We start from the raw sequence: 62,099 nt of genomic DNA, 5'->3' as shown, positions 1-62,099 counted from the left end.
TAACACAACTCAACTACAGCACTGTTCAGTTTAACCACAGAAAAAGAAAGAGCAGATGAAACATCTAGAATATTTAATGCATGTATGATTTCTAAATACATGTGTATCTGCAGAACAGGAAAGGGATTATGTCTCTGTCTCCTACTAATCAAAATCTCCAGATACCCATTCATTTTTCATAGGCCAGTGCCAATTGGCTGAAAGTTATTTCTTTTGTTAACCTCTGGTTTTGAGTTGTGTTCAAATTATTAATGGTGCTTAGTTTTGTTGATTCCTGAATATAAACATCCCAGACAGCCTCCCAATCCTGCTGACCTTGTACCTGGATCTGGGCTTTCTCATCTAAGTTGAGTAACCAGCCATAAAACAAATTGTATACCCCAGAAACCAGCCAGCCTTTGCCTAAATTCATATTGGACCTGTTTTCTTGTATTGATAGGTTTACTACTTAATGAATGAACATCAGTGGGTAGTTCATTCAATAAACTCACTAAATGCCAGGCATTCTTTTTGGGCACTGGAGATACAGAGAAGATGCCCCAAAGGAGATTTTGAGAAATTTTTCTTTATTTTAAAGTGTTGGTTTACTGGAAAATGCAAAGAGCACCTGCCTACCTTTGCTTTTTCTCTGTCCTACACCCTCCATAAGTCATAAATGTGTTGGTTTATTATTGTTACTATTGTTCTTGTTCATTTTTTACCTATTAACTGGATCGTTGGATAACGTTGTTACTGTGCCCAGATTCTGAAATATTCCCACAGGCACCACAGGACTAAGAAACCTTAGAAGCTCAAATCCTCCTTGACACTTGCCCAGGAAGATGTCAATATTTTAATATTTCATCAGAATGATTCCATACCAAGGTTAATAGATTGGTGTTCAAGTCTGCTTCAGGCCTGACTTAGCCCATCTGGCTTAACAGAGCCTAGACCTGTCTAGTCTCCAAAAAACATAACCCTGGACAATGAAAGGGCCTCTGTGTCACTTCTTTTCTTTCCAGTAGACTAACAGAATTGGAGCCAGGTGTGTGCCGCTTTAAAGATATCACTGCAGCAGGGTCAAGTGCCAAACTCTGAGAAGGGAAGGACATGCAGACCGACTGGGGTGTTAAAGTCCCAATCTGTGTCTGACTACTCCTGTGACCTTGAGAAAGTCAATTAACATCTCTGGCTCTTAGACCTAATTTTTAAAATGATGAGATTGAATTAACTATGAATCTCAAATGTGCCTTCCAGCTCTAAAATTGTATTTATGTGTTTGAGGTATTGCAAATATAGTAAGGCCTTAAATTTACTTTTTATTGATGTTGAGACGATAAAGCTTCATTTCATAACATCTGTTCCACGGAGCACCATTTTTGACATTTACATCGTACTTGAAAGGTGCGATTTAAAAATTTCCCGTTAAGGGGCGCCTGGGTGGCACAGCGGTTAAGCGTCTGCCTTCGGCTCAGGGCGTGATCCCGGTGTTCTGGGATCGAGCCCCACATCAGGCTCTTCCACTATGAGCCTGCTTCTTCCTCTCCCACTCCCCCTGCTTGTGTTCCCTCTCTCGCTGGCTGTCTCTATCTCTGTCAAATAAATAAATAAAATCTTTAAAAAAAAATTTCCTGTTAAAATAAGAGAATTGGTTAATACCAACAAATCAAAATTATGTATTATATGACTTGTATTATAGATCAACATTTTAGTCAAGCTAAAAAGAATCTCATGAAAAGATGTTTGCTAAATTTTCTACAATATACTTATAGAATACACATATTTCTAATGCAAGTCTTTTAAAATAATTATTGTGTTAAATATTAATAGGATTGAAGGCCTTTGTGTTGATTCTGTAGTTTGACATAATACATGTTTTTAGACAGGTACAATAGCATATGTTAGATTTCCTGCATTGGTGGGTAATGGATAGATTCTTTCCCACAATTATTTGTTAGAATACTGTGTAAATATCTATCACCAAGATTAGTGAATGGTATTACATGAAACCAAGTGAAAATGGATGGTTTTGATGTAAATTAAACATTGAGGCTCCAATTTGTTGACAAGACTGCTTTTACCACAGCCGTTTCTGGAATGTCACTGAGAAAATTTTTGGAAAGGCAGTGCATGAACTTTCTGTCTGTGCATTTGCCCGGAGGCCTTGGTGATATGATCTAAAGAAATAAATGGATGTGTGAGAGCTGACTGTCACTCTTGGATAAAGTCTATAAATGGGGGGTCTGTTGGTGGACAGTAATTCAATACGAGGTGGCATTATCAGGCAAAAATAACTTTGTATAGCATGCTGGCACCCGTGATTTGGGCTTGCTTTCTAACCAAATGTCGTTTATGTTCATTATTGACGTGAGTGAGAGATTATACCAAAAGTCTTAAAACACTTTTTTTCCAATGTAATATTTGAATAACTGATACGACAATGGTAATTACAGCCCATTCCTTCCTGAAAGTACCATCCATGCCCAAACGTGAATGGATGCGTTTTATAAACTTCACCTTGACTTTTCTTTTTCCACCTTCAGTAGACTTGAAATGCCCCAACACTTGGTCTGGGGAGAAAAGTAAAGGGAGGGGAGTAGGTTTTCTTCAGTAGTTGTATCAACGCAGCTTGTAAGTGCACTCTGAGAGCCTGTTGGAAGGGGATTTTACAGCTGCTAACTTCTCTAGAACCTGGTAGCTATTAAAATTGTAAACAGCAAAGATAAATTCCAAAGGTCTAAACTTGATAGCTTTTTGCCTGCATGTTGAAAAGAGATGAATCTCAGGGACGCGTAGGCTTGCCCTCCAAGTTTCTGATATGAGGTCAGGACAACATGTTTAGAGGAACCTGAAGAGAGATTTACATTTAAATCATACCAGAGGTCCAAGACCAAAAACCAACCTCACTAAAGTTATGTCGATGCATTTTCCTGGAGAAAGCCTGAAACTGCTTGAATATTTTCAGGACTCCTCATCAACACAGGCATTTACGTTACAGGTTGTTATAATCAGTACAAGTTCAGTCCACTTTATCTCCCTTTCCCTTAATTTTCCTGAACGAATTAGTCAGAGTTCTCTTCTTTATGATGAGAAAGGGTCACAAGTGGGGATTTCCACTTTGGAATTCCTTTTCCAATTGTCAGCTGTTTGTGGGCCTAATGACAACGTTCTTTCATCGCAGTAAGTATACAGCGTGTCTGCCAAATCAGAAGAGACATAAGCTTACTCTAACAATGTTTTTGAAAATTGCTATGGAATGTGTGCTGGTGGCCTGGAGCAAAAGAGACGAAGGTGCTGCCCAGCGTGTCTGGCTCCTCTGAGGGGGGAGCCTGCCAGTTGAATTGTTAGCCTGCTTTCACGGTAACTCATTTGCTTATTTATTCAGTAAGTACCTCCATCCTGGCGCCACGGGGGGCCCTCTCCAAGCCCGGAAGCTTGCAGCATCGGTCCATACATATTGATATCCCGATACACAGCAGTCAGATGTCTAGGCTGAGGACAGGGCCGAGCCGAGCAGAGGAGCGGAGAAGGAGAAATCTGTCTTCCTAACAAAGGACGATTTGCAATAGACAACCACCCAAGAAGAAAAAAAAACAAAATCAGCCTGACTGATTGTTGCCAGATCAAAGAAATCACGCTTGTTATTTTTTATGACCTTTGTTCGAGTTTTTCTGTCTGTGAGAAAGATATGGCACAGCATTACACTGTTAAAAAAGCTAGAGGACAGAGAGCGACAAGAGTCAGAATTTAGGTTAGAAACGTGTTCTGTACCATCAGCATTTTAAGTTACAAATGTGCGTCACAAAGATAAGTGACATTTAAGTGTTTACTTCATTAAATGCTGAGACAAAGGTACTGAGTGTAAATACTGAACTCTATGGTCAGTGACCTTGATCTATTGAACCTTGATGCCTTTCCCTAGGAGTTGTTTCATTCTTGGGTTTAGGTTTTAAAATGTAGAAGTATTTGATACATTATTTTTAACAGATTCTTTAAATAATAGTTGATTAAAAAGATGGGCTTTTTTTGTTAAAAAAATTCAATGGATTTTCCTGTGTCCCATAAATAATCACTGGTTCTAAACTTTTGAAAAGGGTTACTCGCACATGAAGTCATCAGAGACTACGGTATTTCCATAATCACTATTTTTATTAGCTAACAAGTTCAGTCACAACATGAGGTTTTCCCTGTACAGCCGATTCGAATGGCAAGCTCATACTCTGTGGCCACTTTGAATGGCACTACAGGTAAGCTGTTCACACTTAACTGGTCAGTCAACATCTGCGTAGTAAGTCATATTTGTATTCAATGGCAGCGTTTGATTTTCACTCAGATGTGAAAGAACATGTGCTGGGAAGGCTTTGTTGGTTGCTCTCTCATGCTGATCTTTTAGACATCTCGATGACCGCGATGACACCGCATGAAATGCCAATGAGCTCTGGAAAGGATTGTCATCAAACAAGTCAACGACAAAACAACACCAGGTGCTGTCAGCCTTGTCAAGCAGGTGACCAGCACATCAAGGAATGGCTGCTGAGGACAGGCGACCCTACAGATGTGACCTGTATGAGCCACAGTGCCCGTCATTTCCTGGATCTCCATTAGAACAGCGCTTCTCCAGCTCTCATGGATGTAAGAGTCACGTGGGCACCTTATCAATATGCAGATTTTGAATCAATATGTCTGAGTGGAGCCTGACATCCTGCATTTCTAACAAATTCCCAAGTGATGTTGACACTTTTGGTTCATGGATCGCACTTGGAGAGGCAGGATGTGAGAGTGCTACATAAGAATTTTTGGTGGGAGAGATTCTGTGCCGGGGTCACTGTGTTCATTCACCATCTCTTTATCGAGAAGAGAAACAACGCAGGGGGCATACAGCCTGTAGTCTGTGGGCTCTCTCTCATTTCTTTCTGAGTCTCACTGTCCATTTTAGTCTAGTCCTATGATGACAAGAAAAGCAAATAATAAAGAAAAAAATTCATTCAAAAGTTACTTAGCTTCATGGTAGCACAAAAGTTGGACACTTAATTTTCACTCAATTGTCCATTTTTACAAAAGTGTCCTTTTTCAACAAAGTGATTACTTTCACCATTTGAAAACATTCAGGAAGTGCTATGTCGAATATGATTAGTTAATGGAGTTCTGTGTGCCCATCATTCCTAATCCATTCGAAGGGATTATAATCTTCTTTGTCCTGCTTTTGTTTTGTTCCATCTACACTTTCCCATTGGGTCCCGCGGAGCCCAGGGAGTGATACTTAGGTATGTATTGTGGCCGTGTAACAGAAGAGAATTAAGCGGGCCCCAGCAATCAGGTCTATGACCTTGGTCTCATTAGCACAGTGCTCTGCTCAACTGCACAAGGACCCATGCATTTGTAGCTGCCTAAGCTAAGGGAGACGGATGTCTCTTCTCTCTCTCTCCAGTTACTGAAGATGTTTCAAATGGTCCCACTAGACTATTGCGATGTATTTGCTTAGAGTATCTGCCAGGTTAGCCCAGACCTTGCGATTTATCGGTGCATTCTGTCAAACTACAGGCGCACACTGGTAAATCAAAAGGCTTTTTGGACTGTATCCCCAGTAAGCTAGGTAATTGAGGATTGAAATCTTGGGAGAGTCATAGTACGGCCCGAATATATCTTGGTAAAATGTAAACAGTTGTGTCTCATGCTCTGTATGCTGACAACCCCGGTTAAATCATTAAAAAAAAAAATGTAAGTATGGCCAAAGGATCCCTTTCTCACTATCAAATCATTCATGTGCAGCAGGACCCAAAAAGATGTTTGCCAGAGGAAGTCACGTCACAGTCAATCTGGTAGAACTGCCTAGAGAATGTGGACTAAAACCCTGTTCTTGGAGGGGCTGCAATTTCAGGAATATCTATTCGAGTCTGAGTAAGGAAGGACCTTTATCTCCTGAGCAATTGTTTCGGATCCAGCGATTCCTAGGTTCGCCTTCTGCATGGCAATCCTTGCCAGAGTATATTTTGACACTCTGTGCCAGAAATTTCATTAAAAAATAGTGTTTTATTCTCTTAGTCATTTTTTCCCTCATGCCAGGCCTTACTAGTTTAGCAGCTAGAACTGAGCATTTGCTAATCTTTTTTTTTTTTTTTTTTGTGGAACTCATTTTTTTAAAAAAGCATCAAATTGAACATTCAAAATGTCATTATGTACATGTGGTATTATTTTATGCAGAACAGACTTCTAAAATGCAGTAAATAGTCTTGATTAAAATGGAAACCTTTTAAATAATCATGGGGTATAAAATCAAATGGAATAAGTCTGAAGTAATGCAAGTCAACCAAAGCAGCTTTAATGCTGTTTTTCTCATTTCCCTCTGCTTCATCCCCTGAAGAGCATAAAATTCTTAGGAGTGTATTAGTGGTGTGTTGAATGGCCCCCTGAGAATACCTGAGCCCTTTGCTCCAGTGTAACTGGTGTAATCAGTGTTTACACTGTTGGCATTCTCTCTCCCATGCCTTTGCTCAGGCCATTCTCCCTTTGAGAAAGGCACCAGCATCTCTTCGTCTAAATAAGAGTTTCTCAACTGCAACACCACTGATATTTCATGCTGGATTATTCTCTGGCGTGGGTGGCTGTCCTGTGTACTACAGGACGTTAAACAGCATCCCTGGGCTCTCTACTCACTAGATGTCAGTAGAATCCTCCCCTTGTAAATAACAACAACAACAAAAAATTATCTCCAGACATCCCAAATGTCTCCTTTATATCCCTCAAGCCCACTATGAAGCCTCTCTTGATTATTTATATTATTCCAGGATAACTTTTCCATGAAATTTACACATAAAATCCGATTGCCCAAACAACATACAACCACATGAACAACAAAATGCCACAGAGAATAAAGGAGCTGTGGCCGCAATGGCCTCTCTCCTGGGTCTCCTCTCCCTTTTAGAGACAACCACTCTTAAAGCAGGGCCTTCCCAGACTGTTTGAAGGTATCTGGAGGCTAAAATTATTATCTCATTATTTTAATTTGCTTCCCTTTCCTTGCTAATGAGTTCAAGCATGTCTTCCTGTGTTCTATGGCCATTTGAATTTTTTCTTTTTGTATTGCTTTAGCCCACTTTTCCAATTTATTACTTTTTTATATTGATCTGGATCGAAATCCATATTTACATTATAGTTATAGGTCACTTGCTTGTTGTATGTATACATATAGCACTATGTTCTCCCAGGCTGTATAATTACATGTGTTGTTGCATATTAAATTTTTATATAGCTCAAAATGTCATGTTTTAGGGCTATTGGATTGTATACCTTATTTAGAAAGTCCATCATTACTCAGACATATAAAAAAAATGACCCCACTTTTTCCTAATGCTTTTATACTTTACTCTTCAATTAACTAACTTATAGTGAAAATCAAGGATCTAACTTCTTCCCCTTCCATCCCAAATGAATAGTTCTGTCAGTCAGTTCACACTAGTTTAAGCTGCAGTAACAAACAACCCCAAATGTCAGTGGCTTACGACTCCCCAATTTCATTCAGACTCTGCTCCATGTCTTTTTTTATTCTAGATCCTGAAGGGTCAGCCTTTATCTGTGATGTGCCAAAGAAGAGAAAGAGAGGTGGTGGAAATCCACCTTGACTATTATAACTCTGCCTCTGATGTGGCCCAATCATGTCCACTCACATTTTTTGGATGTTGCAAATGATACGACTGACACTGATAACCATGAAGGAGAAGTATTATCCTTTTTCAGAGGTAGATCTGATAGAAATGAGTTCAGAGAGGAATGGGGTAGTGAATATCTCAATAATGAAATCCACCAAAAGAATCAATTTTCCTAAAACCATTAATGGAATATTTCCCTTACTTTCCATTGATTTGCTGAATCACTCACCTAGAACTGGCATACATCATTTTGTACTATTTTTATTCACCTTTTTATGAATATATTCTTTCTTCCCAACTTAATACCTTCCTTGAGACTAGGGATTATCTCCTATTCGTATGACACTTAGCCATTGATGGAATTATTTGCGAAGTTGGAGATGGCCCAAATATTCATTATTAGGAAATGGGTAAGTAAATACTGAAGAGCATAAGTAACTCAACTTGCTACGTAGGTGGCTTACATGTATGCCTTTTTTCTTCTACAAAATGATATTTGAGTTCTGAAAATCTCACGTTCGGCAAAATCATGCCCTAACATTAATAGCCCTAATGGGAAAAATAGGGTTGGGGCAAGTCACTCCAAACTTACGCACTACCACTCTGAAAATACTGAAAAGAACAATAATTATTCTAATGGATGCATTAATAGTTAAAACGTCAAATTCCTAATGCATGACAAATACTGAGGCACATATAAAGCTTTATCACAATAATTTGAATGTTGAATGCCAGAAGGGAATGTAAAGAGGTGTTCAGCCAGCTGAATTTGGAGAAAAGAGCAAAAAGCACAAAAGATTGAAGAGAAGCACATATAAGGCTTCCAAGAGGGTAGGTGGTGAAGCCAAGACAAGAGGATGTGCGCTAAGCAGGCACTGAGAGCAGCACCGCGGTCCACCCTGCTTGTGTCATTCAGCTGGACCTGTGCGCTTTGTGATCAGTGGCTCTTCACTAGTGTTCGTAACATTCAAAAGCTGGGAGAAGAGCCTATGAAGCAGTGTAACTTCTTTCTTATCCTACATCATTCTCCTCTTTACCGTTTGTACATAAGCTAATTTGCGTTGTAGTGACAGACTGTACATTCGGCAACATGCATGGATTTTTAAAACCTAATGCTGAGATGAAAAGGGAGGAAATGGGGGATTTATTGCAAATACTCCTTATGTAAATTAACACAAAACGAGGACTATGGTTTTACAAGGATACACGCAGATTTAGGGATCTATTTCAAACACATCGGAGGAGGTAGGTGTCTATCGGAAGGGGTAGAATTCAGCTGAGCATGCAGACAAGGGAATGAAAACAAAGTGAAACGCGAGAGGAATCTTGTAATCGTTGATATACACAGCATACCCTGTTCTCGGGAGCAGATTAGCTCGGCTGCCGCCTCTGAGAACACCACCACCCCAAATGTCTCTGGTTAATGGTCCCGTGTTGAGGAAGGTAGTTGATGTATGGCCTGGCTAAAGCCCTCAGGTCCTGCTTGTGTTGTGCTTATCACTAGTAGGAGTTTTCTAGACCATTCAAATCAGTTTAAGATTTCATTATCTCCCATGTGCTAAACTCTTCACTAGGAGTTCCACGTAAAGGCTTTAAAATTAAAGTACAGGTGCTTCTGGGATGCAGTTTCCTTCCATGTGAGATTCTGGGCCCAGGGCTGGTATGCGCTCTTGGAGATCAAGGTCAACCAGAGCGGCACCTCGTGAGTTCTCCCTGGGTGTGACGTGCCCTCTTCCTGGAGGTTTGTGTGGTCGCCGATCATACAGATCTTGCCCATCATCCGGGTGATGTCTTACGCTTAGCGACATCAGGATCGTTGAACAGCTATAATGCCTTCCCTGAATTTCCAGCCCCCTCAAGTATTTGGCTTTGGGAGTTTACAGTGACCACAGGTGGGGGATTACTTAGAGCCATAGGAATCTTTACTGGAGGCTGGGAGGGGACCTGCTGCTCCCCCAGCCCTTGGGCTCCTATTTATTCTCAGGTTCCTTTTGTATCTCCTCTCCTTTACCTTCCACCTCTTCTTCCTTCAGGCCACAGATCAGCTTAGGTTTCCTTTGTCCTGAAAATCTTTCCCCTTACTGTGCCTCGCTATTCAAGCAATAGCTCATTCTTCCCTCTCCTCATGACGAATCTTTCGGAAGGATGTTCTCCTCACCAGAATGTAAGAAAAAGGGTGCTTACTTTGTCCATTGCAATGTCCCCAGTGTCTTGAACGGTGCTTGGCATGTAATAGATGGTTAAGAAATATCTAAGGAGTAGCTGAAGGATACATGAATCAACGGAAGTCGTTCTCTTAACTTCTACTTTCATTGTCCAGCATGTTACAGTCAAACTCCCCCACTAACCATATTGAAACTGCCTTATTTAATAGCACTGACTTTCTATATGGCAATCTGGGTTTTACTTTGGACTACACTCTTTTTGATCCCCCCCCCCCAGTGTTCGACTTAAGTTTTTCCTTCCTATTTCTTAAAAATGACTTTTCCTTTGGCTTCCAGAATCCCAGCCTACCCCAGTTCTTCTACTAGGATTCTGATAATTTTTTTTGCCACCCTTTTTTGGATCCTCTTCCTTTGCCAATAAATATTAGTGATCCCCTTCACTCTTCTTCTGTTCTTCAGGCTTTGACTTTGTTGGTGCCTCATGAATATACAACAGCAGCCTCTCTCTGGAATGACAGACTTGGGCTTCCAGAAATCGCAAGGCTTCTTTTCTTGAATGCGTCACAGCTACTGCGACATTAGCATTTGAAAAATGATACTAAGTCCCACTACAGCTAAATTAGTTGCCCTTTTTCCTGAATTCTCCGTCGATGATCTCACCATACGTCCAGTCTCCCAAGCTGGAGATGTCTTTGTCAGCTCCTTTCCTTCTGCCATCCCTGTCCTGTCATTGGTCAAGACCTATCCATTGGGCCTAAGAAATGCCCTGTAGGTCTGGACTCTACTGTCCATCCCCCTGCTATCATCTCTGTACAATGTTTCAACATTTCCAACCTGAATTATCTTTTCTCTATTCTACTACTAAAATTATCTGTCTAAAAATGCCAATAAAATCTATCACAAATTCCTATTTTCTCCAGATTGTCTGTATTATGAAGTTTCAACTAGGAGTGCCTGGGTGGCTCAGTCGGTTAGTTACGGTCTGGGGTTGTGGGGTCATACCCTGTGTCAGGCTCCCGGCTCAGTGGGGAGCTTGCTTCTCCTTCTCCTCCCCCCCTCAAATAAATAAAATCTTTTAAAAAAAGTTTCAACTAGCTATACAGAGGACCTAACAATTTGGGGCCATTCTCATTCTCCAAACTAATTTCCTATCTTTCCTTAGTTCTTTTTTATTTTTAGTACCATCTTCCACCCTCCTTTTGACTAGAATTCTTCATTGGCTCTAGTCCTTGATCAAGAAGGGTCTCTTCTACCAGAGACCTGAAGTATAAGAGCATCCCTTCAGAGAAAGTGTTTTTACCTTCATCTTTCTTCTTATTTCAGTGCTTACCTCTGAGAGGAAGGGCCTGGCGTTTTTTATTAACTCAGTTTTCTTATAGCCTGTCATGCAAATGTGGGGTATCCACCCATCCGTCTGTCCATCCTTTCATCCATCCCTATCATAAATCCTGTGTGATTTAATACCTACTGGAGAAATTCAAATGTACAAAGTATGAAATTTTATACAACATCAAAGGCTGAAAAATTTTATCCAGAAGATTTTAAATACAATATTTACTAAAATATTACTGTTTAGAAGCATCGTTTCAACCTAACTCAATTTGTTTTTAAGTGCATATATATATGACCTCTGGTCATGTTGTGTGCGTGGGAATTCTCATGGAGCCTTAAATGCTCAATGGGCATTTCAGAAGTGAATGTATGTTTGCCAACTAGGATGTCACAGTAGAATCATGCTGACAATGTTTAGTGCATTTAAAGACATGCTCTTTGCTTTTTAGAAAAATCCATACAACGGAAACGTTACTCACACTGTATCTCTGTATGTTGAAACATACAGACATCCTGTCCTGATTGTTTTACCCCTTCTCTTGAAAGTTTTACATTCATGCATTTAAAGAATGAGATTTACAAACCTCCCGTGAGGGTTTTCTATCTTTATATTTTTAGGCATCGTTGCTTAATCAATAAAGCTGGAAACACTGATTTTAAAAGTGGAATTTTGATTAGATTCTCACATATCATGTATTTTATGGTACCAACTTTCCTGAGGTAGACTTAAGCTTAGAGTGCTCACAGAGGCCAAAAGTAAATTGATTTATAAGAAAAAAATAACCAGTATTAATATTTGAATGGGTAGCTGAATTACAAAATGGTGAACAGGGCTTTTTTTGAGTGATAGGCATCTCAAAACACGGGCATTTGATTTCTGGCTTTTATACTAGTTAAATTGGCTTAAAGAAATATCCTCCTTTTTGTAAAGTAGCAGAGAAAATACACCTAACCTTCTATAAAAAGAGAAATGAGTGAAATAGAGAGGTTTACTTTTTTTGAATAGAAATATGGAAAAAAGTTAAATGGCTTTGAGACAAGAGCATGACGTTGAACTCAGAGAAGGATAATGCCATTCGGTAGCTCTTCCTTTACTGTTTGGGTTTCTGTCCCTCTCTGAACGTTGCCACAGAGCCCTACCTGCAGTTTCTAATTCTGCTTTGAGGGAGTGGGGAAATCTTCCCCGGAGATTTATATCTTCCTTGGAGCGGTCTCCTGGAATTGTCTATCTGTGGTTGCCAAATGGTGAAGGAATGGCTTTGATCAGCTGCCACCCATTCACCCAAACCCAGAAACACACGGTCCAAACCATGTGTAGCCAGCATGGCGCTGCTGCTAATTACTCCTATTACCTTAATAACCGGAGAACGCTGGAATAATACATTTTCAGTCATGAATTAAAAATGGCACTCTATTGGCTTTGATGCTGTCAAAATGAAATCTGCATTACCAAAACTCTGTGAGCCAGAAGATTAATTATATTTGTACAACCTTTTTTCTTAACCAATCACTAACAAATTTTAAAAGTACATGGAGTCTTATTTGGGAAATAATTTTAGGCTATTATCTGAAATGCAGTGGTGCTAATTTTGTTGGTCCAGTCAATGTGCTGATTGCTACACTTCTTAATTCTACTTTATCTCTCAGAGATGGAATCATATTAAAATCCTTTGAAAATAAAACCACACATTGTTTAACTGTTAGATTAACCTTCACCGAGTCAATGAAATTCCTAATGAATAAATCCATTGCATTATATTTGATTTGACTTTATAAAAATAATATCAGAGTTAATTGACAATATAATGAAGGGTTTGCAAGAACTACCTTAGAGGTTTTATTTCCTTGTCTTTCTCTTTGTTTCAGAATCAGAGTGTGGCTCAGTTTCTGCATAATCTTTAGTTGAGGGCCCCACTCAAGGTGCTGGGCCAGAACTGGACAGCCCCTGGCTATTAAGGAGTGGATTCTCTTTTGGGCAACTGGCCAAACTTGACTGCGGTGGTATCAATTGTAGGTATATTATTGTATTCATTTTACTAAAGGGCACGTCACTTTTTTTCCTTCAGGAATTTTTAGCAAGTGGTTAAAAATAACCTTTAAGAAAGGTTATATTACTGCTGAGGCCTAGCCAAACCTTTTAGATGGAAATCTGCATCCGTCATACTCAGATCTGTCAAAGGAAGTCTAGTGAGTAGTTCAGTAGACACAAGGTTGAATTCAAATGTCACTGCGCCATGTTTTGTAAAAAAGTGGCTGGCCGAGATGACCTTTGCGTGCCAACATTCCATTTTGTAGTTTGAAAGGTAGGGAAAAGCTAGTCCACAAAATTATGCAGTATTAGGACCCAATCTACCTTGAAAGCAAAGACAGATTCAAATTTTAATTCTAAAATTGTCAGCTTTGGCTGAGAATGAACATGAATTTAATCAGCTCTTACATTTTCATTCAATCTTAACCTGAAACATTCTTTTAGAAATGAATAATGTACACTGTTGGTCATGAAGTTGTGAGTTTAGCAATTATAGAAAAAGCTGTTTAAATAACTTTTCATTGAGGACCTTGTTTCTTTAAAATCTATTGCATCTGCTGTAATTACGAACTGTGGCTACTCACCTCCCAAAAGCTAACACTTAATTCAAGAGAACATCACAAAACGAAGTTAATAGTCATTAGCAATGCTGATAATGAAGAGTATTCACTATAAAGATTCTAAATAATAATTATTTGAACACTACCTGTTGCACTTTGATATAGTTGCAGAAAATGAAAGAAAGAGCTGGGGGTGCCTGGGTAGCGCAGTCGTTAAGCGTCTGCCTTCGGTTCAGGGCGTGATCCCGGCGTTCTGGGATCCAGCCCCACATCGGGCTCCTCCGCTATGAGCCTGCTTCTTCCTCTCCCACTCCCCCTGCCTGTGTTCCCTCTCTCGCTGGCTGTCTCTCTGTCACATAAATAAATAAAATCTTAAAAAAAAAAAAAAAAAGAGCTGAACCAATGGGAAAAATGTTAGAGTTCTATTCCAGGAGCATTTATTACACTTGTTGTGTGCATAGCTGTTTATAGATAGACTGTAAATGTGTGAACTGCAAAGACAAGTAATTCCTTTAACCAGTGACGTTCCAATTACATAGATCAAACCTCTTTTGAAATAGGTGCCCACAGAGAATAGTAGTTGTCACTTCATTCAACTTTCATGAACACCAAGGGGATTTAGAGAAATAAATCTTGGATTGCTTTGCTCCTACCTTTGTCCGTCCCCTTTCCCTGTACCACTTTTAGAATATATTCTTAGGACATATGGGCTAGTTGATACTTTCTAATTTTAGAGAGAAAGCCATTGCCCCCATGACTATCTTACTGTGTTTTAGGTGACACCTTACATGGTGAGACCAAGAACGGAACACTCCCATGTTCTGCCAAGATTGTCCTATGCCTACCTCTTCTTCTTCTTCTCCTACATCCTCTTTCTGGGTAATTTAATCCACTCTCTTGGTTTAAACCACAACCTCTATGCTTATGATTCTCAAGATTGTACCTTCAGTCATGCCTGTCTTCTGTCTAAAAATAATAATATACATCTATCTATTGGATATTTCCACCACCGTGCATCATACGGAACACCACACACTCTCTCTGTCCTCCCGATCTTCCCATATTTCCAATTTCATTGCAATTTTAGGTGCCTGAGGAATATCTGGGAAGCTACAGCTGTCGCAGTGAGTTAGAAATGTATGTCTACCACTGCGGATATATTACTTGTCTTTTTCACCCCCTCCATTATTCTTAAAACCTGGGATCACTTTAGACTACATATTTGCCCACATACCATAATAACTGGTCAATAAGTTTTTGATTTTACCTTCTAAAAATTAAAAACGAAGTAGAACAAGTAAAGTTGTGTGCTAATACTGTTGAGACTCAAAGAATTTAGCTGAATTCACATTTCCTGGTGTACATATAGGTATGAGGGCACTACTTATTTATTTAAGACTCACTTAATAAATAACTTGACAAAACATGCTAAAATGAAGTCATTGGTAGAATGCGAACAATTGATGTAGAACAAGGATTGGCAAACCGTGCTTTATCAGTAATAATACCCGCTTGGTCATTAGTGGTCTTTTAAAATTTTTCTTAAAAAAATTTTTTATGGGAGTGCTGGGGTGGCTCAGTCAAGCGTCCAGCTTTTGGTTTTGGCTCAGGTCATGCTCTCAAGGTTGTGAGATCGAGCCCTCTGTCCAGGTCCGTGCTCACTGGGGAATCTGCTTGAGAGTCTCTCTCTCTCCCTCTGCCCCTCCCCACTCAAATAAATAAATAAATCTTTAAAAAAAAAGAAAAAAGGGAGAGATGTGAAGCTAGTCAGGGGGTTATTGTAACAGTTGAGACAAGAATAAGGAGCATTGTAGGATTTGGAGATATCTGGAGAATAAAATTAATAGGACTTAGTCTTCAGTTTGGTTTGGGTAGTGAGAAAGAGGGAAGCACCCAGGACTACCCTCAGGTGTTCAGCTTACGCACTGGGTGAATGGTTAAGCAAAGTTTAGCAAACCACAGTCGTTCCAGATGAATTGAGCCAGTTGACAAATTTTGTAAATAAAGTATTACTGGAACACAGCCATGACCATTCCTTGATGCATTATTTATGGCTGCTTTTGTGCCACAAGGGTAGGGTTAACTACTGGTGAAGAGACTGTGTGGGCCACAAAGCCTAAACCATTTCCTATTTGTCCCTTTACAGGAAAAAGTGTTCTGACCCCTGGGTTAAGGCAAGGGGTAAGGGATTTTGAAATGAGAGCAGGTTGAAATAAGACCATTGTTAGATGGCCTCTCTAACATGAGATGAGACAGGAACAGAGAGGCATTGGGAGAGAATCTTGGGGCACACATGCTGTGTATCTCAGGCCCTTTATGGTTGTAGCCCGCCTATGCAATGTAGGAGGCCTAGACATGTAATGTGTGTTATGGCCAACACCCTACAACCCCTAAGTTACAGCCTGATCAGACCCTGGGTCCTCATTTGGACCCGTGTCTCTGCTTTGGGTCTTGGCATTTTCTCTTTGGCCCAGTTGCTTTTCCTCTGGCCCCAGTCATTTGTAGCTGCAGGTAAAAGCAGCTTCTGCCTCTAAGTAGACCCTGCCTGCCTGGTGGACAGCACGGATCTTGTAGAAGCAAACAGGGAAGAGAGTCAAGGTGTCTCAATGAGAGCAGGGGAACAGAGAAGATGAGATGCAGAGGAGGGTGTTATCTGGGACCCCAGGAAGGAGCGGTCAGTTAAGACAAGGACTGGGATGAGGAATGAGAAGGGGCACCACGGCCTTGGAAGTTCTCTGCTTTCAGTGATGAGCTGACATAACTTGAAGGTGCTTGGCTTGGGAATGACTGTACAGCTAGAGTCCTGACCAGTTTACTGACCAGGTAATCCACTTAGCTGGTAAGGTATTGGTAATCCCGGTAATCCAGAGAGGTCACATGCCCTTAACCCAGATATCATTTCTTTTCTCTACAAAGCTGATGCCTCAGATGACCCAGCCCATCCCAAGAATTCTGGTTGCTCTTATTCAATTCTTACCATATACTCAGCACAAGAATAGAATGTAGCATCTTATGTAAGAGAAATCACATAAATATTTCCAATAGTGTTTTTCAGCTTAAGATCTTACTATTGCCTATGAATCTAAATATGTTCGTCTCCACGGACCTCCCCAAGGTACTTAAGGTTCTCCATGTCTCAGGGAGGCATCCCCATCAGGGAGAAGTGGACTAAGATTTTGCTCTTTCCTGCACCCATCACCAGACAATCGTTTTCAGGTTAAAAAACCCCCTCTATTCAGAGCCTCAATATTTAAACCAGAGGGATGAGGCTGCCTAGCGAGGCTACCTGGGATGCTGGGAGGCAGGAGGGGGGCTGAGAGTCCCCTGAGATTGTCTCCTGTCCTGAGGGAACCTATGAAGAAATCCCCTGAATGCTTGACGTCTGAGGAACATTGTTGCGGCACTAGACCCTGAAAACATGTATTTTAACCACTGAATATTTCAAAGAGCCAGAATACCCAGTCATGTCACTGCCTGAAAAGCAGTGAGCTTGTGTTTTCCCCTTCCAGAACCATAGTAGTGTGTGTTGACACATGGTCTGTGTTAAAGACAGACTGTTCGATAAACTAATTCCCACTTTCCGTTGTGTGAACACTTCCTGGGAGAGCAAGTCCAAGGCTGTAGGCCACGCGAATTCAGTCAGGCACTCAGTCGTCCCTTAAGGGAATGACAGGGGAGAGTCCCTGTTCTTCCCACCTGCCTGTGAGCGCCCCATGGTGGCCTCCTTGAGCCTTTCCTCATCACACATTGACTAGGGATTTGGTCTTCTTCTGGCTGGCTCCACGAATGGGCACCCTGACAATTAGTCAGGATATCTTGTCCCGGACTCTCCAGAGAGAGAAGTTTAGTTCAGAAACAATGTTTTTCACTCAAGGGGAAACTTGTGATTTATTTGTTTGTTTTTATTTCCTTATGGCCCTCTTCGTGTGTGTTTGATAAGAATACCTAACATGAGGTCTACTCCCTTAAATTTTTAAGTGCACAACACACTGTTGCCAACTGTAGGCGTATGTCGTACAGCAGATCTCCACACTTTATTTTTTGTGGGGAACACCCCAGAAGCTTCTGCCCAGAACACAGGGCATTGCTGTCCTGATATTCTCCCATCGGCTCCTGAACACGTCCTAAGTCATAGGCTCGTCTTTCCTTAGAAGTCATGATACCATTTCTCTACAGGACCTGAAAGAGAGGGACAGGGACTCTCCCTTCAGTCTCTGGATGGCACTCCACGAGGCTGCCCGGAGCGAAGCTGTGCGAGGAAACATGGCTTTGTCAGCTGTGACTTTATAGGCAGAACAGGTGATTATTTTTATTGGACGGCAATAAACTCCAAATACTATCATTACGGGCTTTCTCCCAGCCTCTTTTCCAGCTCTCCTTATTACAGCCCAGCAGCCTCAGCAATTGTATTTGTCAACACTGTAGGAGAACCGTGCAACCTGTTGGTAGGCTCCGCAAATTGGAGTTTGCCATGTGAATACTGATGTTTTCCAAAGCTCAGTCCTGTCATTCAGAATGACATTTCATTCTGTTTATTGTGATTAGTTTTTTGCAGTAGCGTTTTAAAAGTGTAATTGCTTTTGTAGTCTCAGGAACAAAGGGCCTGGAAGCCACATTTAGAGATGTATATAATTGTTAAGCAGGTTGGGGAGGTTAAGAATAGTGAGATTTTGAAAAGAGATAGTACATAGATTTAAATACATGAATTTGTTTCTTTCAAGCCATTTGCCAAAAAGGTTTGCAACAATGTAGGTAATAAAACTTGAATTTAAAGTAATTTCAGAAAATAATGGAGAGGATTCAAAGAAACCATGGCGTTGATCATTGATTGCAGGAGAAATTGGAGATGGTGAATTCAACTATTCGGACATAAAGTGAATGATTCATAGGGATAAGTAAAGTAATACAATTCAGGGTTGATGATGCATTTATATCAAATAGTAGTAGGTACACAGAGCTGCTATTATGATGTCTAATAAACTAATACAAGGTACTAATGTACATTAAAATAAGAATGAAATATGCAAGATCCAAGGAATGTGCTTGGTACTGGTCAGACCCATATCCCAGATAAAGCATTTTCTTCACAGCAAAGAAAAGACATGGAATGAGTAGCAGGATCTATCCATTTACTCCCTCATTCATTAATTCATTCCAAGGTGTTTACGCTGTGTCTACTGGATACAAGTCACCTTTCTAGATGATCGGGGAAAGCTGTTATCAAGAGTTCTTATTTCATGAAGCTTGGAAGCTAGAAGTGGGGACAAGCAGTACCCAAGCTGATGAGTGGTGTTTATATAATTGAATTTACCATAGTGATGTGTTCCATTCAAATAAAAGAGTCAGGAGTTAGAGAGTGACTGGGGATATTATTTAATATGAGTCTGCACAGCAATTTCAAGGTATATATGGACACAAGAAGAATGGTGGTAGCTAAAGACCTACTTGGCACAACCTTGCTGATGGGGAGGATCTAGGACAGGAAGAGAAGTGATGACCTACGAGAGGGGACAATTACAGGAGCAAGGTGCCTGGGTGAGGGAAGAGAGAGGGGACCCAGTGAGTAGGCAGTCTGTCTCTCAATGGAGGCACAGGTTGGTCACCCATTACAATGGAAACTTTTGGCGGGTTTGACCTGAGGTTGGCCACTATCTGTGTTTTTGTTTTAAAGGGTTGATGGGGGGAGGTGTGTGGGGGATGGGCTAGACGGGGGATGGGCATTAAGGAGTGCACTTGTGATGAGCACTGCGTGTTATATGTAAGTGATGAGTCACCGAATTCTACTCCGAAACCAATACTGCACTGTATGTGTTTGGTACTGGTCAGATCCATATCGAATTGAAACACAAATTTAAAAAGATACTGCAAAGAAAAGGGATTTATAAACACACACACACACACACACAAAATAAAAAATAAAAATAAACCAAGTGGAAATTCTAGAACCAAAAAATATAATACCTGAAATTTAAAAATTACCAGATGAAACCAATAACCAAATGGAGGTGTAAAAAGAGTAAACTTGAAAATCAAAAAAGATAATAATGAAATGAAGAGCCTCTTTTGCTGCAGTGTTTAGAGTATGTACGCTTGTGTATGTGCTGCGGGCAGGGTACGAGGAGCAGGAAAGCTGGTTAAGAGGCTCCTGCAGTGGGCCCGGTGAAAGTCAGTAGATACTTGAATAAGGGTGATATGTGGGCATTGGGGACAAGTGGCTGGATTCTAAAAATATCCAGAAAGGAGATGCTGATAGACGGGAAGTTGAGTGCGAAGAAAAGAGAGGATCCAAGAGTCGCTCTCAAGTTTCCAGCCTGGGTAACTGAAAGAATTGATACACCACACGTAGAGATGAGAAAAATTATGGGAGAAGTAAGTGTTGGGAGAAATAAGACACTTCTGTTTCTCAGATACTTTAAAGGTGGGATATCTATTAGATGTAGTCAAAGTATAAGCGCTATGACACACGACGCTCAGAAGCAAGATACTATAATGTTTAAAGGTCTATAGACTCTGGAGCTCAGAATGTTTAGGCAGCTCAGGTTGCTCGCCTGTAAAATGAAGATTATCGTAGTGCCACCTTATAAAGTTATTGGAAGAATTAAGTGATGAATGCTTGTGAAGCCCTAGAATATTGTCTAGCACATACTGAGCGCCTAACACGTTATATATTTTTAGTGGTAGTATGGTAGTATTGCTGATGTGACCAAGAAGATTTTGGGATAGTGAGAGAATGTCTTTGCAGACATGACATTGACCATCCCAACATGGAAGCATCTAGAGTGAGCCTCTTATAATGAAAATCCACATTGTGGTTTCTACCATTTATTAATGATCCTTGTGAGAAAATAATTCAAAAGGCATTAACTCTTCGTTTTGTAGACATTTAGGTGTAGTTTGGCGATGATGAGAACTTTGAACTCATGGAATGTGAAGCAATTCCTGTGCTTCCCTCACATGCTACTTCAGAAATCAGCTGAAACTCTAACAGCTTGTGAACCTTCTTTTCCATGGATTTTGAGTTGCGTTTTTTCACCTGGTGAGCTTTTTCTCTTGCAGAGTCTGAATGCTTCCATCCTTGAATCTGTGACCGTAAAGTACATAGTCCTTAGCAGGCTGCACTTGGTTCTGTATGTCTGAACTGAATTGCCCTGGGATTTTAGGCTGGATGGATTCATTGAGCGAAAGTTCCTAGTTACGTAATAAGACATTTGTTTTAGAAGCTGTCACTTTAAGCTTTCAGATATAGAATTAATGTGGTGTCATAGGCAGGGTCTTTCTTAGGTTATTTCTTATAAAAGTAACATTTTTTAGAGTCAGGAGTACTACTGAAGAGTTTCCTTTTGAAATTTTTTCTAAGCTGATGCCACATTTTAAGTACATTTTAAGTAAGAAGTTCCAACATTTCAGTGCCCCAGCATCGACTCAGTTGCCTGGTAATTGGTTCTCCTTATGAATTTCAAATATATGAAAATAACAAAAGATTTGCCAAGTATTCTCAAACAGAAGAATTGGTAAAAGATCTTATTACGGATAGTATCTGGCCCCCAAAGGTCGATGTCCACAGTGTAAGTTCTGGTCAGGGCTTGTTATCTTATTTGCTTCAAATTAGAGTGAGAGCCTCTTGTCAAAGGAATCAATCAAAACATGATGACAGATGCCTGAATCATCAGCATGACCCAGAGGAGAGCTGAAAATGCTCAATACAGCTTGATTAAATTCAGTTGCTTATCAGGAATACTTAAAAATAAATTCACAACACTTTGCTATAATCCGCCCTGTTAATCTAGATCTCGCTCTCTGTTTAGACTACAATTGTCCATGTCTCTAAGTGGTGGTAGGGATGGGCAGGGCCTGGAGCAGGAAGGCCTTTGAAAGAAGCCATTGCAATGTTCTAGCTGGAGATATTGTTATGGGTTGAATTATGTCCTCCAAAAAGAAATATTGAAGACCTAACCCCCATTTTTCAGAATGTGACTTTATTTGGAAATAGGGTCGTTGCTGATGTAATTATTTAAGGTGAGATCACACTGGAATACATTGGCCCCTGAACCAATCTGACAGGTGTCTTTACGAGAAGAGGAGAAAACCCAAAGGCACAGACACATGAAGAAGGTCATGGGGTGGAGGCAGAGACTGGAGGGAGGCAGCTACAAGCCAAGCAATGCCAAGGATTACTGGCCACACTGAAGGCTACAAGACACAGAGAAGGATTCTACCTGGGCTCTCAGGGGAGCAAAGCCTATGTGACACCTTGGTTTCAGACTTCTAGCCTCCAGAACTATGGGAGAATAAATTTGTTTTGAGCCACTCACTTGCGGTACTTTGCTATTACAGTCTAGGAAACGAACACGGATAGGATATTCATGCTAAGACAAGGCAGGCTTTCAACATTAATCTTGACTGAGAACAATGGTGCCTCTAGACAAACCTCTTTAATATAAGTCACTGTTGTAGACTCAAAAGGCATGAAACGCACAGTGACCCAGAGCACTCATGACAGTATGTAATCTTAAGCAACTTTATCGTTAATATCTGTGACTTATGTGCCCAAAACTGTGCTAGCGCTGACATAGCTATCTTAATTTATCCCCTTCTAAATCCCTTAGGGATTTAGAATTACTTTTCTTTTTTAACCAATAAGGGACCTGAGGTTTAGAGAGGTCGTAAATCTTGTGCAGTGTCCCATAGTTAGGAAAGAGTTCAGTAGAAAACCAGGACTCAAGGACTCAACATCAGTCTAAGATGAACTCTTGTCTCCATAGCCTGAACTCTTAGTCTCCATAGAGGCTTCACAATGGTCTTGATGTGTTAGAGACTGCAGTGTTAACCTCCCTCTTTCCTGACCCTTTGCTTCCTGCCCTCTTGTCCCTGTTGGCTAATTCAACAGAATCAGAGGGGAGATGGAAGGGAGGGAAAAGTAGCAACGAAATAACATTCCTTCTCAATACAGAGTGAAAGGAAAGCCATCTCCAAAAGATCTGGAAAGGGGGCACCTGGGTGGCTTAGTCATTAGGCGTCTGCCTTCGGCTCGGGGCGTGATCCCGGCGTTCTGGGATCGAGCCCCACATCAGGCTCCTCTGCTGGGAGCCTGCTTCTTCCTCTCCCACTCCCCCTGCTTGTGTTCCCTCTCTCTCTGGCTGTCTCTCTCTCTGTCAAATAAATAAAATCTTAAAAAAAAAAAAAAAAAAAAAGACCTGGAAGGCCCTTCCATGTTGCTGCAACTTAAGCTCTTCAGTTGACTCACAAGTTTGTTCCGGATGTGACATATTTTGTTAGTGTCAAAATTGCATACTTTTAACCCATGAATCATGAAATGACTTTTTGTAGGGGAGTGAGGAGCAGTGATAGTGTACAAGAGTTACCTACTCTTCAAAAGTAACTGGGAAAAATATTATTGGTAGTGATTGTGTTTGTTGAGAAAGAGCAAAAGCTTCCAGGATTCTGTTTCTAGACTTGGTCAGTAACGTGCCATGGGGTGTTTGACAATGCACTGAACAATGGACCTAACCTCTTCTCCCTGCTTCTCCACCCCTGGGAGCAGGCACTGGGGAAGCGGGCTCCAGCTCTGAAGAACAAATAGCAGTTTTGTCTTTGGTTTCACCTATGTTAGTGGGGAAAAAATTCACTTAAAACAGAAGAATATAATGATTCCCTTAATTAGAAAATATTTCACAAGACCATTCTAGGAAAATAAATCTTTCCATCCTATTTTAAGGTGAGTTTGTCACGTTTTATGAATTCCATGGTTTCTCTTTGAAACAAATCATTTGCTGGCAGAATCTATAATTGCTGAGGTGTATTTTAGGCTATTTATATGTAATGATTCCTTTCGTTGTGGCTTAACTTCATTATATTGGCTTAATTTGGCATCTCTATAATATGGTATACTAATACTTTGTTGTGACAGTAGATCGTGGTAACCTTTGAAGCTTTTTATCATTTGAAACCATGGCCTAACATTTTGGAAAAATGGAAATAGTAATATGCAGACAGTCAATGATTCAGCTGTGTAAAATGTCTTTTCAAATAATTGATATCCTATTACAAAATCAAAGAACCATGAACCTGGAAAATATCTCTAAGATCATCTGGTAGTCCTGACACATAGATATGCCAAAGCTCCATTTAAAAATGGTTATGTAAGGTCAAGGAGCTAAGGTGTCTTGCCAAAGGTCACGATGGAAGTTTTAATCTTTGCAACATTAATAAGAGTGAAATCACTCTTAGCAACTGCCTAGTGGAAAAACAATAAATCAAATATTACAAATCAGATTTTAATATTATTGCCCGGTGGCTGGGAATCCAACATTCTAGGTTTAAATTCTTCTTTACCACTTCGGGCAATTTATTTGAGTGCTCTGTGCCAGGTTTCCTCCCCTGTAAAATGGGGTTGACCTCTCTAAGTTTATAGAAAAACAATCCGGAAACTAATATTAATCTCGTTTGCTTTTTATTGCATCTTGTCTTCTGAGCTGGGTTGTCTGAAGACACATTTATAGGTCAAAAGTGGGCATTTTTAGGGATTTAAGAATTAAAGGGCACGTTTCCATTGACAATGTGGCTCTTCCCCAGATGGAATGTGCAGTCTATAATTACCATCTTGTACCATTTCAATAACACCCTATTATTTGTATTGCAGCCATGGATATTTTAGTGATCAGAACATATGTATTACAACTGATTTATTAATTAAATGATAGAATGCTCCAGTAGAAATAAAGTTTTGCACATTAAAACTATCTTTCTATACACACAGTCAATTATGAATGATATCTAAGTGAAAGAGAAACAGATAATTCTGTTTTTTAGCCTCCCCCCCACCCCGTCCCCTTTTTAACAACAGAAATAATTATTTCCAGAAGTCTCTATGCTGTGAAGCCTGGGCTGCCACGCTTTGATGTGTCTCTTGCGGGGTAAGATCAAATAGTTCCCATAATTACATTTGGTAATTTTAGAGTCATTATTTTTGTTGTTAAGATTTTCTGTACTCAAAAAAATAAAATTCTAGGTCAGCAAGTCATTGTATAAAGAAAAAAAAATACCCAGCAGCATGATAAAAGTGGGGAAGGCATGAAAATGTGTTCTGCTACCTCGGATTCTGGATACCTTGGGCCTAAATGTAGTCTCAGGCACAAATTGAAAATGACCACTTTGCATGTGTGTTAAAGAACCCCTTTTACAAACCGTGTCTAATTGAAGTGGATACTCTCAGGGGTCACGTTGACATTTAGAACACAATGGTCTTAAGGAATGTAAGTTACCTTTAGCGCATGTAAGTTACCTGATAGGCAACTTTGCAACAATATGTAAGTTTGCATATTGTCTTTCAACTCCCTGCGGGGAAAGCCTTTTACAGCGGGATCCATCCCGTTGAGCAAATTTTAAGTGTCGTCCCGTCTGAAGGCAGGCAGATGAGGCAGGTGATGTTCTTCAGTCCCTGGCCATCTGTGGATCATAAGATGACACTGACATTCCTTTGGAGCCAATCTTTCATGGCAGGTGCTGAAACAAAGCGCTGGTCATATGGCCAAATTGGAAGGACACAAAACATAGATTAGCGTCCGGTTTAGTCATCCATGTGGCTGGACAGTACTGCATAGCCTGTAATTATTCGTATTTGGTCCCTGATGAATCAAACTAAAGAATATTTTTCCTGACCCATTTTATTTCACACCTAATAGATCCATGTCCTTGTAACTGATATGCCCTAGTCACTTAGGTCTACATTCTTCTTATGGAGCAAAAAGAGAGAAAGCTAGTGTTTTTTTTTTTTTTTCCAGTTGTAAGGCTAAATTTATGGATGCAAACTGTTGTCACCTTTGAATAATGCAAATTGTTTCTGTGTGGGGGACCTTAGCCATCTCTAGAGAATTTTAGAATGATGGGATTAAAATCCAGCAAATTTGTACTCTTTGACCAGCACTTTAACTTTCAGGAATTCACCCAACGGATGAATTATGGATGTGCCCAAGGATTTAACCACAAACATGTTCATGGCAGTGTTATTTTTAATAGAGAAAAATGGAGAAAAACTAAATGTCTATTTAATTTATTCATTCAAAAATACATAGTAAGCTATTATTCTGAGCCATACAATGTTCTACTTGCTAACTAACGATCACTGAATAAAATAATGATATTTCATATCATGGAATCTTATGTAGCTAGTAACCACGCTATAGAAGAATGTCCAGTGACATAGGAAGATGCTGATGCTACATTAGTGAAAAAGTGAGTAAAACACAGGGACATGCCTTTAAATGTTCATAGTTTTCAAATGTACTGTAATGAATACATATTGCTTTTCTAATAAGAAAAACAAAATAATACACTTTGCTTCCAAACAACTCACCAAACAAACAAACAAACCATCTATCAAACTGAAAAATCATGAATATGTCAGCTGATAATGCTGGATCTTCTAAAGGAAAGAACTAAGTAAACAAATGTTTATTGAGATCTTACCGTGTGCTGTTTTGTGTAGGATACTGGGCTGCAATGGGGGATGCCGTCAAGGAGCTTCAGGGATGACTAGTCATTCCAGGGTGGGATCAGTTTAATGACCACTGTAGGGTATCCGGATTCATCCAGAGATTGTATCATGTACCATGAGTGCCCAGAAAAAGGGGGGTGTATTGCTCTACTCCCTTCCATAAGAAACAGCTGAGTGTTCTGGGTAGCCTGCCATCATTTGCGATGTCTTTTTTGCTTTCCTTCACCCTATTTGAACTTGACTTCATGGTTGTAAACATTTTGGTGCCGTGGAGTTGTTTCAAGCTACATCTTGTTTAAGGTTCCAGACACTGATAACTTTCAGTGCTGTGAAAAGTTAGAACAGCCCCAAAAGATATAGACAGCATTGTATGCTGGTAGTAAAACGGGCTAGTAATGGGGAAGGGAAAAGAAAAAAGCCCAAGGGTAGCATGTGAGGGGTAGGCAATCAGAAGCGAAGAACAAAGGTGTGGCTCATTCAGTCCATGGCCAGGGAGGCATCACAGCATACAAAAATGGAGAGGGTCCAAGCTGGAGGAAGCCAGCCGGGACATGACTTTGGACACATGGGCAACAACGAGAGTCAAGATCATCTGCAGCATAGGAATTTATCAAAAGCATGGTTCTTAATGCGCAAGGCAGATTGCAAGTGAGAATATAGCCGGGGAAGAGCCTAATTCCACCTGTCTTTAATAGTACTGTGAGTCACCAAGTAAGTATATTTAATTAACAATTGAATTTACCTGCCTCCTCTGATATTTTCTGGAATGCGACCACCACACAATCAGTCCGCTTACATGAAAAGTAAGGAAAAGAAATCCCTTACAGGAACTTCAACTGAGGAAGAAATGATTCTCTGGATTCTATGCTGTCCATTTTAGAAATGTCATGTTAGGTATTCCTTGGGACTTCCTACAATTTCATAGAAAAAATACTGACCTCAAGAGTGCCAAGGAAGTTCAGATAAATCTCTTCTCGTGAACGGAGGGCACTTTCTCTGATTTTGTTACTGTCATCTACATTGGTAAGCTTCGACTTGGCTTCTCTTACATTCTAAACCGCTGAGTGATTGCCTGAAGCGCTACCTGCCCGCAGCAGATAAAGCTGACAAATGTGTTGGAGACTTTGGAGGAAAACAAACAGAAGCAAATAAAAGCTAAAATTCGAATATATGCACTGTAATTAGATTAATCTACAGCCCAGCTTATAAGGAAAGCTAATTATGAATCAGATGTATAGTTTTCAGGGAATTTTTACGTAAGGTGCACCGTATGTACCTTAGGTAATAAATTGCCGGAAAGCGTGTGCGCCCGCGCATGCGCACACCCACGGGTCTAGCACTAGGGGCCTACTGGGAGCTATGCTTTAACTTCAGATGTAAATTTGCTCCAGTTTTGGAAGGCTTGCAAGTATTAAATTAGAAAGATTTGACTGTGCGACTCTTCAGTTGGTTTTTGGAGCTTATTGCCTGCAATTAGAGTAACCATAGGAGGATTTTGTTTGTACATAAGCAACAGAATGAGTTACAAAGTTGAGTGCTGATTGATGAATTTGATCAATTTAGATAGTCAACCAGAATAATTTAGGCCAAAACAGAGCTTTTTTTCGTTAATTAAGAATCTGGATTTTCTGAATAATTATTTTAGCTGTCTTCAGACTTATACTGTGCCAGTGTAAGGACTACTTCATGTTACATACAATTTGGAAAATGCTGTAATTCCTCTGTAGATTGTTATTTTGCTTAAAAAAAAATCTGATCCACATTTAAAATCAATACTTTTTTTTAATGTAAAAAATTATACCAATAATACAGAACTGGCATACTGATTGACTCTTTCAAGCCCAGGACAAGAAACCCAGTGTCTATAATTTTTCCTCTTGCTTCAAACCTATAAAGGCCAACAAAAGAAAGGTCACCTTGACTCTAATACTCACGGTGCTCGGCATCAAATTCTCCCATTTTTCGCTTTTGGCCAGGCTCTGACATTCCACTGGTTCTGATTACTTAGTTTCTGTTTTGTTGCCAGTAAGATGCCAGGTCAGGCTGAGTCTCCCTTCTTTGATGCCTTAAAACTAAGTCTCTGGTGGTGCCTGGGTGGCTCAGTTGGTTAAGGGACCGACTCTTGATTTTGGCTCCTGTCGTGATCCCAGGGTCATGGGATTGAGCTCTGCCTTAGGCTCCATACACAGCGGGGAGTGTGCTTGGGATTCTCTCCCTCCCTCTCTGCCCCTCCCCCCACCACACTCTGTCTCTCTCTCTCTAATAAATAGATAAATCATTTAAAAAAAATGAATAAAAAATAAATAATAAAATGCTCCTGCAATGAGAAAAAGGAAAACTGCCCAAATCATTCAAAAAAAAAAAAAAAAACAGAAAAACAAAAAAACAGAAAAACTGAGTGTCTTGACTCTCATCCCTCTGGGGCTGGGGACTTTGTCTTGTCTATATTCCTGGAAATGCAATTTTGTTATCTGTTTTCATTCTTTGGAATGCCATCAACCTTTCCCAGGTCTCTGGAAGTAGCTTGCACCTAGAATCTTGCCAACCCTACAGTGCCAGCTCAGCTCAGGATGCCTCCCCCTCCTCCAGGTTAAGCTCCCTAATACCCGAGCTCATCTGACACCTGTCCCAGCCCCCCACCCCCCGCCCGACAGGCTGACTGGGCCATTCCTCCTGTCTTTGTCTGGGGGGCATCTTGCTACCCATCAAACCCAGGACTGCAGTTACTTTCAAGGTTTATCACCTTGCAGTCTGCCATATCAATACATCACAAGGTAGATTTTGTTCTCCTGAAGCCATTAAAATTCCTAATAAAGCAACCAAAAATGACAAAATTTTGTTGTCTCTTATAACTCACTTAAAAGAGTTATATAAATTACAGGATCAGGCAGGACTTTGATGGAATAAGACAAGACTGGTAAGTTTTGGTGAGAAGTAAGGAGTGAAATAAAGACAAAATCAGATCTTACCTAGATGTCTCAGTTCTCTAAAGCTGCAATAATGCATAACAAACAACAACAAAACTGTGAAGGATTAGGTGGGAGTCAACTATAAACACTTATTTTTGGTCTATCAGTGGTTAGATGGCTCTGCTGATCTTATCTGTTCATTTTGCCCATTCTGGGGTCTCTGCCAGGGCAACTGAGACACGAGTCTGCTCCCTGTGTCTTCTACTTCAGCAGGTATCCCAGGCACGATCTCAAGGTGAAGGCGGAGGAGAAGAGGAAGCCACAATGTGTGTGCGTCTGCTTGCATCAAGTTTGCTGCTGTCCCATTGGCGGAAGCAAGTCCCATGGCCAAGTCCAGGGTGGGCCGTGAGTGTGGTCGGTCCACACCAGGCAGGGCAGGTGTATAAGAGCACTTCACTGATGGTTTTGTGTGCTGGAAAGGGGGCTGAGGAGAGACACCGATCAGATACTAGCAGGAGTTGTGCAGTCCTCAAACAGGATTCCTCAAGCCTAATCATGTCATCATTTTTCATAATCTCCCAGAAATAGAGTCCTTATTATAAACAACAGACATCCATTGCTTTGGATAGAAATTTCCATTAGGAAGGAAAAATCCCCAAATAGTTTTTTCCTTATGGAGAAATGATGGCATTCTTGATATCTAGGCAAATGTTTTCTATTATTGACATGATACTAATGCCTTGCAAAAATAGCAATAAGTATTTACTTTAAGAGCTCTGTTGAAAGTGATATTTGCCTTTCCCACACATTGGTCTTGGGGATAGTTCTGTTTAGAAATTGAAACCAAACCAAGCGAGTTTGAGTGAAGCCAGCGTCTGTTGCCTTTGCTTCCTGGGAACTTGTCACGAAGACCACATTCCATTTACCACCAAAGCACGGCTGGTTTGAAGATCATGTGATGGACATGATTTCAAAGCCTTATCTTCCTTCCCGGAGCTGATCTTCTTCCTCCTTCTATTCTCCAAGCAGCCTCCTAGGAATTGCTCGTGGGCCCTACATCCCTGTCCTGAACGTTCTACCGTAGTACCATACCTAAAATAATTTTCCCCAAGGCAAGGCATTTTGCTCTGGATATTGTTTCACCACTTCCTCACCCATCCATATTTAATAGTCTGTCATATACTCTCACATTCCTGAAAGTTAATGCTTTTGCTAAGGTGTTAATAAATAAAATGGCCACCATACTGTAGTTATGTTTAAAAGGAAGCCTTTAATGATTTACGATGGCTTACCTTATTTTGAGCCTTATGGCACTGCTGAAGAAGGGACTTTGGGGTGACTAATGTTTAAATACATTTTTTTCCTGATTTTAAAATACTATGAATTCATTTTAGATGATTAAAAGACTAAAAACTATGAATAAAATAAAACCATTCTTTTTTTCTCATTTTAATATTTATATGTATTTGTCTGTGTATTAGTCAAACTATATGAAATTGCCAGTATTCAATTATTTTTTGAGCTAGTAGAGATCATTCCTTCTATTAGTAAGGCTTCTGCAGAGAAATAGAACCAATAGGATGGAAAGACAGATGATCTCTATCTATCATCTATCTATCTATCTATCTATCTATCTATCCATCCATCTATCATCTATCCATCCATCTATCCATCTACGTATTTTGAAAGAGGGAATGGGAAATGATTGAGAGAGAGAGGGACAGAGGGTTTTCTTTTTTAAGGAACTGACTCATGATTGCAGGGGCCGGCAAGTCCAAAATCCGTAGAGCAGGCCAGCAGGCTGGAAGTTCAAGGAAGAGTAGATAGTGCTGTCTGAGCCTGAAATCTGCAGGATTTTTAAGTTGCAGTCTTGAGGCAAAATTGCTTCGGTTAACTGGCCTTTGCCCTTAAGGCCGTTGGCCAATTGAATGTGGCCCAATTCCATTATGGTGTGGTATGTATGGTATGGTATGCTATGGTAATCTGCTTGACTCAAAGTCTACGGACTTAAAATTTAATCATATCTAAGAAATACATTCCCAACAACATCTTGACCAGCCTTTGCCCAAATAACTGGGCATCATAACATAGTAAAGTCGGCACATAAAATTGAGATCACATTCTTTAGAAATCTTTCTGCATCCTGGTTTTTACTATTAAAAATAAATGGCAATAACTATCTCCGTCTACATCTCTGATAGGTTAATTATGTTTATAAGAAGAGCAATCACGGGTTCACTTAGCAAAAACAAAAATCACTCCTAGCTGTGAGAATACTATAACATCTGGAATAATTTGTCGCTGTCGGCCTGGGTTCCAACACATGAGGTCTCTGTCTTTCTCTCTTGCAGCTACTTTCTGCAGCCATTGGTGGTATAGCACCGAACTGCGGAACCAGGGCATTCAAGAATAGGATGTCAGTGGCTGATTGTCTGAAGATAAACTGATACAAATATCAATAGCTCTTGAAGACAAAGGCTGCTCTCGGAATCTTAGGCTTCTTTTAATAGCTTTGGAAAACAAAGAGTTGGTATCAGATACAGAGTTTTATATTCATTATTTTATGTGTTCCTCACAACAGTCTTACAAGACAGATACTATTGTTATACCCATTTGTACTTAGAGAAACTGAGGTTAGAGAAGTTAAGGAACTTGAAGAAGGACAACTTGGCTGTTGGATATTAATTTAATGGTCCAAGTACATGATGCCATTGATCTTTCTATTGCTGTGGAGAGAGGGTGGTGAAACCAGGCATTGGCTGACCTTCTGGGAGCTGGAGATCTGAGACCGGCTGCTGTCATTTCATCATGGAGTTACACACTCAACCATAAGCTGGAGAATTGTGATGGCCCAAAGCCCAGAGGGAGTAAGTGTGCATTCCTTTTCCTTACTGCATATTTAGGCATCATCTTATTACTTCACTGGGCAAAGACTGGTGTGTTTCTGATTGAAAGACCAACATATAAGGAAAAAGAGCAGTGTGTATTTGTCATAATAGAGGCCAATAGAAGTCAAATGCCACACTTGTGAGTGTGTGAGTGACTGTGTGTGTGTGTGTGTGTGTGCATGCACACTATGCTTTTGAAGCAAGACCATTATAACATAGAGAATAAATTATAGAATTATAGAATATTAGCTCAGGAAAGGACATTGGAAATTATCTAATACATCCCCTTCAATTTTAGTTCTGGAAACATCCTTGAAGAGATTGAGTGCTCAAAGTCTAGCAGTCAGTTCTACCCACTACTGCATTGATATAAAAATCCTACTTTAATGCTGAGAGTATGACTTCAGTGAGCATATATCTTTGGATTTTTTGGATTGTGCCATGTTTAAATTTACTTTGCTGTTGGCTTCAAATCTACTGATGTGTTCTAGACACTCATATTTCAGGACTCAAACTATATCTCCAATACTATATTTCACCCTCAGAAGTGGCACAAAGGTTCCTGGTGAGACTATTTGTCCCAACAGTTTTTGATATTGAAAATATATTCACCAGAATCATGACTGAGTGTGCTTGCTTCCAGACCAACAGAGAAAGAAGAATCATAATTTTCTTTCTTAGAGATGTTTTTGCTGTCATCATGGCACCTTTAATCTTGCTCTCCTTGGCTTCCACTTCTCCTCTCTTTCTCTCTCTTTACGCTTTTTCTACTAGAAGGACTTTGTTGATTTCTATGGAAATGATGGCCAGAAATTGGGTGGGGTCGTCAATGAATTAGATTGAAAAATATCAGATGTTAGAGTTACTATAGAGGGAAGAGCAGCAACGTGTGTACCATTAATTCACATGTCTACAAGGTGTTAGATTCATCTAGAAAGAGTGTCCCAGTTGGTACCCAGCATAGCTACGAGTCCTAGCCTATCTATGAACCCTGATGCAGGGTTCAAATTCACTTCAGAAGTCAATAGTGTGTCAATTCTCCTCTTTCAGCACAAAGAATTAAACTCAAGAAAACATCTCTCCAAAGGAGATCATATCCTTCCAAGAATGTGCAGACATTTATAGCCAGTGCACACTGAATCTTGTATGAAGAACTGTGGATGACTTGTGTTAACTCCACTTTCCGGATAAACTGAGCCCCAGAGTATATATCGGCTGTGTCAAAAGCTACATGGTAGGTTTGGGGGCCAACAAGCAGGATGGTGGCACCATGTCTTCGGATTCCCTCCCTTGTCCTATTTCCTAGGAAATATCACCTTCCGCAGAGAGCAACAGCTGCAGGTGGGAGGCACGCTGCTGCAGGACGTGGTCAGAGCAGCTTCCCCCAGGATGAATGGGACCACGGAGAGGATCCATCACCAGTATATTGAACTCTTTCTTCATTAGAACCGAGCCAGTGGCAGATGGTGCTCCTCCAGTAACATGGCCTCAGAGTTGGAGAACAGGTTTCCTACAAGAGTGAGAGATTTGGAATCAAGGAAATCGTTTATCTTCCTTCCTCCCTAGAAGCCCTGAACCATTTTGTTGCAGGACTGGTAGTTTATCTTGGGTGATTCTCATTCCTTCCTCACAGAACAGCTTAATCCAGGATCGTTTTTATAACTTCCAGGCTGTGGCAGGCTCTTGAGATTTTGTACAAGGGGCTTAAGCTATATGTGAATGAAATTCTTGGCCGATGTCCTATTAATGAGACCCAGCAGTATAAAATTCCTAAACCACGAAAGCTAATCATCACATCTCTCTTGTTCCTACAAGACCAGTCAGCTAATCTTGCCAGCTGTAAATTAAGGAGACAAGGAAGACCATATATCTTATGACATGGAAGGGAAAATATAATGTCAACTGCGGTAGAGGAAGTAGAAAGCAAGGGATCGAGGCTACTGTTCTACTGGGAAGGTGGGATGTTTGGAGGAGGATGGGAACCACTGCCCCCATGTTATTCCTCTAATAGGAAGCGTCTCACTGTGGATTAGCACCAGGAAGAATGAGATTGAAGTCAATATATTGGACCTTTGGTGAACCTTTCGGCAGCTGACTTCACTCCTTTTGTCATAAATGGTGCCATCCAACCCAAGAGAGAGCCTGGACAGTGGACGTGAACGGACTTGTTAAAAAGTAGCTCTAGCATTAAAAAAGTAATCCAGAGCAGTTGTTCTAGCAAAAAGCTGCTCTGACAGAGCAAACGTTTATACAGAAGAAACCCCCATTCTGTTTTGGGATTCGTCGAAACTGTGTGATGGAGGAATGTCCTTGCCCTCAACAGTCAATCGCCCTGGGTTGTATTCACAGATCTGCCCTTTTGGCATTGTGACGTTGAATGAGCCACTGGGATTTTCAGAGCTTCCACTTTTCATCTGAAATATGGGAACAATTAAACAAGATAAGGTTATGAAAATCACCTAGTGCATTTTTTTTCATACATCGAAGTTCTTCAATACGTAGCTTACAGAGTTCTTAGGGGGATTGGATGAACTGCTATATATTAAAGCGCTGTATAAATGCAAATCCTTACTCATATGTAAGCTATCAATATTATCTCTTCTTTGTGTGTGTGTGCCCACGTGCAGGTGTGTGCACATGCATATGTATGAGAGGGAGGCAGTGTGTACGACTCTAGGTGTTTGTCTACTTAGTTCGTAGCTCCGTGTATGGGAGAGCTTAATTCAATGTGAAAAAGCAAGCTACGCCATATCTAATATTTTAAAATAATCAATTCCATTTAAACCACAGAATCACAGGAGAATTACATCAGCCTCCTGGAGGCTGCAATGTGGTTCTGGGTGAGATTGGATCTGCCACTCTCAACCCCTAAGCTGAGTGAATGTGCGTGTGTGTTTTAATGGGTTTCCATGGCGGGTTGACCTTTCCAGTACATAGGTGAGCCGACTTAAGTTCCTGGATCTGAAACCTTCTGAGGCACGCATGGCCCCGAGGGTGGAAGGTATTTTCTAATCAATAACACTTCAAGTCAGCAAAAACCTACATAAGCTCAATTTTGCAAAATCTTGTAACACTTTGTGACAAAGTCATTTATGAATGTTCTTTAGCATTTAAAAGGCTCTTTGTATACTCTGTCAGAATTCCAAGCAATGAATTTTGCTTGATTTTTAAGGGGGAGAAAAGTCTTGCATTTAATTTTTAAAGGAGTGCATGAATACATTTCATTCGGCTTTAGTTGGCAACATCTGTTGTTTATTTCAGAGTTGGACTCATGAAATGTTAAATCTACCAGGGGCCTCAGAGACTTTGAGTCCAGTGGCTTTTGAACTGGGCTTTGCAGAGCATCTATGGAGGTGCCTCTGGGCTCCCCAAAGGCAGGAACAGAGGAGTTTACTGATTGGCGGGGCTCCAAGAACACCAGCCCATTCAACCAAGGCAGCATCATTTTTAAATGATTCACATATTACAGCTCATTATACAATTTTGTTTCAAAATTTTTGTTTCATTTAGAAAGTTGGAAAACCACCAATCTACTCCAAATCCTTCATTTTACAATTAAGGATTCAAGGCTTCAAGAGAGGAAATTTCTGTTTAAGGTTTAGAGGCTAGATTGGCAAAGTCCAGGTCCAGTGATTCTTACCCAGTGCTACCTCAACTAAGTGAGAGATTGTTTGGGGGAAGGAGAGCAAACCATGCTCACCTTTCATCCAAAGGTGGGGAAAGTCCTGACGGATGGGTGCTTATGCATTTGGTATTGATGCCTTCATTTATTCGTTTGTTCATTCGCCCAGCAAGCTTTTTGAGGTGCCAAGGGGTAATAGGGAACAAGAAGACCCTGATTTTGACTTTGAGGAAGCAGTTGTGTCAGAGACAAACAGAAGCGATGATTTATTATACCCAAGACAAGGAAATGAAGCTTCAAGTTCAACACCAAGTTGAAGTGTGTTTTAATCTTTGAGGCAGAACTGTTCACCTTCCTCATCTTGCCAGCCCTGAGGGGAGAATGGACTTTGATGTACTTAAGAATCTGGAGGGATGCTAGTGGGGTGGGGGCAGGAAGGGAAGACTGTAAGCCACAGTGAGGTGTTTTGATGTAATTTTAAAAAACAACAGAGAGCAATTGAAGGGTCATAATCAAGGGAATGACATGATTACTCTTTTTTTTTTTTTTAAGATTTTATTTATTTGAGAAAAAGAGAGAGAATGAGCAGGTGGAGGGGCAGAGGCAGAAAGAGAAGGAGAAGCAGACTTCCCGCTGAGCAGGCAGCCTGAGGCCAGGGCTCCATCCCAGGACCCCGAGATCATGACCTAAGCCTAAGGCAGACACTTAATTGACTGAGCCACCCAGGTGCCCCGTGATTATTCTTTTTAAATATGATCTGTCTAGCTACTTATATGAAGGATGGATTCTGGAGTCAACAACAAAAACAGGGACCTGGCTGAGCAGACCCCACAATAGTACAGGTGAGGCAGTGGCCTGGTATAGGGTAGTGGTTGGTTGTAAGTTAGAGAAGGTGGACAGATTCAAGGTAATGTTTGGGGTAAAAACAATAAAACTTGATAATGCTTCAATATGAAAAGAGAAGAATCAAAGATAGACTGGAGTTTTTTGGTTTGAGCACCTGGGTGATTGGTTGAACCTTGGGGGTAGGGCAAATACTAGGGAGAGGACAGTTTTGGTCATGATAATTTTGAGCTGTCTATTGGATAACCAGGTGTAGACAACATTTGGAGAAGCCAGACTTAAGGGTCTGCATGTAACAGTTGGAGATATACTCTTGGGGGCCCTGTCTGCTGTACTTACAGCCATGGGTCTGAATGGAAATCATGTATGCCAAGAGAAGGATAGAGAAGAGAAACTCAGGCCAATCTACTAAATATTTAGAAGTCAACTGAAAGAGATGGACAGCAATACCTGGAAAGAAGGAAAACCGGGATGGTGCGATGTCATGGAGACTGAAGGTCGGAGTCTGTTGGTGGATCCACCCCAGTGTGCCTGTTGCAGTGCCCAGGCCCTGGTAGGTACCCCACTGTTGGGATGAGGATAGACTTAACAGTTCAAATAAGCCACAAGAAAGAACTGCTAGTTTTGAAGGAGTGTTGAATGAACCCATGGGTCGTTAACCTATGGCATGTAGATCTCACCAAGTGTTAGAGAATTCAATTTCCCCACTAGCAGAGCTCAAATATACATAGGTTTAGCTCTGTATACCTTCCCTTCGCCATACTAATTTTAAAGTTCGGTGTGTGTGAATTTTGAGATAAGATATGCTGATGAAAATAATTTGAAAATGAGGCAACTAGGAGCTGAAGAAAGTAAAGCAGCAAGTGTGGTAAAAGTGAGAATGTCGCAAAGCAACCTTGGACAGCCAAGGTGATGCTGGATGCTGACGCAAAGCGACGCTGGGCCTTGATGCTCCTGGGGGTGGGGTGAGAGACTGGCAGAGGCCTAACAAGCTACTGGCAGGGTGTGGGCTGAGACCTCTGCTCAGTGCTCAGCTTCAACGGCATGAGGTTGTGAGGGTCAGTTCTGGGTAGTTTCAATAAAAGTAGCCTCTGCCCTCCATTTTTCTATCTCAAGCATTTACGTGACTTTATACCTGGGACTGTAACAGGACATAAGAAATAGAAGAAACAGATGCTACCCATCTAAATTCAGAAGGTGTTGGAAATCAGGATACTGGGGGAAAAAATCTAGGCCAATGCAAGTTATCTGGAATAAAAGCCAAATGGACAGGAAACATCACTGGAGGCGTAAGCGATAAAAGCACTGCAAATTTCTAGCAGACAAAGGGTGATGTCTAGAAAGGAATTCAGTTGTATTTGTTATTAATAATCTTCAGGAGCATCCAATTAATTGAATGCATGTGCTAGAGGCCTTGCTTTGCGCAGAGCGTACGGTGGTCACCAAATCCAATGAGCTTTTCATCCTTATGGTTTTGTCTCTAGTAGGGGAGACATTGATGAAATAAATTCACAAAGGAATCTTACAGAAAAGCCATAGTTTGTGACAAGACTATAAAGGATCATAAGAAAGAACTAAGAAGAAATAATGGGGAAATGACTTAGATTGGAGGGGGTCAAGGAAGAGGTGACATTTGAGAGAAGAACTGGCAAACGTGGGCTTTTCTGCATGTTGTGTTCACTCGAAGGAGTGTGCGGGAGTATGTAGAAGGGGCTAAAACGTCTCCTTCCCCTGGCTTCAAGCTACCATTCCGTCTGCTCCGAATTGTCTGCATGGGAATCGCCCCATTGGAGGTAAACACACAGAGCTTCTGGCACCTCGTGGTCGCTGAGGATGATTGAGAAAGTAAGTGAGTCAGTGAATGGCTGGGGATTCTTCAAGAAACTGTGTTTGATGCGCTCTGTCGCCCGGAAGTGCAGTGAAACCCTGAGGTTGCGTGTAGTCCTCTTCCCAGCACACAGTAGCACCCAGTAACACCCCATCAACACACCACCTCTTACTCATTTATCAGATCGTCTCGTTTTCGCCTACAGAGAGCTGTGGAAGGAGGCCTGTCGGGCTGTCCCCATGGCCACCAGCGTACCACTACCTTGGTCACCCCGTTTGTTATTGTCTGCTGGTTAGTAGTTTCACTGCTTTTAGGATTTCTTCCTGCCAGTTTTTGCATATCTATAGAGTTCACATAAATTCTTTTTTTCTGAATATCAAAGGAGAAAAGTAATGTGGATTCAGATGTAGCTTGAGAATAATATGATTTCCTTATTTAACACACTAACCCTTTCCAGCATTTTAAATAGAGGCAATTTTTCAATGAAAACATAATTTTCCAATACGTTTGTTCTGCTTAGAGTAGGTTGAGACAGTATTCCTGTGAGGTATACAAACTTCTATATTTTCATCCTCTTAAGAACTTTCTGGCTTCATTTTTTCCCCCCTAGCAGGAATTACTTTGCTCAGAGTGTTCAGACGCTGCTAAAATGTTTTATTTACTTTTTTTTTTATAATGACTTTAGTGAGTGAGTGAGTCATACATTAAACTTAATCATCAGGCCTCAGAAAATGGACAAGAACCGAAAAACACATACGATGGGAATGATTTGACCTGACTAATTATGAGGAGGAAGCTCAGTGCAGGTGTCTTCCTGTAGTTAACGGCAATCCTCCCGGGAGCTGGAACGCAGTGCAAGTTACAATGTGTTTCTACTCACAAGACAGTTCCTGTAGAGTGAAAACACCCCTGCACAGCTCAGTCCTTACGCTAAAATATAGTTGGATGTTTATAATCACCTACGTGTCGAGATAGCGTATGTTGCGTTTGATGCTGGTGTAGGCAGTTTAATTGGCCTCAGTAGAATTTAAGCCAGCAGGGGAGGAGCAAAGCAAACACAGGGCTTAGCAGCAGTATTCATCCGGATGGAATGCCGAGTATTCTCTTTCCTAGGATCAAAGCAGCTCTGGGTTGGAAATTAAAACACACACCCATGCACACACTCACACAAACACCAAAACAGACATCTAATAAAAAAGGCCTAATCAGTAAAACTGCATGCACTCCTTCCACAGAGAACAAAAATCTGCCATTGGAAAGATTGCTCTTTCCTCCAGGTCAGTGAATTTGGGGGTATTAATAATTGGGAGAGAATCCAAGGCCCCAGGGAGCTGCGGCATTCCCCCCCAGTGGCCATTGACTATTCAGGTCCTGCTCACTCCACGGAGGACGGGCAGCCTCTCTCCAGTGACTGCACCAGGGCACAATCCTGCGTCACCGCCCCCGTATGGTGAGCTGTCTTGCCTGCCCTGTCCTCAGCATCTGACACAGTCGTCTCTTCCTCCTTTTTGGAACTCGTTCTTCACTCGACTTCCAGGAACACATCCCTGCCTCATTCCCCTCCTCCGCAACCATCTCTTTTCCTTGGCTCCTCTGCGATGCTTCCCCATCTTTCTTATCTCTAACTTTGGGTGTGTTTCAATATTCGGTCCGCAGGTCTCTCTCCCTATGTACACTCATCATTTTGGTGAGCTCATCCAATTCGATGGATTTAAGTGATCCGTACGGTGAAGGGTCCCTGATTTTCTCTCCAGACTGGGATTTTCTGACTTATAAAGCTAACTATTCACCATGTCCTCTTATCTAACAACACAACTTTTCCTCCCTCCCTAGCTTGGCAGAGTTCAAAGCGGAATATCCACATTCTAACTACTTTTAAAATTTGTACTCCTTGTCCCCAGTCTATGCTAGCCTTGTCCCTAGATGAGATTATTATAACCATCCTCTAATTAGTCCCTCTTCTTCAACACTTACTCTAAAATTCAAACCTATGGCCAGAGTGATCTTTTTAAAAACACAAGTCCAACTGTGACAATCATCTGCTCAAAGCCCTCCAAGGGCTTCCATATTTCTCCCAGTAAAAGCCCAAGGCATTACAAACTCTTCCAAAGCCAAAGAGAACCCTGTGGTTCATCTCTGATTTCATAGCTCTTAACTCTCCCCCTTGCTCCTTCCTGGCAAAGTCATAGTGGCCTCTTTGCTCTTCTTAAATAAATCAAGCCTGCGCCTGCCCCATGGACTGTGCATCTGTTTTTCTATCAGTCTGGAACAGTCAAAACCTTCAGGTTTTCCTCAAAGTTATCTTCTCATTTTTATCCTCCCTAGTCACCCTCTATTAAATTGTAACATAAAATTCTCATGAAAACAAACAGCTCTGTTGACTCGTTCCCTGCTTTTTCCTGCCATGGCAAGTATCAGTAGTGTCAAATCTTCATTTCTGCCTCCCCACCACTGGAATCAAGTTCTGTTGTATTGCTTAGCATCTAGAAAAGCACCTGGTGTATTTTAGATACTCAAAAAATATATGTTAAATAACCCTATTTGATGTACTTAATATTGATTTCTTCATGTGTTTGTCTCATTATCTTGGAAAGAATATCTTCACAAAGTGTATTGTCCAATGCAAACAAACAAACAAAAAAGGATACTATTGGTGTTCACATTACTTGTGATCAATTAGAGGATTCAATTTTGAAACAAATTAAAACACTCAGGATAATCTAAGGTATGTAATGAGATATCAAACAGTGTCCATTGTGATTTTTCTGGTGATGGAAGATTATGGTAGATATTTAGTCCCTGTTATATAAACCCCTATCACCAGGAAATATCAGGCATGTACTCCACCCACAGGGAGATAACAGGGGAAATATATGTATATAAGTCTTTCTTTCTTTCTTTCTTTCTTTCTTTCTTTCTTTCTTTCTTTCTTTCTTTCTTTCTTTCTTTTCTTTCTTTTCCTTTCTTTCTCTCTCTCTCTCTTTCTTTCTTTCTTTCTTTCTTTCTTTCTTTCTTTCTTTCTTTTTCTTCTCTTTCTTTTCTTTCTTTCTTTTTTCTAGCCCAACACGGGGCTTGAGCTCACAACCCCAAGATCAAGAGTCAGATGCTTAACCGACTGAACCACGCAGGCACCCCATAAGTATCTTTTTCTTTCTTTCTTTCTTTCTTTCTTTCTTTCTTTCTTTCTTTCTTTCTCTTCCTTTCTTTCTTTTGATTTAATTTATTTATTTGTCAGAGAGAGAGAGCACAAGCAGGGAGAGTGGCAGGCGGAGGGAGAAGCAGACTCCCCACTGAGCAGGGAGCCTAATGCAGGACTCGATCCCAGGACCCAGGGATCATGACCTGAGCCGAAGGCAGATGCTTAACCGACTGAGCCACCCAAGTGTTCCAAGTATTTCTAATATAAAGTAGACAATAAGTGCTTTAGAGAGGCAGACGAAGTATTCATGAAATTTAGGTGGGGAATTAGAGTTTTACTGGGACTTTTGAGCCAAAGACTGTGGTTAAAAACCATTGTCCTGCCTTACACTAGCTTTCCGGACTTGGACAGATATTTGACCTTTCTAATTTATAGCATAGAAATGAGGATGATGACGATAATTCTCTCCTAGGGCTGTCGGAAAGATTAAATGAGATGGGACGTGCAAAGCATTTACCCCAGAGCTGACTCATTCCTTATTCCCAAACAGATTCTAATGCAGCAAAAGGAATTCATGTGTCTAGAGGAAATCCTGTGAGGACTATTTTTTATTTATTTATTTATTTATTTTTTTAAAGATTTTATTTATTTATTCGACAGAGATAGAGACAGCCAGCGAGAGAGGGAACACAGGGGGAGTGGGAGAGGAAGAAGCAGGCTCATAGCAGAGGAGCCTGATGCGGGGCTCGATCCCAGAACGCCGGGATCACGCCCTGAGCCGAAGGCAGACGCTTAACCGCTGCGCCACCCAGGCGCCCCTATTTATTTTTTTAACCTGATGTAAAGGGGTTGGTATATTTTTAAAAGATGAGAAGTGTGTAAGTAATTGTGGCAAAGAAAATTGAGAATGAATTCTCTGAATTTTGGCTGAGCTCAACGTTTTGCAGCAACCACACCGCTATGTGTCTTCCATACAGCTGGGAAGGCTGTCTTTTATGTATATTTTTGATGAATGGGTTAATACACTGGATTGAAAAAAATAAAGTCAAGCTTGTCATTTATAAAATGGTTTGACTGTTAATATCCTGCAGCCACTGAAAGGAAAATTTCTAAGGACGTAGACTGCAAAAATACATCAGAATTGTGTAGATTTAGGAAACAAAATTGAGTTCCTTAATCTGTTATCAATATCAATGTCATTTCCCCATTAGCCCCTGGAATAGTGCAAGTGCCTTCTTTCTTAACTTGTCTGCTAGAAAGTGAGTGTCCTCATTACTGTGTAAAAAATCAATCTTCATGACTTGGATAATTTTTGCTGACTCTTGCTGAATTCCATCTATCAGGACACACAGAAGTGCTATTTTCTGTTTTCTTCACACAGGCGTCTCTACTTTTGGCTAATCTGCAGGTGGTTCTCAATTTCCCGATATTTCATGTTCCTTCCATGATTGTAAAATAGACACCTATCTTTTAAATATTTCCTTGTTACAGGAGAAGTGTTGTGTTAGGTAACTGTTTTAAATGTTAACTTTTTTAACACTACGTTCCTTTTGTTCGATGTGTAAGTATTTTTTGTAATGAACGATGTCATATTTGGTTTCAACTTCTGAACAAAATGCATCTAACGTGTGGAATTCTTGATATTGCTGACAAACAATCTACTTTATTAAAGGGTATACAACAGTGCGTATTTGAACAACCTGGAGTCATAATCAGTCTTGATTGTGTGTGTGTTTTGTTTTTTTTTTAGATCTTATTTATTGATTTTAGATAGAGAGAGAGGGAAAGTGTGAGCAGGGGGAAGGCCAGAGGGAAAAGGAGAGAGAATCCCAAGCAGACTCCCTGCTGAGTGCAGAGCCCAATGCGGGGCTCAACCCCGGGACCCTGAGATCACGACCCGGCCTGAAATTAAGAATCGGATGCTCAACCGATGAGCCATCCAGGTGCCACTTGATTGTGTCATTCTCGTCTGGCAGCACTCCCTGTAATTTAATGGTTTCCTATTGGCTTCTTAGTTTAATGTCTGTGGACCCTTGTCAGAATGGATGCCTCATGAGGGCAGGAGCCCTGTTTGTCCTGTTCTCAGCTATAATCTCAGCATCAAAAATAATTGCTGACCCTTAAGAGGAGCTTAATGAATATTTGTTTGGTGATATACAGAGGGTTGAATTCACTTTAAAGACTGGAAGTCTATAAATGCATCACTGGATAGTATATCACTTTGGGGTGCCATTTTGATCGACGTCTTAGAGTGTGGATATTTCAAAGTCCGGCCTCACAAGTCTTATGTGAGCCAGAGGAAGAGACGTTGGGATTAGTTCAAGTGGGTGCCTGGCTGGTGTCAGTCGTGTCCTGGAATCTCAACATTCCGGGAGATGTCTGGGGAGCAGGCTGGGCCTCGACAAGGTAAATTGCTGCTTCTGTTTCCCTGCCAAAGTTACAGCAAGAGAATTAATTTGTGTTGACAGTTTAAGATCTGTGTGCCTTTACGTGTATTATTATTTACTTTGCAGTAAGAATAGTGGGTAGAAAAATAGTGTTTCTTGCTCATTTGTAACCACCCATGCAATGCTCCCACCTACCCAAACAAAATTTGGTCTTGAGTCATTGAAAGGCTTTTCATAAATTTTGAATTTGTGGCCTAAAAATAGTCAACAGAAAGAAAGGAATAAAGCATTTCGAAAGTGAAATCCTATTTCTTTTTTTTTTTTTAAAGATTTTATTTATTTATTCAACAGAGATAGAGACAGCCAGCGAGAGAGGGAACACAAGCAGGGGGAGTGGGAGAGGAAGAAGCAGGCTCCCAGCGGAGGAGCCCGATGTGGGGCTCGATCCCATAACGCCGGGATCACACCCCGAGCCGAAGGCAGACGCTCAACCGCTGTGCCACCCAGGCGCCCCTGAAATCCTATTTCTAAAGAAGTTCGAGAGAGAACAATGAAACCAGATTTCCATTAGAGTCCGCTCCAGAATCTCACAAAGGAAAGTTCAAGATTAAGGGGAAAATGTGGATGGTGTAGCCTGCAGTGTGAGTGTCTGAGGCTTATACCTGTGATAGTCCCATGCCTAAGTCTGGGGGCTGGGATCGCCTGCCTTATCTGACCCTCCCGGGAAACTCAGAGGTGCCTGACCACCTCACCTCAAACCCATCCGCGCTTACAGCCATGGCTCACTTTTCCCTTTTAACTTGTGCACCTGTGTTCCCACAGAGCTGGGAAAAGGAACACAAGCTGTGGATTGGTGACCACGCCAGGAACAGTTTCCTGAATGAGGAAAACCAGGTCGTCGTGTCAACTCTACAGACCTCTACAGACCAACTGTTTCATGCTCACTTTTTTCTTTTTTTGTGAGCCTGATTTTTCTCGTCTGCTTAATAGTCATTCTAGTAACTAGCTGTACTCCAGACATTTTACATACATCATCTCCTTAATCTTCCCAATAACCCCACATGACGACTTTTTGATGAGTCTCCTTGACTGGGATTCAGTCCTGTGCCACCCAGGACCCCCTTTCTCGCCTGGTCCCATTAGGGAATTAGCGCAGGCTGTGAGTGACATTCCCTCGAGAGCTGCAGGGCAAGGCAGACAGGGGCCAATTGATAGCATATCCACCTTCTGGCAGTTTTTCAATTAAAGACCAGTCTAGGTCCTGCTGTGAAGGGATTTTGCAGATGGAATTAAAGTCCCAGATCATTTGGCTTCATGCTAATCAAAGAGGAGATTATCCGGGTAGGCCTGACTTCATCATTGGAAGGCCTTTCATAAGGGGGGTTATGCCTTCTTTGAGCTCAGAGATTCCAAACAGCTGCTGGGTCTGCAACTGTGCTCTTTTCCTCTGGCTCTTCCTTCTGGATGGTGGCCTGTTGATGGACAGCCAGCTTTAGCTCTTGCCCATGGGGTTCCAGCCTGCTCATTCCTTTCCTGCCCGCTGCTCTAGGGACTTTGCACTTGCTCGGCCTGCCCCCACGACGGTGTAAACCAATTCCTGTGATACATCCCTCTATGTTGAACCCCGACTGCTGCACCCCCCAGAGTGGATAATATTTTCAACACCGTTATGAAAGTAATGTAGCTCGAGAAGTTAACTATGTTACTCTGTGTTTGCAGTAAGCTCCGGTCTGGAACTTGAAATATTAGACTATACTGCCGAGGACAAGAGTGGCCGCCAATGGTGTTGAAAAGATCTTAGAAGATCAAATAAGAAAATAGACTGGATCCCTGAGGGCAGGCATTGTGTTATACTTGCTTAGCGCGGTAGCCCTGTTCTTGCCGGTCTGCTGCGTGGTGGTATTTGTTTTCAAACGAATGCATAAATGGAAAGTATATAGTGCTACGTGTAGGTGTTACTATTACCAATAACAACATTTCAGTTTGTTTGGGCTCTTACCAAATCACAGCCACAGCACTTTTGCATGCTTGAGAGAATCTCCACCCAGTTTTTTTGTCGTTAGCTCAGAAATTGGGTTGGAAAGCCAAAGATTCACAATCTTGTCTCAGCTTGACCACTTGCTTTGATTTCCTTGGCCAATCTATTTAAGAACCCTGACGCAAGTTCCAAGGAGATAAACAAGTCCAATAGCGTTCTGAGTGTCACAGGAATGTCACGTAGGACCATTTGATGGTATCTGAATGCTTGGGATGCTTTTGAGTAGTCACGGTGGACATGTCTCTGTATTTGGCACTGAGAGAGATCGAAAGAACCCATGGGCCTTGCACTTGAGGAATTTACAGTCAGGGTGAGACAGGACAGCAAATCCAGAATGAGCAGAGAAGTAAGACCAGAGCCAAGTGTATATTTCTTTTGTGTAAATACATGGGTGTGGTTTTGCACCTTCAGTGAATCGATTGGGTTTTGATAGATTAACATGGTGAATCTTCTCTGAAGACAGGGATTTTGCTTTTTAAAGGTATCTCTGGATCTCTAGCTCCTAGGACAATGCCTGGCTGAATGCAGGTGTTCCATTAATATTTGTTTACAATGATCAAGTTTCAGGGGCACCTGGGTGGCTCAGTCGGTTAAGCATTCGACTCTTGATTTCAGCTCAGGTCATGATCTCAGGGTCCCGGGATCGAGCGCCACAACAGACTCCCCACTCAGCAGGAGTCTGCTTGGGATTCTCTCTCCCCCCTCCCTCTGCCCCTCCCCCAGCTCACATGTGCATGCTCTCTCCCTAAAATAAATAAACAAAATCTTTAAAAAAATTATAAAGTTCCAGACTAGCTCACATGTACAGAAAGGAACACAGGTTCATCTGAGAGAAGGGCGGCAAACATTCCAGACAGTGATGCGAGGAAAAGTGCTAAATCTTCAGAGGACATTGAACTCTGGTGCTAACATTTCTCTGTTGTCCGACATTGGATTTACCAGGCTGTGTTCAAAGTCATATTCTGATTCTGAAATATGTCACTTCTTAAAGAAAGAATTCTAAGTTGGGCTCTTACCAAAGAAGTTTCCCCAAAGTGTAACGCGGATCTCTCACATACCTCTAAAAACAGATATGGTGGCCAGGGATTGACTTAAGGGATTCTTCAGATCATTTTTTTCTCCAGCAGGATGGTTTCTCACATGGCCGTAATCACTGGGAAGCTTGCAAGCCCTTTCTAGGGAATTGAAGATCAGCGGGGATTTGGAAGCTGCTCTCACTGCTGAGGCACTAGGGGGCCCTGGCGAGTGAATTTCTGTGGAAGGTGGTGTCCCAGAATGCTTCCAAAAGAAGCATTCCTCTGTGGTCTCCGGGCCCTGGCAGGATCCCTGGTTTCTGCAGGAGAGAGGGGAGGAGTCCGGAAGCATGAGGCGGGGCTGCTTGTTGGGGGCATTTGGGGATTTTTATTTCATTTGGCTTTGACAGCCAGATCCATCGTACAACCTTCCCTTTCTTTGTTTGCATTCCCAGCCTTCGGGTGTTAATAAAAGATTCCCTCTCACCTTCTTCACAGAGATTCTGTCTGAAAGTTCAGGGCTGTCGGCAGAAACGTGTCCTCACCCCGCACCGGAGTGATCCTACGAAAATACCAATAAGCACATTAAACAAAAGAGGAGTTAAGAGGGAATGAGACAAATTTCCCAGATACGGGCCATTTCACTGCAAATCCACTTTAATATCTTTCAGGTTACACTTGACTTGTGCAGATAAAGCATGTGGAAGCAAGAACTGAAATCTAATAATTCAGAGAGCACGAGTGAAATGTGACAACATTTTCATGATTGAAAATGAAAAAGAAATTAATTGCTTGTTCTGTTGGGTTAAGAGAATGAATTGGTTTACCAAAACTTTAATTTAGCCAGGAAGACACATCTTTTGTTACAAAAAGAAATGACTTTGTTTATCAATTATCTGTGAAGCATCAAAGAGTAAGATGCAGGAAAGATGAATGCACTTAGAGTCCTGGCTTATAGGCTGAAAAAGAAGCTTCGGGTAGTTTCCGGCAAGCTAGGACTCAAATTAGCCATACTTTGAAATGGCAAACCTATTACCAGCATCAAAGGCATTTACTGAGTGCCCAACTTTGCAGGGTGCTGGGGGGTGAAAATGAGAGAAAGAAGATAAGGAATTCTCAGAATATATGCGAAAATAGACGCAAGCATGACTGAAGTCAATAGATTAAAGAAAAATCAGAGGAGTGCATTAATTTAAAAAATCATTGTTTTGTTCAAGTATACATGTAGAAATTTATATACACGTATTTGAGCATATATACATATACATGTTATACACGTACATATTATATATACGAAAATTCTCACTTCACTCGTAATTGTTTGGTGAAGATGTCATGTGACAAAGGCAGAAGAACAAAACAGCGAAGGTTCACTGAGTGCCTTCTGCATGGAAGCTGCTGTGGGCACTCCAGGTTTGCTGCTTTGCTTAATCCCCAAAATGATCCTACGAGTGAGCCTTTATTAGCTCTTCTTTATAGTCAAGGAACAAAAGTGCAGAGAGATTGCATAACTTGGCCAAACTCCATGTGGTAGGAGTCAGCTTCAAACCAGATGTGGCTGGTTCCACAGGCTGACCTCCTTTTATTACCCCATCATCCATCTTCTGGAAAAGATGGGGTTCCAGAGGGTTATCCACAACCAAAAAGTAGGAGATTATCAAGTAAGGGTGTAGCTGTGAGGAGAGTTTGCAAATCTCACTCACCAGCTGGTTCACCTGAAGGAGAACGGCAAGGTCCAACTGGTGTCGGAAGGTTACCTTAGCTTGGCCACTTATTATTTGCACCTTGAATGAAAACAGAAATGATCTGTGCCTTCCATGGTGAATTGATGAGGGAAACAGAAGTCATCATGGAAGACATATCGTTTTGCCATCTAGCCGAATCAGATGCGGCCTCAGATATCACTATTAAATGCAGAAAGCCTAATTTCTGTAAACCAGGGCTGAAATTCTTGTTCTACCGCCGCTAGCTATGTGACTTTGAGAAAGTTATTTTACGATTCTCAATCTCAGTTAACTGTGTCCTCCAAAATGAGAACAATCTTATTGGGTTGTTGGAAGATTTGATGAAACATCATACATGAAGCATTTTGCATGATGCGACCATGGTAAGCGCTCTGTAGATGTTAGTTTCCTTTCAGTTTTTAGATTCATCTAAATGTTTTTACCCAAGAAGCGTGGATGATTTAGGCATGGGCTATTTTTTATGTCTTTAATGCAAACGTTTTAGGGCAACGTGTAAGCAAAACAATTCAAGGTGAGCAGACAACAGGTCAGTGAATATAATGATAAAAAATAGTAAGCTTTAGCAGTCAGCCAATAGAGGAGGAAGGGGGAAACAAGAGGAGGCTGTTATCAGCACAGGTAAGAAGCGTTCACAGTGTGGGGGTGCCTGAGTGGCTCAGATGGTTAAACATCTGCCTTCAGCTCAGGTCATGATCCCAAGGTCCTGGGATCAAGCCCTGCATCAGGCTCCCTTCTCAGTGGGGAGCCTGCTTCTCCCTCTCCCTCTACTGCTCCCCCTGCTTGTGCTCTCTTGCTCTCTCTGTCAAATAAATAAATAAATAAAATCTTAAAAAAAAAAAAAAAGAATGGTTCACAGTGTGGGATTCTACAGACAGGTCAACCAGATGTGGGTTGACTAGTCTACAGTCAGATTCGCATTGGGACACCATGAGTGTCTTTACCAGGGCAGTGTCTTTACCAGGGCAGGGTCACAAGAATGGTAGGACAGATCCCAGGTCACAACCAGGCCAATAACACTTTTTCCCATGATGGGAAAGAGAGGAGCAGGTCAAGGTTCTAGATCCTTTCAATATATCCAAGGATATTCAATATATCCAAGGATATTCAATATATCCTGGGAACTTGGATACAAATATCTTTTTTTCCACTAGTCTCTAATTGCAATTTAGCATTACCCCTAGATAACCTAGATAACAATATCTATAGTATTAGCAGTAACCCCAACTTGACTACAGAAATCACATATCTTTTCATATCATGTTACAATTATTGTGGCTGTTGTTAAATACTGTTTATACTCAACACTGACTTCAAAATTATGGTAGTCACTAGACCTACCACTAGATTTGTTAATTAGTGTGTTGATAAAGAAACACACATATTGTTTTGTCACTCATCTTTATGTTTTCACAACTGTACTTAATATGACTGGAATCTTTGGTGATCCTAAGTATTTTCTTTATTTACAAGCATTCTTCCAAGAGGGGATTCATAGCCTCCACCAGATTTTAGAGTCCACACCACAAAGAGGCTTAAGGATTACTGACAGGAATATAGGATAAAGGGAGGCCACTTTTCAGAATGGTAGAGATCAGAACCTGTTATAGACTAAGGGATTAAGTCTGAAGAGGGAAAGTGAAACTTGAAAATCCAGGAGAAAGGGAGTTTTCCCAAAGGAGGGCATCCCATGTATAAGTTGGTACTGAATTCAAAGGGGTAACTCTTCCTATGAGACAGAAAAGAAGCACAGAGACTGATTATGGATGCAGATTCATTTTTTTAGGGGAAGGTAGACGAGATTAATGATTTGATCATTTCAGATTTTTGATATTTGATGATTTCAGATTTTCTTAATGTAATAAAAGGTCGTGTTTTCAGTGGAAAAGGAGGGGTGGATTAGGATGAAGGTTTAACATGGTAAAAATTTGGAGGAGTCATCAAGAAGCCTGGAAGAAGGTGTTCACTGGAGGCAAAGTAGGCTTACCGAGTGCAGTTGTGTGATGGTCTTGGACAGGGCTCAGCTGGTACAAGTGACATGAAACAATCCATAGCTCAGCGAGCCCCTCCCTCACGTGGTGAGGGAGTGCAATCCTCCATCAGCCTTCTTGTTCACAGGTCACCTGCTGATCCCCCTTTCCCCCCTTCCCCAGCTCTGTCAGTAATTGGATCTGGATTCAACCAGCCCTGACCCACTTGCTCCTGCCCCTTCAAGAGCATTCATAAATATGAGTGCTGCAGAACTCTGGCCAGTCCACGGGTGGGACCATTCTTACACAGCCTTTTCTTTCTGGTTACTACATTCCTTAAGTAGCATAAAGGATGCATCGCTTTCTGCTTAGCTATAGAAATCCAAGTGCATGGAAATAAAGTTCCTTACTCTCTTTGGTGAAGTTGTTGGGGTCTTAGCTGGGGGAGAGATTTATTGACAGAGGAGAAAGGGTGTACGGAAATGCTGCCCACCCCATTCATCTTTGGTTTCCTGGGTCCTTCCCCTAGAGATCACATGGGGCCATTATTGGGTCATGTGGTCATTACCCCCCCCCCACACACACACACCCCAAATGCTTTGGCAGCGTCCTGAGAAGGAAGGAGCATCAGGAGTGAAAAGGCTCAGACTGTCATGAATCTCATCCTAAGGCTCTAGGGCGAATCAGAAAATTTGGCCCAGACAGGAGTTCATGGCTGGACTTGATTCTAGTTACTTGGTCTTATCATTGCTGCAAAATTACTAAGTTCTGAACACTAATCTGTGTTTGATTCATTTCTCTTTCCACTGCAGTGAATTGCTTTTATCAGGGTCTCAATTCATATTTGTTCAATGGATGGATGGATATGGCAAAGATTATATGACACGAATTAGTTTGTGTCCACATTGCACACATGAAAAGTGGAAATTAAAATATTATCCAATTAATTAGAACCATGTAGAAATTCACACTGATAATAAGATTTGAATACAGATTTTTCTCATGTTATTGGTCAGTCTGTCTATTTTGGGAAAAAAAATTCATTGAATCTATTAATTCTTGACCACTTTGTATAAAAATGTAGTATGACATATCATTTATCCTCTCAATGAAAAACTACAGATCAAAATGGTGTGTCCTAACTAGATTTAGAGAAAAAAGAAAAGAAAAACAAAGAAAATGCCATATGTGGGCTTGCTATTAAAAATCTACAACAGTACAATACAGAATAATGGATTTTGGAAAACATGGGTGTATACATTCTTGAAGCTTAGAGATAAGAAATCACATTCAAGAGGCTGGTTCCTGGCATCTAAGAAATAAGACTTGGATCATGTAGGGGAGAGGAAAGAGGGTGCCACATCCACCCTTGCCCAGTGGGACACAGTCCGTGAGGCATACGTGGCTCATATGCTTTCTGGGGTTTCAGATTTCTAGAGTGAATCACTGACAGGCCTCACAGTGTTCGCTCCATTTTGGACCGTAGTTTATTTCTAGTTTAGTTTTACACACTGTAAAACTACTTCTTAGACATAAGACCAAGTGCAATAAATTCCTGAGGTGCTGAATTTCCCTTAAATTACATAAGCCTGTCCCCTCATCCAATATTATCTCTGAATCAATACAAACCTTTGACTTTCTCCATTATTTCTCACTGCTGAAACTGTATCCAATTCATCACAAAGGACCACAAAGTAGATAAAAAGCAACAATTTAGGACAGGCTTGACGTCGTCCTTCCTTATCAGAGTTCAGCTTAAAAGGTTTACAGTTAGTTGTTCGGGGACAGATTCCAGGGAGGTAACATAGCTGTCACTTCCCCCACCTCATGGATGGCCTGTGACCTGTAAAGTTAAACAGAGTGAAGTCCTTGTCAAATTCTGTCTTCGCTCCTTGCCTGCTCTCATGTGCTGTTCTCAGAGGTAATTTAAGATCCTCCAAATTTGGAAAAGCCTCACTTCGCCTCTCAGGAAGCATCTCAGGCATTCGGAGTTCTCACCCACTCATCGGGTCTGCGGTGGCCACATCGTCGGTCAATTCACAGAGTCAAGTTGAACCGTGGTGCTAACCCCAGCTGAAAGCATCTGTGGGAAACAGTTGTCCTTCCTAAAACATATTCGGGAACACTTCAAAACAGAGTTACAGTGATAAGGAGGAGCGGGCCCTCGCTCATGCTCCCTCAGCTATGCCTTGACCGTCAATGATGAGTCCTTTACTGATGAGCTTGAGTCTGCTCTAGAGAAAGCTGTCCAGGAGAGCCAAGGCTGCGCTGGAAACGTTCTCCATCTTTGCTGAACGGTACAGTAGGTGCTAGACACATGTGGTGTTGAGCACTTGAAATCTGACTAGTGTGACTGAGAAAATGAATTTTAAATTTGATTTAACTTTATTTAAGTAGCCATATGTTTGGAGAGTGTGATTCTAGAGTTTAGATGGCATTTCATTTCATGGTTGTCCTACACTGACAGAAGCAGCAGGTAGGTGCCATTGAAAACACAGACACAAAGTCATGGTGATAGTTCTTGTCCAAGCACTAATGTGTTCTGTTTACAAGACTAAGGGCTTCTAATTTAAGATGGCGGACTAATGCTGAGTTTGCCTTCCCCCTCCAAGTTTTTTTCCTATTCTTCTTCCAAACCTACTCAAACATAATGTAGAGTTAGCTATGGGAATAGACTTATAATTGCAAAGATAGGGGGAAGGAGGGTGGTGATCAACAGACAGTGAATTTCAAACCGGTGAATTCTGAAAATATAGAAACATATTGATGGATGAAAGCGGATTGAAGAGGCTCTGGCCCAGAGTGGGATTGCAGTGGAAGTTAAAGTCATTTGCCTAGAAAACTTTGAGAAGAGACACTCTAGACTGGGGATACACCAAGTATCAACATGGTATGAGATGGATATAAAACAGTAGTTAATTTAAACTGTACCTAAGAAACACTTACCCTGCATAGACCTTCACCAATTCCTTGGAACCAAGGGATTGGCAATTCAGGATTCATGCTGGACAAAACGTAGGGGGCTTTAGGGCTCCCCCAAGATGGGAGAAATTTCCTAAGAAGAAGCAGGGTTGCTAGTGTGAAGTCAGCAGTCCAGAATAGAGCCTTTACTGAACCAGCCTTGGGCATGGGGTGTGGGGGAACAGATATCACCTGCTGTCACTCAGTGCGCTTAGCCCGTGAACCTACCCACATCAACAGAGCCCCTAGACCAGCTTCCATGCAAGGAGAAGCCCAGCAAGGAAACACACTGAGAGTCACAACAGAAGAGAGGGAAAAATTAGCCATTACCAACCAGCTGAGGACTGCCAGAATGAGAAAGAAAGAAAAAGGACAGATTCAGGAAGAAGCCAACAAAATTTAGGGATGAATCAATTCTTTTTGATGTTATTCTTACAATTTTATAGGACCTCTACTCTCCTCAGAGAAGTCAAGGAAATGTCAGATCTCAAGTATAAGTGCACGATGCTATGAAAAAGCAACAATAAAGGCCACAAAAGATTTCCTGAAAATTAAAATTACGATTGACCAAATAAAATATAATGTTGACAAATACGAAGGCTAGTGGCGATAATTGGATAAAACACCCCCAGAAAATACAATAAACACCTCAAGTAACACATAATATTAGGGAAAGATCAAAACATAAAAGAACAGCATAGAAGGGCCAGTATCTGATAAATAACCATCCTGGAAAGAAAGACCAGAAATAAGCTTCGAGAAGGAAATTAAAGAAGTACCAAAAACTATTTCATGGAGCTAACGTATGACCCAAATGTCTAAATTAATATTATACCAACGTTGGGAGAATGAAAGAAACAAAATATATTGCAAGCATGGCATGGTTCAAATAGATTGTGAACAAAAATGTGGCATGGATTTAATACCTGATAAATCATCAGCAAAAACAAAGCCATTGACTTCTAGATGGGAGCACACGCTTCTGGCCGGCTTATGTGTCGTGACATTTGACCGAAGGGAGGGAAATGTGTTGACCTCTGCCTAGCATGATTCCTCTGGGAGTCATATTTACTAGAAAGTGTAAATACTCTACTCATTTTTAACGTTAGTGCTTCACCTACCGTCAAAGCTGACAAATTAACTATAATTTCAAGCCAGAATAAAAATATTATTAATCTTGATGATGTAGAAGTTTGCCACTAAGAAGATGGCAGTGGGGATGTGGAGGGTAGAGATACAATTTCTTTTTTTTTTTTAAATATTTTATTTATTTATTGGACAGAGATAGAGACAGCCAGCGAGAGAGGGAACACAAGCAGGGGGAGTGGGAGAGGAAGAAGCAGGCTCATAGCGGAGGAGCCTGATGTGGGGCTCGATCCCATAACACCGGGATCACGCCCTGAGCTGAAGGCAGACGCTTAACTGCTGTGCCACCCAGGCGCCCCTAGAGATACAATTTCTATCAATAACATCCTTGATACAGGCTAAGTAGTCAGGTGCTCCCCCCTGCAGAACAGTAAAGAGCAGGATAAACATATTATTTGATTTTATAAATGGAGTTACTGGAGATAGAATATTGTGATGTAGCTTTCAAAAACTGGAGAGAGAGAGAGAGAGGAAAAAAATGACCATGAAAAGGGTTATCAGCGAAATCCACAGCCTCTGGGGTCTGGAGTCAGTAGAGAAGGCCTAAGCAGAAATAGTGGTGTGTTATTTACATTTATGAAGCTAATACCAGGAAAAACACAAAGAAAACCCATTAAAAGTGTTTGGCTCTCAGGAGTGAGGTGGCTTAAGAGAGTGTTGCTGTTTATTATAGATTCTTCCTTTAGTGTTCTTTTTTAACTATGTACACATGTAAATTGGATTAAAATAGGCCGGGCTAATGGTTTAAATTTGGTTCATGTCATTAAAATTACTGAATTTTACTAAAAATATTTCAAGTTCAAATAAACTCAAAGGTATTGCCTTTCCAACTGGGTACACGGGTCTGCGTTTTTAAAATGTTTTGACCTAAAGATGTCTTCTCATTTCATCGCGTGACAGCTTTGGTAAGAGATGAAGGATGTGCCTAAACTTAACAGCTATCACGTCGGCCCCCTAGATGTCATCATCTGATGTCATATGCATGTTGACCTAAGGAGCCAATGATGGGCTTCTGCCTTCCACTCTTCTCCAGTTTTTTGCTTCTAGCTACTTGATGCATTGTGTTCAGCTCTGCCTCCCATTCCAACTGGCTGTCCCAATCCGGAGAGCGTCTTTTGGTCTCCATGTGTCACCACTATCCAGACTGATGAGTCTGCAAGGCACACATCTGCTACGTGTCCACGGGAGGACCATCTCTTTTCACACACAATAGTAACATCTATAGACGTTATCGAATACCTAGTAGGTATTAACTGCGTTATTCATGTGTGGTAACTATCATATATTGTTAATCTGAGCAATCTGATGAAGACGCAGAGTCTCTGAATGCTTAAGTGTTTTACTCAAAGTCACGTAATTGGTCAGAGGCAGGGCTATGATTTGAACACAGGAGTCCTGCCTCTAGTACATCAGAGGCCCCTTTTTGGGGTTTCCACGGTTCAATGTGTATGGATAGTTGCTCATTTCTTTTTGTTGGCCATTATGTTTGTGAGAAAGAAAGGAATATTCGCAAATGGTTTGTCTCTCAGGCACAAGGTCAGAATTATTTTGGAAAATGGAGCCGATTCATGTTACAAAGACCAAAGAATTCATGCTTGTACTTTTAGGTAGGTGTGCAGTCCGATGCACTGGCAACTCATGGCTTTGAGACACTTAAGCCTCTCCTTGTGGCTTTGAAGAGGCCCCTTAACATCTCTGAACTTCAATGTCTTGAAGCTCTGAAATGGGAATAAAGGTCGGTGTGTGATTCACCCCAGATCATGGCTCTCACTACTGGACCTTCCTTAAGTGCCCCTTCCCCCAGTCTTGCCTGCATCCCCCCCTACCTCCCCTAGTGAGTCATTCTTGTCTTCCAAAAGTAAAATATCTATTTCTTCCACACTTACTAGAGTTCCACCTTGAGCTATTCTCCTTTTAATTGTTTCCCTCCTTCTCTGTCCAGATTCCCATGTGGCTAAAATGGTTCTAGCTTCCCGGACTGTTTCTTCCACCGCAGAACACTTGGTGAGGCCTGCACCGAGCCCGTATAGTCCAAGAGAAATCCAGACCGGCTCACCTCCTCCTCCCCTTCAGCTCCCCTATAGAAGACAGGTCTGTCTCACCCCCCCAGCCCTCAGGGACCTGAGCGAGCGCCCCCGGCCCCTTGGCCCCTTGCACCATCTCCCTGCTTATCACCCGACAGCGTCGGCCGCACCATCGCTCTTCTTGTCTTTACCCTCCTCGTGAGCAGACACGTGGTAACCTTGCCAGCGTCTCGCTGAGAGCTTGCCATCCTGAGGGCATCCTTCGGCATCTGCAAGCTGGCTCTGCTCAGAAATTAAACAAGCCCATTTCCAAGTCAAGGTGAAACCAGAAAACGCCGAGTATTGGATCCCTTTTAACAGTACCCAGCGCGCGCTCCCTTTCAGGAAGCCAGTGGCTTTTCTCCGTGCAGAATTTTTCATGCCGAATCTCACATCGTTGGAACATCGCGTCACAGTGGTATTTCATGAATGGCAACATCTCAAAATGGGAGGTTAAAAATTATTCTTGAAGGACTTACAGTGTTTCCTTCCACCAGCACGGTCATAGGGAGGCGTAAATGCATGTGTTAGCAGCGGTATATTTTTGGCCGAGCTGGGCACACAGTGGGCTGAAATAATAGTAACGAAATCCGGACCCACCTACAGAATTTCTCCCAAACGGAAGCACCGATGGGGTGACTTGAACAGCCCGCAGTCTCCCATAACTCACCATGTTCTTCCTAAGGGCCTGGCTTGTGCTGGACATTCTTCCGGGCACTGGGAAGCATCAGTGAACAAAACAGATCAGCTCCCCGCGTGCAGGCTCCGGAGGGAGCGGTGACGCACAGGCAAGCAGTGTATGATGGAGAGCGGTAGTGGCTGCGAAGAAAAGGGGAAAGTAGACCAGTTTCCCACGGCTGCTGTCACAATTACCGCAAACTTGGTGTTTTAAGACAATACGAATTTATTCTGTCACGGTTCTGGAGGTCAGAAGTCCAACATTGAGGTGTGGGCAGGGCCGCGCTCCCTCCGAAGGTTCCAGGGCAGAGTCTTTCTCGCCTCTTCCCATGCCTGTGGCTCCAGACGTTCCTTGGTTTGTGGCTGCCGCGCCCCGTCTCTGTTTCTGTCTTCATACGGCCTTCTAAATCAGAGCTGCAAAGGCCCTTTCTCCAATAACTTCTCATTCCCAGGTCCCGCGACACAGGGACATCTTTTGCGGGGACCACCATTCAACCCACTGCGGCAGGGAGGTGAGGGGGACAAGGAGGCTTTTCAATGTAGTGACCAGTGGGAGCCTTTCTGAGGGCTGATGCATGAGCAGAAGCACTGATGGAAGGTTCAAATCATACAACTATCTGAGCAAAGAGCCTTCTGATCGAAAGGAATCGCAGGTGCATAGGGCATAAAATGGACATGAGCTTGGCTTTTCTGGAAATTGAAGGCTAAAGTGGAGTCACTGAAGAGAAAAAGAGAAGGAGGTAAGGTTGGAGGAGAAGTACCCAGTGGCCTGAGCACGCCGATGAGGCAGCCACAGTGTGTGGCCAGGCTGTGGAACATTTGGAGAATGACACATGTGCTTGTAATTCAGTGCTCGCGGTTAGTCCTGGTGCTATTTTCTGATTGTCCCGGATCAGGGATGTCCCCTGCGCCTTGTCTCCACCTTTCCTCCCTGTGGCTCTGGTGCCCATGAGTTCCTTGCTTCTAGGAGGAAGAGGAAACTCCCCTCTTGCCCCTCTGTCCCCTCCAGGTAACCCATGCTGGTCAGGATCCAGGATGCTCACAACCTGCTTCCAGCTTTCTAAAGTCTTTCCTCCTTTTATTGTTACATTATTTTTCCTTCTTGAAAGCAGTTGGGCATTTTAAGTAGAAGGCTATGCATTTCTCATAGATTTCCGATTTTATTTGTAACTACAGATCATGACGAAAGGCAGTGCTAGCCCTCCAGACTTGATGGCTTATTTTCGTGGTTTCTTAGCTCAGATACCGCTGTCATCATTTTTCTGTAACTTCCACCTGTAGCCGGCACTGAGCTTCCGGGGGGAGAGTGGCATCACTTCCTTCAAGGTAGTGGGGGACTTCAAAGACCAAGGTTGTCCACTTGGCCTTGTCGGAGGATAGGGGTTCAAAAGAGCGTTCAGACCCCACAGCTGTGTCCCTGCTTCCTGCTGCCGGCTGAGCACAGAGGACGCCCCTCGGGTGATGGCGAAGGTGTCTGCTGTGGGGGCTCCGCGGTTCATCATCACTCCCCGGGCTCCCCTGAGCACAGAAGGAAGAGACGGGAAAACGTAAATACCCACCACCTGTTTGAAATATTGAATGGAGCTGCTTTGATTTTGTAGTTTCAAAATGTATCTACCATCCTAATTAAAATCACCCTGGGTATTAGATTAAATTGAAGTAAATAACTGGAGTAAATTTATTTTATGTTTTTCTAATCAATTATGTATAGTAATAAGTGAATCAACCTCCCCCCGCCCCCCAACACACACACACACACACACGCACACACACACACGCGCACACACACACAGTTGGTTGGGTTTTTTTTTTTTTTGGGCTTGGAACCTGAGCTAATTCTGATCACCCACGCCGTTCGTTGGAAGGGAATAGAATTAAATCGTTTCTTTTTATACTCCCAGTTAGTTTTTCTCTCCTCTAAGAATGAAGTAAAAAGATAATCATCATCAGATCTTCCTAAGGCTTCCACAGAAGGCAATACAACAATTTTCCCTTTAAAGTAGTATGGAATATTATCAAGGAGAGGGTGCTCACAGGTGGCTTTGTAAGAGGAAGGTCGACTCTCAGGATGACTGCTGTGACCTTTGCACACGTTTTCTGAAAACGTACCGGCACTGCTCAGTGTTCAGTCAGTAGGACTACGTCCGGTCTCAGCCCCGTGACGTTTGATGGAGCCCCTCAGCTTCGACCTCCGCTCGCGACGCCACTGTTCAGCTCCGTCCTGCCTCTGCCGGCCGTGCCACCAGGAGGAAGGGTCTGGCACATCAGCTCGACCGCAGGTCATGGGCGAATCGTCCTGAAACTTTCTGAAGCCACACAGGTAAGACAGTCTTGGGGAACTTCGTCGTGTCATTTTTAGAGCGGTACCTTACAAAGAAAGATGATGGAACAGGTGACCTGATCCAGGCACTTTTCCCCAGGTCAAGGTCAAGATTCTTTCACAAAGTCGCTTCCTTTCCCCCCCCACCAGGAGGACAGGTCCAGGCCTGTTCCAGAGTTTAAAGGGAGAATACGCCATTGTTTTCTTGCCCTTTCCCCTCCTGGAAGAAGAGAATCAAACTCATTTCCTCGTGAAAACAGAAGTGGGGAGCACTTGGGTAACTCTGCATGAGAGCGTAGCACAGCACATTGTAGCCATTGGTAATTAGGGGACACGGATCCCTGCCCCCGCCCCCACCCCTGACTGCATAATTGGGAAATAAATGCAGATCTCAGCTAGCTGGGGAACATTCTCAGGGAGGAAGCAGCAGGGGAAAGGACTTGCAATTTTGCATATGACTCTGTGATAGAATTGAGCAAGTCAAAGCATTAACTGGAAGGAAAAAGGGCAATTGTTCTCCAGAAGTGTCCCATGCAGCTATATTCCTGGGTCCCCCTCACACGAAGGGAGGTCATTATGAACACCCGGCAAAGCCAATCAAAATAAAAGAACACCGCCAAAACAACACAATCTTTATGCAACTGATGTTATTATAATTTTTCTTTTAATTGCTGACACATGTTGTATATTTAAAAAAAATAAAGCGTGCTTACAAATGAGAAGCTAGAGGTTGGTAAACAGCATTTTGCAGGCTTCTTTGCAAGGGCTAAAAAGGTCACTGAGAATACCAAAATCATTACAGCCAGCAGAAAGGAAAGCTTGCCAGAAAGGCTGGTCTGGAAGGTCTGGGGCCGCTCCCATGTGTTCGGGTCCGCCTGAACAGAGCCTGGGAACCTCCACAGTGGTTGGGATGTACTTGTAATGACTTGCTCTTTCTTGTGAGGGCTGTTTAACTTGAACTGTGCTGTTCGGGAACCAAAAAAAAAATTTCATAAATATTTAATAGAGCTTTTTCCATTGAGATACCCAAACACACATGACAGTCGGCCATTAAAATCTATTTTCAATTCTATCTGGGATTCAACTGAACCTTTGGTCTGATGTCCACAGTAACACTGAGATGGGACATTTGAAGTGATAATGGGGACAGGGGTTTCTGAGCTGGAAACTTTCAGGCAGCAGTGATTTACCGGCATATTCTTTAAAAACACCAATGGAAAGGAAATGAAAATGTGTTCTAAAGTGTGTAATTGCCGAGAAGGGGCAACAAGGATTTGAGAAGTCCTTGCCTGGGTGCTCAGGTGCCATTATCTTGCGAACTTGAATAGGCCACAGTTTGGACTTTTGTTTTCATACTTTAATTGCATGGTTTTTGCAGCTGCTAGACAATATTTCAATTGCACGTCGTTCCTATTTGGCAATGCACTAGGGATGAGTAACTTAAGAAAGAGCGCTTTCGCTTCCTCTGGAAACTGGCCCTTGCCTTGCCTGCTCCTATCTTTCTGGGCATGAACGGAAATCAAAGATCCAGACACGTTGCTTAGCAGAGAAGCTTGCTTAGGAAGGAGGCCAAAGCGAGAAGTGTCTTCCCCCAACTTTCTCCAGTACTAGATTAATAGACAAAGTGGCAGCGAAATATCAAGTAAGAGTTGCCAAGTTCTGTCAATGCTGTAATAATTCATTTTGAATAATTGAAAATTTGCAAACACGACCACAGGACTTTAAATGAAGGCTCTCTGCGGAAATATACCTAGAGAGGGAAATGGTTTTACCTTGCTATGATCAATCACCTTTCCATTTCTTAATAACGAAATACGATTTCTCTTTCCCATAACTTTTGACTCGGGAGAAGATGTTTGCTTCTCAGAGAATGACTTTTTTTAGGAAAAGTACAATAAATTAGCATTGCACGAATATTGAGTTGCAGTCAGAGCCACTGGTGTCAGATTTAAAGTTTCTGGAAGACTTTGAGGTCATTGCTCGCAAACTCCTTGTTTCAGGACAAACTAAAAGGACCGAAAAAAGACTAACATTTATAAATACCTGTTACTTTAGTGAGTATTTACTGTGGGAACCTGACGAGAAGAAAAATCTGGAGAAACCGTGCCTGCAGTTCCACAATGAAGAATGTTAAGCAAACAAAAAGTTAAAAAAAAAAAAAATATATATATATATATATATTCATGGTTTCTTAACTTAGAATATATATATATTTCTTTTGTTTTTTTCAGTAGAATCAGGAAATCGTATTCAAGGAAGAGTGAGGGGTTTCCTGCTGTTTCCATGATGGATGGAAGTTGAAGTGCCTTTGCATGTAAGTTAAGCAGCTGTCTTGCAAATGTGCGGTT

General features: G+C 41.7%; 2 long non-coding RNA genes across 2 annotated transcripts; both read left to right on the top strand.

Moving 5' to 3' along the window:
• Nucleotides 1-1,626: 1,626 nt before the first annotated feature.
• Nucleotides 1,627-14,102, top strand: LOC148109325 (uncharacterized). The gene is made up of 2 exons (XR_015725888.1): nt 1,627-4,611; nt 7,528-14,102. It is a non-coding gene; the product is annotated as an uncharacterized LOC148109325 (long non-coding RNA).
• Nucleotides 14,103-19,412: 5,310 nt separating this feature from the next.
• On the top strand, nt 19,413-36,169 carry LOC123802234 (uncharacterized). The gene is made up of 2 exons (XR_006782464.2): nt 19,413-31,980; nt 33,052-36,169. It is a non-coding gene; the product is annotated as an uncharacterized LOC123802234 (long non-coding RNA).
• The last annotated feature ends 25,930 nt before the right edge of the window (nt 36,170-62,099 follow it).

Source organism: Ursus americanus, chromosome 10 (assembly GCF_024610735.1).
Source record: "Ursus americanus isolate L20-20 chromosome 10, mUrsAme1.1.p, whole genome shotgun sequence".
Lineage (NCBI taxonomy): Eukaryota > Metazoa > Chordata > Mammalia > Carnivora > Ursidae > Ursus > Ursus americanus.
Note: the sequence above shows the minus strand (reverse complement) of the source record. Positions and strands in the feature narration are given on the sequence as shown.